At 42.1% G+C, this 58,767-nt stretch overlaps 2 protein-coding genes across 31 annotated transcripts; both read left to right on the top strand.

The window, feature by feature from the left end:
- Window positions 1-1,873: 1,873 nt before the first annotated feature.
- LOC139399143 (muscleblind-like protein 2a) lies at window positions 1,874-38,464 on the top strand. Of its 30 annotated transcripts, none has more exons than XM_071144677.1 (11): window positions 1,881-2,148; window positions 7,736-8,531; window positions 28,448-28,633; window positions 28,725-28,949; window positions 29,117-29,371; window positions 32,399-32,452; window positions 32,836-32,989; window positions 33,272-33,307; window positions 33,851-33,886; window positions 34,788-34,882; window positions 36,000-38,464. In XM_071144677.1, exons 2-11 carry the CDS (start codon window positions 8,358-8,360, stop codon window positions 36,012-36,014), a joined length of 1,230 nt encoding a protein of 409 aa, XP_071000778.1. In that variant the 5' UTR covers window positions 1,881-2,148; window positions 7,736-8,357; the 3' UTR covers window positions 36,015-38,464. The 30 variants fall into 30 exon arrangements, with proteins under 30 accessions (XP_071000812.1, XP_071000828.1, XP_071000880.1 ...); XM_071144678.1 differs by lacking the exon at window positions 1,881-2,148 and adding an exon at window positions 3,491-3,710; XM_071144711.1 differs by lacking the exon at window positions 33,272-33,307 and having other exon boundaries at window positions 1,874-2,148; window positions 28,448-28,612.
- Window positions 38,465-40,702: 2,238 nt separating this feature from the next.
- On the top strand, window positions 40,703-53,912 carry LOC139399127 (ras-related protein Rap-2a). Its single transcript, XM_071144676.1, has 2 exons — window positions 40,703-41,683; window positions 52,162-53,912. Exons 1-2 carry the CDS (start codon window positions 41,370-41,372, stop codon window positions 52,397-52,399), a joined length of 552 nt encoding a protein of 183 aa, XP_071000777.1. The 5' UTR covers window positions 40,703-41,369; the 3' UTR covers window positions 52,400-53,912.
- The last annotated feature ends 4,855 nt before the right edge of the window (window positions 53,913-58,767 follow it).

Here is a 58,767-nt window from a genome sequence, read left to right as displayed (position 1 = left end):
TGGTTGGCATGGAGGGTGCCATGTTGTGGAATGGCCAAGGTAGTGGAGCCTGGTCAGCAGGCTTCCCCCCACCACCAGTCTGACATTCCAGTCGGGTCCTCTTTTTTTCTGATGCCTACAACAATATTCAACATACCACTTTCAATTTAGTGGAAGGAATGTGTTTGTCTCCATAAATACCTCCATAATCCCATATCTGGCACTCAATAAATGACAGGGAAAAGAGATGGTCCATGGTTATGTGACGGAATATAGGCGGTCTGTCACAAGAGATTAAATAATGACAAGGACGTCCTGTGACTTACTGACTAGAAATGGACCAGCTGTGTGTAAATGTCCTAACAAGCCAGAGCCCCACTAAATCCTCACAATATTCCTCAGATCATTTTAGAAATGTCACACGTATATGTGGTGTTCTGCCTTGTAGATTTCCATAAATTCATAGGTTGGCTAATTCGATACCTCATTAGTGTGTGATATCCTCAAGAACAATGTTAGGATTGATACATTATGTCCAGCTGCTGGTGTGTGTCCTGCATGCATGTGTAACAGCATGGCCACACAGTGGCTACGCATGCATGTCACAGGAAAAGTACAGGGTTGATAGATTTCAATGGCCACTTATCCAAGGTTAACAAGTTTACAATGCATACTAAACCCTTTCCTATAGCCAATCTACCAGATAATTTCCTTACTCAATTTGCCTGACTGATAATCTATTACACATCCGCTCTGAAACCTATTTCGGCATAGGCCTAGCTATTTGTCTTTTTATAACCTGTCAATTATAATCTTGTGAGGGTTATGATGTACTAATAAATGATGGCATTAATGAAAATGAATTATAATGTCACATAATGTGTGTGTCTGTTTGTAAATCATTCATATGAATAATTATGATCCGTTTCAGTAGGCTAGATGTGGATAATCCACCTTCAGGTCTAATTGTATTTTTTGGGGTATTGTTGTAAGTAAGCATTTCACTGTAAGGTCTACCTGTTGTATTTGATTTGATAAACCTATAGAGGCATCGACACAACATCCCATCAATCAACAAGGTGCAGCCTTTATCTTATCCACATGGTTTGGCTCTTGTTTTCTATGGCCTGCTGTAGATCTATTCTGTGACGACCTTGAGTGTTATGCCGGGTCAGGAGGACGCTTGACTTGCTCTTTATTACCCTATGGCCCAGGCAGACTATGAGTGAAAAAATAGCATCCTTGTGAAGAAAAGGTTAAGATTTCAACTACAACATGTACATTCAGATCTAATCAGTGTGAAAATATTATTGAAAGGTCAAAAGTCCTATCTTCTTGTGGCATGGATTTCTCTATTCTGATTTATTCACCTACGAATTTCACGCAATAAATCCGTTTTGATGCTTTTGAAACATCCCATAGTACAAGGTCTATTTTTTATGTTTAATCTCTAGTGATGAATACTATGACTAACAGATGAATAACAAGAAAGGAAGTGTTTTACATCCCAGAAAACGGGGAAGAACGCAGGCTTGATTTTTTGGGGTGAGAAATCCTTGTATTAAAACCCTGTAATAAACTAAAAATCCCGGTAATTTTCCTCACGGTTCCATTGCTGTTCCCTTGGTAACAAGCAAACCCTTGCCCTTCTGGAGCCTCCTGACATTCGCTTGGAACGTACCAAGCTGCTGTGGGGAGATCTGTAGATTTCCATTTCACTAATACGTTTTTTTTAACCAAAAATGGGTTATTTTAAAAACAAATAATAACGTGCCTTATCTTTTAATCTTCAACGTATATTTATATTCCAACGAATCTTCTAGATGTTCCAATTTTCGTACGCACATTGGCATAGAGTGGCATTACGTTACCCCTTCAAATAAATCAAACTGGCAGTCGTAGAGCGAGCTGTCAAATGCTTGTTGCTTGTTGTGTCAAATCCGTGCTAGCTACAAAGTAACGAAGATAAATCAAACACCCAGTTACTTTCTTCTGAAAGTGGTTATAGCTCATCTATAGCTAGGTAATACGACAATAATTAAATCGACCGTTGAAGGTTGAACAGCACCTGTCCTCTCCACATTTTGTTTTTCTCTGTTCCATGGTGCTTTCTATCCTGGCTGCGTGACTGGTGGCTTGCGCTGGGGAACGAGTCGTCCAGATGATGAGGTAAGCAGGTAGAAATGCTAGCTTCAGCTTGTCAGTGTCCTAGCTAGCTCGCTATGTACCCAAATATGATGTGTCATGTATTGCAGGTTAGGAAAAGTACCTAATAATAAAGTGTTATCCCGAATACTTAAATGGGAGTGCATGCAGTCAGAAACTAGCATATTATGTTTGTCATCAGAGAGGAAGAGGCGAAGCGAGGCTTCGCCATGAAGTAAGAAATGTAGGTACTGGTGGTCAATGAGAGTGTCGAATTCGGTCAACAACAAAACATGAGTGCTTAATTTGCTACGTGGGTTTTATTTGATCGAATATACGTTTCTTAATGGTTAGGTTGTTACGAATGCAGTGTTATAAAAGTGGACGCACGTGGCATTTTGTCAAGTTAAAAAACGACTTTATTTTGGAGTTGTGCCTGTTGTTCACACGCGTATCTGCCCTCATTGGCTAGAATGGTCCTATATGACATCGCCTCCCGCCTGCATTCCATCTTTGAGGACGTATTTTCATTGTTAGAGTGGTCACTCGATTATCTTGTACATATAATATAAAATCTTTGTTTTCGTGTTAGCGTGTGCTAGCTATCAAAGTTCCAGCTGCAGTAGCTAGCTAGCTAGCTGTGATGGTGGCTCGTTCACGGACTTTGCTAACGTTGGCTAACGTTATATAGCCAGCCGTAGCCTATTTGCTTACTGCCTACTGATGGCTGGCTACTGTGAACGTTAGCTCCCAAGACTTCAGCCAAGTTACTTGTTTATTGTTGGTACAGTGTAGATAGCTAGCTATAAGCTCAGATCACATTACAAGTTACTTTGATGTCACTTGCTTTTTTAAATTCAGATTCAAAGAAGGGGGAACGACCTTTATTGTGATACCTCATTTTTTAAAGAAACAGGTTAAATAGAGAGAAAGATAGCTAGCTTGTTTTCATAATGTGTAATGTCAAATTGTTTGCTTATCTTTATGCAATTTTCAGTGCAATCATTATAACTATTTTTGTCCTCTTGAGAAAGCATAGTGGAGAAAGTAGGCTCTTATGTGTTATTACACATCCACTATTTTGTTTATCTGTACATGATTATATTAATTTGTTTATAACAGTGAACAATAATAATTCCAAACCAAAGGAGGAATTATGTTAAGGCTTGGGTCAAGATGATCTGAAATAGCAGAGCATACAGGTTTGCATTAGAGTATCTGCAGCTAGCCTGGTTGTCTGTCTGTCTGTCTGTCTGAGCTTTGCAGCCAGTACACAGCAAATCCGTGCCTGATCTGCTATTGGCCAGAGAGGGCTGGGAGGGTCTTCCTGGAGGCGGAGGAGCAGGCAGGAAGGGGGTGGCTGGAAATGTTTCAGCTAGAGAGTTAGCAGACAGTCTTTTCCTCCACTGTCGTGGAAAGAAAATCCCTGTCTAGGCATGGGCCTGAGCACACAGCACTGAGAAGGGAATGAAAAATATACACATGGTGATTATCTTTAGACAGAAAGTAATTAGAAGAAGTCGGACTACCGACACAGACTCTGTGGTGGATGTTAGAGAGACTGAGGAGCTCCAGCACTGCATGAGGTAAGAGGATTTTTTCCCTTGGCTGCTCTGTTTCCTGACTAGTTCATAAAGGAATTTGCTGCATTATGCTGCATACCATGCGGTGAGAGGGAGAGATAGGGGACTTCACTCGTAGAGGTGGTTAGAATCTGCTTCACTGATCACGCTCCTCTTGCACTTACTGCTTCTTCTATTTGCTTTTGGTTGGCTGTTCCTCTTTAATATGTACATTTAGCTGGTTAATGTTGAGAGTTTACTTCTCCCATACTGCCAGCAAAGAACAAGGTGCTCCCTTTACGCCTGCTCTGCAATTTCCTGTGGCGTTTCACCACTTACCCAGTCTGTCTGTCGTATATCTGAATGACTTCCAAAAGTGTGTGTGTTTGCACAAGGTTCATAAGAGTGTTTTCTTTATTTACATGGCTCTGGAGGACTGGGGGCCAACATCTCATAACCATGATTTATTCTCTGATGCACCAGGTGTTAACTCTTCATCAAATCTAACAGAAAAAAACACCAAGGAAAGTAACTTGAGAGGGTCTGTCACAAATAGAAAAATGGAAAGGTCTTCCTAATCCCCCTTCCCAATTCAAAGTTTGAGTTTGGGCCCGGGGACAGTTTTCTTCTGTACTATCCTATTGACACATTTTTGAAGCTAGGCTATGACATTTTTATGTTGTAGGTTCCATATTAACGTTGCAACATTCAATTCCGTACTTTACAGCCCTGCATGAATAACCATTTCTTTTTCTATTTAGACTCAAAACCAGTAGTTCCAGCCTGTGCTATTTCCAACTGTTTTGGAAGTTATAGGCTACATGTTTTTTTCCCCCTGAATCCAACTAAATTACAGCGCACACTGATAGGAAGGATCTATTTTCCTCTCACATTTGTTTGGTCTCACAGGTGGCTAGAATGCTGTAGATAATAACTGCAGATTTTCTCATACAGCAGTGCAAATTGAGCCTTAGTAACTAACATGAAGAAGATAATTAAGGTCGTGCCAGTTCAGTTGAAGACTATTAGAATATGAAGTGCATATGCTTTCTGATTCAATAAATTGCTGCTTGCATTGCCCATGGCTGAATGCTGGATGGTTTACAATAGTAACCTCTGTAACTGTTAGGCCCTAGAGCTGGTTGTTCTTCCCAGGCGAACAAAACAGAATGTCAGGGTTAACACTGACCAAACTAGGCCATGAATCCATAGATGCGATAACGAGGTAGAGATACAGGAAAAAGGCCATACAGTTACATATCAGGATATTTTTTGGAACGATTTATTGTATCGTTTTGACAATATTGCAATATTATTTTTGTGCTAGTTGGTTGTACTCCATTATTTTCCTTCATAGCTTGTCCTTCATCTTTTTAAATATATAGCCAATTTGTTTTCAGCACATTTAATTCCATGACTGATCAAAACTTGTTCTCTCAAGGCTCTCTCTTGTCCTTCTGCAGAAGAGATATGGTGAGCAATATGTTTGGAACAATGAATCGTAATTTAATCACAGTATAATATAACATATATAAACAATAACCTAAATGTAGGCTAATTTTGCAGGGGGGTATTGAGATTCGGGATCTCTCCCCCCACGGCATCTTTCTCCCATGCGTTTCCATGGCATTTCCACTGTTTTGGTCGAGTTCCATTGACCTCTTTACCGCATCTATAGATTGACCTAGACCTATTTTCATTTGTATACGCAGCTAATAATTTAACTCCCTTAACAAAAGTAATGATACATTTGCCAAGACCTCTCACATGTCAAATTGGAAACAATATTTTCATGATGAGTTCAGTCTGTAGGAAATGTAGGCTATTTTTTCACCAAAGTATCATTCTCTGGGCCATGGGATTATTCAAGGCTCTCCCTTAATTTGCATTTTACAGCTGCCTTTAGGGCATCCAACTGATTTATAGGGAATAAGTATAAACAAGAATCAAAACCAGGGCTACTGCAAAACAGGATGAGTCTCTCTCTTTCTCTCTCTCTCTCTCTCTCTCTCTCTCTCTCTCTCTCTCTCTCTCTCTCTCACACACACACATTGACAACCTTGTTACTGAATTCACAAGTGTTGCAGTACAGAGCCTCCCACACTAAGCTAAAGGGCAAACTATTGAGTGATAGTGTTGCATTTCTATATTTCTGTTGCCCTGATATGTTTTGCCAATAACAACAAAACTATGCTCACTTTTACAAAATGTATACAGAAAATACAGAAGATTGTAGGACTCCTGTTTACAATAGAATAATACCTCTCATGAGAGATGTGCAAGTTTACCTTCTAATTTATTAATTACAAGTTATTTAAAGTTGCTTCACAAAGTATCAGACATCACAATTACCCCAATTACATGCATTTCTGACCTTGGAGAAAAGGATGTTGAATTAAATTGTATTTGTTTTCTTTGACGTGATGTCCTACTTTTCCCCCCAAGGCCATCAGCTAGAATTTGAACGATATTGTTGCTGCACTTTAGTCATTAACTGGACTTGTAGGTAGCCTAGGTATCAATTGAATTTATCTTCAACCCTTTGTTTATGATGTAGCGTAATACAATGCATTCAGTAGCCTAAGCTTACATAATAGAGTCAGAAATGTGGGTGTAGGACAATGTAAAAATGAATGGGAGACATGCCCTGTACTGTAGGCTTCAATTGTTGAATGCCACATTGCATCATGCTGACACTGAGGCTAAAATTGAATTCTGTCCTTCCATCCAGGATGTCAACAAAATTGATATCGCTGCATGTTATTATTAGACTCAGTCCCCAAGGCCTTCACAATGTTTGGGGTCCTTCTCCTAGTGTACCCCCAGCAGCTCTGGCTCCCGCCAAGCATATTTATAATGTGGTCGTATTGGACTTGTCTGTCTGAATAGAAAGGCTGTCCGGGGATAAATACAGTGCCGAACATAGAGTGCATGGAATTAAAATTTCATAAACCGAAGGCCGAATACAGATTCAAGGTCAGAAGCATTAATCAGTCAAATATATCACTGTGATTGTAGGAAGAAGGCTGCTGTGCGGGGGTGGCTGTCGATTAAGACACAGGCCCACGTCACAGGCTGACATTTGCAATAGCCTAGCTCGTAGGATTTTAGCACAGGACTATGGCGTAGGCCAACAATATCCCACGGGAACAATACCCCACCACCTCAAATGACAGTTTAGCAGTTTGAGGGGGGAACTGGACTAATATGGAAAGGTCACAGGAAGTGTTATAGGCACCTCCCAACCTGTGTCCTATAATCTATCATGCCTCATCAGCGTTATCCTAGACGCACATTTACCCAGGCTGCCAATAAGGATCATATTATATTGTCCGACATAGTAAGCCCTTTAAGAATAGCCCTTATGTAATTTTGGCATTTGCAAATTTGCATGCCTCCATCTACTCATCCTGTTTATTTAGCTCTTATTGTAGACTAACTGATGTAGACTGTAATTATGTCATTAATGGTATTGTGCAATTGATATGTAGAGTTGACAGGTATTATTTCAGGAGGACAAATTACATTTCATACACCTTTTTGTATTCACTTTCCCCAAATGGGCTTGCCTTTTACCAGATCTGAACATGAGTTAGGACTAGGCTAATTGCAAAAGGTCTCAATTGATATTAGCCTATTCATTACGTATCTTTCCATAGAAGTCGAAAGTCCTTTGGGAGAAAAGGAAATTAGATCCTGCCTTGAGTGGATGATCATTTTTTTAATGATTTTCACAATTATTTTGTTCATATAGATGGATGTGTATGTCCATTAGATGGGATGTAATGGAGGTGGTTTACTCATACTGTATGGTCCTATCATAGAGTAGCCTACATCATTTTTTAAAACACATTTGATTGCTTGACACAATTCATGATGATATTTTTAACCCAAGCTATGCTGTTGCCATGCCTCAGTTTGTGAAAAGAGCCCATAGCAACTCGAGCAGTATAAAATGAAAGTAGGCTAATAGTATAGTAATAACAAGAGCACTAACATACATTATTTATAAAAGAACTAGGCTAACCTAACTCTTTCCTATCTTCCAGATCACCAACAGAAAGTGCCTTTCAGACAACATCTCCAACTTGAACCTGCTCTGTGGTCCATATGTGCATGGAAAGCAAACGCTCCCTTTAAGGCCAGGTCTGAGCTGTGACAGGGGATACCTCAGCTGCAAATCTTCAGTAGCCTCCAATTCATTTCTGAACAACTCCAGTGACTAAGAAATCCAAGAGGAAAGCATTATTGTGGAGAGGAGAACTGTCAAAGCACAAAGAGCTGACAAATTAGAAGTTGGCAAAGTCAATACAAAGCACATCTTCGTTAATATTCTATCAACGAGCTCCATTGCCTTGAAATACTATTGTTGAGAGTGTTCTTGTCAGTGGAGGAGGAGAGACACTTGGGGGTGTCACAGAGCAAGCCCCTCAACCTTTTCAGAGGTCTGCCATAGGTGCAAACTGATTGATGAGTGATTGATCATTAATCGATTAGCCTTCCTCCCAGCTTATGATGCGAGGGCCTGTCTAGTTGCTACATATGATTTGAGAACTTTTCAAACACAAATAAAACAGAGCCAAAAGTTTTGAACTTTTTTACTTGAGGCCATTTTTGAGTTAGAGTCAACCGATATATTGAACTTGCAGCGTTCAATTGGAACCTCTTAACATGGCTCTGAATATATCTTCGATAAGAGACACAAAATGGCTGACATTGGAAGTTTGTCGGCAGTTTCAGAGAGGAACTTGCTCACGGAGTGATGAGGAATGCAAATTTGCACACCCACCAAAGAGCTGCCAGGTTGAAAACGGAAGAGTTATTGCCTGCTTTGACTCGCTAAAGGTAAGCAATGTCATGCACCATTCTTCTGTTAGATTCATGATTCTTTGCCTTGTGTGCTGGGAGAACTGTGTTAGGCCGACCTAGGAGCCAACACAGATAAAGAGATACTAAATTGTTTATTGTTAGGAAATAGAGACAGAAAACCTCTTTCTCTCATCCCACTAGACATCCCAGTGCCAGGTACTGTTTTTTCTGTTTATTCTAATCCAAAATTGACATCCCCCATGGGGTGTATATAAACTATAGCCTAGTGCTGGCTTCCAGTGGGATTACTGCTGATGCATTCTCCCTCTCACCTCAGTGGCCCTGGCTGTCTGTGGCTGGGCCTGGGTTAATCCACAGAGAAGCTCTCACTGCCCCTCCCCCCATGGATTATTCTTATGTTCAATCATCTCCTTATCTCCGCTGGCCAAAGGGCCTGGTCCCTATCGGTCAAGGCTGGTGCTCTGACAACCATCAAGAGGAATTGATACAAAGAACCTATTTATCCAAAGTGCCTCTATAGGTTTGAGTCCTTTATTGAGAGGGTGAAAATGGGTTGCTTTTGATTTTGCCCATTGAATTTTCACCTCAAGCCGTTAATGGAGACGGCGATAGTGTTGCAAGTTACTTTTTGTTATTGCTATGGATGGCAGGACATTTAGGGCCTCACTAGTTGCCCAGACATTAATCTTAGAAAGAGTCACACACTGTTGCCCAAGCTCCTTCCAGAACAGTGCAGTCATTGAGCTGCTTGTCCTCCAAGGCTTGTATCTACCAACCATGCATCTAATGTCTTAGCCTACTTACTGGGCCCTCGGAGACTGGAGCCATCACACCACGAGGCTGGTGATTAGAACCTGGGGGGGAAAGGCTGCTCAAGACTCATAGGTTCCTTCAGAACAGAGACTTGCAATGGATTTTAGTTTGAGGTGAATGTGGAAGAGGCTTTACAACTGGGGGCAGTATATTGAGTGTAATACTCTTGCTCCAAAAATAAATGATTTGCTTAACTTTTCAGTTGTTTATTCTGAAATATTGTGGTAGGCTAGGGTACATTAATGCCCTCGGCAAACAGGATTAAAATCCTCTCTGGCTCAACCCACCCACACACGCTTCATTTCACCCAATATTGTCTCTATTGTTATGTCACAGTTGCTCTTATAATGAGGGTTTTTTTAGACTATAGGGTTTCATAGACTGCACTTCAACTGATTTTAATGACACTAGGCTCAATGTCATCACTTCTGTTCTGCACATCACTATAGCAACTGTGTCTGTCCAGCCTCTGTCCTGAAAGGGGATACTGTAATGCAGGCTAACTTGTTCATTTCTAAGGTGAATTGATTTCCTGCTGCAGTTCAAGTGAAATATTGATTCATAATCAGGATTTCCATGTGCTTGCATCAACCACTATCTGTGAGGATATTAAGTGATACATCTCAGCCTAAAACATGTAGGCCTATGATTTCTATATGGACTGTTCAGAGCACGCAGGAGAGAGTGAGAGAGGCTCTGTTGTTAGCTGATGGAAGGGGGATGGGAAGAGACTGGTTAGAAAATATACAAATGCCTCAGTCATGTGATTATGTCACGATTCGTTCTGCTGAATAGCCTCTTGTCTAAGAAGAGTTCCTCGAGTGTTGTCTGTAACTGACATTCCTATTGGCTCAACTTTGACAGTGGTTTCCGCTGTGATTTAGCCCACATTTTCCCTAAAACATATTGATGTGTTCTTTAGTAAACTGAATGATAGGCTAGCCATGTTGGCCCACTTTTACAGTTTTGATGTAATATCATATGAACAAAAACCGTGTTTGTTCAGCTTGTGGATTTGGTCTGTTGTTTTCATAAGTACCCCTTATCAACCTCTAGCTAAAGTACTTTTGAGGTGAACCGTTTCAATAAAACACTGACTGGAGCTTAGGCTTAAGTCTGAACAACTGGTGAGGCAGCATCTCTTATGCATGTCACAGGTCTGTTCTCCTGATTCACCCTCCTGCCCTAACATGCCTAACCTCATTTTGTGCATGTGATTCCACTTTCCCCAGCAGCAACAAATGCATGACAGTAACTACTTTCTCATGACTGGCTGCAAATTGACGAGGAAAGGCAGACAGAAACTTGTGTTGTCCACAGATTTCCCCCATCTTATCCGAATCGTCTGCATGAGAAGCTGTCCTTTGCCTTACTGACCTGCCGATTTCCTCCCCAGAAATAGGGATGGGCGTCAGGCCCTGTCTCTCCCACTGCTCTCGGCCTAAACCAACACTGCTGTGTTGGCTGACTGGCTGGGGCTTGGCTGTCATTCATGATATGGCTGAGAGGAGCTGTTTCCTGTGGGCTGGTCCCAGGAGACAGTTCTGAAGCTGGGTCAGAGGAAGCCTCTGAAGACAGAGAGAGCAGTGAAGAGAACAGTGCTGCTGATGCCTGGAGCTAAGCTCGATAGCTTCCTAGCTTACAGAGAAGTAGGGTGAGACGTTATGTGGGCTATCACATATGATTAGGAGCTCAGCTGATTAGGAGCTCAGCTCAGCACTACATTATCACCACTTGATGCAAAGGCAGTGAGTAGGAAATATCAAATTCAGTTGGATGGATACTTAATTCGTTAGGCCTTACCTAGGTTAGCCTACATGTTTAGCCTACTAGGTGTAATCACCATATGCCAAATAGCCTAGCTATGGCACTTTCTGGAAACATGAAATCTAGGCCATGCGTTCATTGTCAACTGCAGGGGTTTTCAACCTTTTTTTGCCCAGTGACCCCCTCCCAGGCAAACCGGCGACCCAGGGACCCCCATCATACGTTAACAAAAATATATATTTTTCACGTCTTTATCATGACACAAGGCGAGACCCAGATGCAGACACAGGAGGCAGATGGTTGGAGTTTAAGATGTTTAATGATCCAAAAGGAGTAGGCAAGAGAATGGTCGTGGACAGGCAAAAGGTCAAAACCAGTTCAGAGTCCAGGAGATACAGAGTGGCAGACAGGCTCATGGTCAAGGCAGGCAGAACAGTCAGGCAGGTGGGTACAGAGTCCAGAAACAGGCAAGGGTCAAAACCAGGAGGATTAGGAAAAGGAGAATAGCAAAAAGCAGGAGAACGGGGAAAAAATGCTGGTTGACTTGGGAACATACAAGACGAACTGGCACAGAGAGACAGGAAACACAGGGATAAATACACTGGGGAAAACAATTATAATTATAGGACTATTTCTCTCTATACAATTTGTATTTCATATACCTTTGACTATTGGATGTTCTTATAGGCACTTTAGTGTTGCCAGTGTAACAGTATAGCTTCCATCCCTTTCCTCGCTCCTACCTGGGCTCGAACCAGGAACACATCGACAACAGCCACCCTCGAAGCAGCGTTACCCATGCAGAGCAAGGGGAACAACTACTCCAAGTCTCAGAGTGAGTGACGTTTGAAACGCTATTAGCGCGCAACCCGCTAACTATCTAGCCATTTCACATCGGTTACACCAGCCTAATCTCGAGAGTTGATAGGCTTGAAGTCATAAACAGCTCAATGAAGCACAGTGAAGAGCAGCTGGCAAAACGCACGAAAGTGCTGTTTGAATGAATGCTTACGAGCCTGCTGGTGCCTACCATCGCTCAGTCAGACTGCTCTATCAAATCATTGACTTAATCATAACATAATAACATACAGAAATATGAGCCTCATGTCATTAATATGGTCGAATCCAGAAACTATCATTTCGAAAACAAAACGTTTATTCGTTCAGTGAAATACGGAACCGTTCCGTATTTTATCTAACAGATGGCATCCCAAAGTCTAAATATTGCTGTTACATTGCACAACCTTCGATGTTATGTCATATTTACGTAATATTCTGGCAAATTAGTTCGCAATGAGCCAGGCGGCCCAAACTGTTGCATATACCCTGACTCTGCGTGCAATGAACGCAAGAGAAGTGACACAATTTCACCTAGTTAATATTGCCTGCTAACCTGGACTTCTGTGTATTGATTTTAAGGAAGGCATTTATGTTTATGGTTAGGTACACATTGGAGCAACGACAGTCCTTTTTCGCGAATGCGCACCGCATCAATTATATGCAACGCAGGACACGCTAGATAAACTAGTAATATCATCAACCATGTGTAGTTAACTGGTGATTATGATTGATTGATTGTTTTTTATAAGACAAGTTTAATGCTAGCTAGCAACTTACCTTGGCTTCTTACTGCATTTGCGTAACAGGCAGGCTCCTCGTGAGGCAGGTGGTTAGAGCGTTGGACTAGTTGGACTAGTTAACCGTAAGATTGAATCGTTCTGCTCCTGAACATGGCAGTTAACCCACCGTTCCTAGGCCGTCATTGAAGATAAGAATGTGTTCTTAACTGACTTGCCTAGTTAAATAAAGGTGTAAAAAAAAAAAAAAAGCAAAATTGGCATCCAAAAATACCAATTTACGATTGTTATGAAAACTTGAAATCGGCCCTAATTAATCGGTCAACCTCTAGTTGAGACCAGGCATCTTAAGGTGGTCTCCAGGTCCTGATTAGCTCGCTCCAATTGTCCGTTCGATTGGGGATGGAATCCGGAGGATAGACTGGCCGATGCCCCAATAAGAGGTCAGAACGCCTTCCAAAACTGAGATGAGAATTGAGGACCCCGGTCGGAAACCATGTCCACTGGGAGACCATGGATCTGGAAGACGTGCTGCACCATGAGCTGGGCCTTCCTTGACAGAGGGTAGTTTAGGGAGAGGGATGAAATGAGCGGCCTTAGAAAACAGATCCACCACTGTCAGAATTACAGTGTTACAGTGTTCCCCCATCAGATGGGGGAAGCCCAGTGACAAAGTCCAGAGAGATATGGGACCAGGGATGAGGAGGGACCGGTAGTGGCTGAAGAAGGCCAGAAGGAACTTGCCATGGAGTCTTGTTCTGGGCGCACACCGTGCATGTGGCGACGAAGGCAGAGACGTCAGGAACCATTGTGGGCCACCAGAAACGTTGTCGAGGGAAGGCTAGGGTACGGTGGGAACCAGGATGACAGGTTAGCCTGGAAGAATGATCCCATTCCAGGACCCGGGACCGAACTGAGTTGGGGACAAACAACCGGTTAGCCGGGCCCCTTTCATGTCCAGGCTGGGAGCGTTGTGCCTTGTGAACCAGGGTCTCAATACCCCAATTCACAGTGGTTGCTAGGCATGAGTTAGGGAGAATGGTTTCGGTGACCGAGGGTGTGGCAGAGGAACTGTATGGGTGAGAGAGAGTGTCAGGCTTCACATTTTTGGACCATGGGCGGTAGGAAATGGTGAAGTTGAATCTGGTAAACAACAGAGCCCACCGGGCCTGCCTGGAGTTAAGGCACTTGCTGTAAGGAGATATTCCAGATTTTTACGGTCGGTCCAGACCAAGAATGGCTGTTCTGCTCCTTCCAGCCAGTGCCTCCACTCTTCCAATGCCATCTTGACCACCAGGAGTTCTCGGTTGCCTACATCGTAGTTCCTCTCTGCAGAATTGAGACGATGAGACAGGAAGGCACGGGGATGAAGCTTTTGGTCCTGGGCAGATCGCTGGGACAGGATGCCCTCCACTCCAACCACAAATTGATGCGACGTGTCCGGATGGATAAGGATGGGTGCTGTTGTGAACCGATGCTTCAGGTCCACAAAGGCTTTGTTGACAGCAGGAGACCCTCTGAACGGTACTTTGGGAGAAGTGAGTGCCGAGAAGGGCGCCGTCAGGGTGCTGTAAACCCGAATGAAGTTTGCAAATCCTAGGAAACGTTGCAACTGCACCCTGGACGTAGGTTGATGCCAATTCACCACTGCTTTCACCTTTCCAGGATCCATCTGGACATTACCCTCAGCAATGACATATCCTAGAAAAGCGATTGTAGAGCGGTGGAACTCACACTTCTCAGCTTTCACGAACAGTTGGTTCTCCAGGAGGCGCTGAAGGACCTGCCTGTGTAAAACAGGATGTCATCAAGGTAGACAAACACAAAACGGTTGAGCATGTCCTGGAGCACATTGTTTACCAAAGCCTGAAAGACAGCAGGGGTGTTGGTGAGTCCAAACGGTTGAAGGCTGTCTCCCGCTCATCCCCTTTGTGTATCTGAACCAGGTGGTAGGCATTCCGAAGGTCCAACTTGGATAAAATGGTGGCCCCCTGGAGAGGTTCAAATGCCGAAGTGATAGGGGGTAACGATTTTTGACAGTAATGTCATTCAGTCCCCGGTAGTCAATGCACTGACACAGGGTCTTGTCCTTCTTCTCCACAAATAAAAACCCTGTGTCTGCAGGAGATGCAGACTGACAGACGGCCCCAGTTGCCAGAGACTCCTCTATGTACTCCTCCATAGTCTTGGTCTCCGGCCCGTATAGATAATATAGTCGACCCCGAGGTGGTGTGGTGCCTGGGTGAAGATCCCACTGGTACTCAGTGGAAATGACAGAAACATCCAAAGCCTTGCTGATGCCCTGAGGAAGACGTCTGGGGAAAGGCTGTGCTGCTTGAAGACAGTGGGAATGGCAAAATGTGCTCCGACCCATGATGGAGCTTGTGGTCCAGTCAATAACAGGGTTATGTTTTTGAAGCCAGGTAAACCCAAGACAACAGGAACATAGGGAGATGCAATGAGGAGGAACTGTATGGTCTCACTGTGGTTACTGGAAATCCGTGACTCCACCTATTGAGCGGCCGTCCAGTGCACTGGCATCCATGGGAACCGAGAGCGGTTGAATGGGAATACCTAGCTCAGAAGCAATAGTAGTATGCATAAAACTTTCATCCGCCCCAGAGTCAATAAGCACTCAGAGACTTAGATTGGTCTCCCCACAGCACAAGCACAAAGAAAGGTGTGCGGGTGATGGGAATTAGGGAACTCCCAGTCTGACTCACCAAAGTACTTGTACCCACCAGACACAAAGGTTTCCTAACAGAGCAGGTAGGTATGTAATGTCCTGCCCCTCCACAGTACAGACAACAGTTGGAATTCAACCTACGTGAGCGTTACCCAACCGATAACCTAGCTCTTCCCAATTGCATAGGCTCAGGAGAATCCAACTCAACCATCGTTGATAATTCACGAGGGAGCTCAGGTGGCTTCTAATCCTCTCGGGAAAACTGCCTTCGGGAACTTCCGGATTCCTTTAAAAGTGAGCGAGCCATAGCGGGTGAACGAGTGTGCCCGAGGCCAGGCCTCCTCTCACTCCTACGTTCCCTTAAGCGTCCATCAATTTTAATGGTGTGGGTGATGAGGGAGTCAAGATCCACCTGCAATTCTCGACCTCATCCTTCACCACCTCGGATAATCTGTGAAGAAAGGTATCGAAGAGAGACTCCGGATTCCAGGAACTCTTGGCGGCCAACGAGCGAAAATCAACCTCGTAGTCTGCCACACTATGGGAGTTGAGTTAAATCAAGAGGTTTACTGGCCGCCTCGCTCCCGGATTCCAGAGACTCAAATACCTTCCTCAACTCCACCATGAATTCCTCCAGATGACAACAGAGGGTGGATTGTTGCTCCCAAACAGCCGTAGCCCAGGAGAGCACCCTTCCCGACATTAGCGTAATAATACATGCTATCTTCGATCGGTCCGAAGGGAACAAAGATGGCTGTAGCTCAAAAATAAGCGAGCACTGAGAAAGAAAGCCCCGACAGGTACCAGGATCTCCAGAATATCTCTCCGGAGGAGGTAAGCAGGGTTCTCAGGGATGGCAGACAGCCTATGAGTTAACTCCTTAATAAGCTCCATAGCAGTCCTTGTGCCCAAGGAAGCGAAGGGCAGTATTTGAGAATGCTGTTCAATGACTACAGCTCAGCGTTCAACACCATTGTGCCCACAAAGCTCATCACTAAGCTAAGGGCCCTAGGACTAAACACCTCCCTCTGCAACTGGATCCTGGACTTCCGACAACAATGAGACAGCCTATAGGGAGGTCAGAGAACTGGCAGTATGGTGCCAGGACAACAACCTCTCCATCAATGTGAGCAAGACAAAGGAGCTGATTGTGGACTACAGGAAAAGGCAGGCCGAACAGGCCCCCATTAACATCAACGGGGCTGCAGTGGAGCGGGTCGAGAGTTTCAAGTTCCTTGGTGTCCCCATCACCAACAGTCTATCATGGTCCAAACACACCAAGACAGTCGTGAAGAGGGCACGGCAAAACCTTTTCCCCCTCAGGAGACTGAAAAGATTTGGCATGGGTCCCCAGATCCTCAAAAAGTTCTACAGCTGCACCATTGAGAGCATCCTGACCGTGGCATCACCACTTGGTATGGCAACTGCTCAGCATCTGATCATGAGGTGCTACAGAGGGTAGTACGTATGGCCCAGTACATCACTGGGGCCAAGCTTCATGCAATCTAGGACCTACATATTTGGCGGTGTCAGAGGAAAGCCCATAAAATTGTGAGAAACTCCAGTCACCCGAGTCATAGACTGTTTTCTCTTCTTTCCACAGATTCTCGATTGGATTCAGGTCTGGACTTTGACTTGGCCATTCTAACACCTGTATATGTTTATTTTTGAACCATTCCATTGTAGATTTTGCTTTATGTTTTGGATCATTGTCTTGTTGGAAGACAAATCTCCGTCCCAGTCTCAGGTCTTTTGCAGACTCCATCAGGTTTTCTTCCAGAATGGTCCTGTATTTGGCTCCATCCATCTTCCCATCAATTTTAACCATCTTCCCTGTCCCTGCTGAAGAAAAGCAGGCCCAAACCATGATGCTGCCACCACCATGTTTGACAGTGGGGATGGTGTGTTCAGGGTGATGAGCTGTGTTGCTTTTACGCCAAACATAACGTTTTGCATTGTTGCCAAAAAGTTCAATTTTGGTTTCATCTGACCAGAGCACCTTCTTCCACATGTTTGGTGTGTCTCCCAGGTGGCTTGTGGCAAACTTTAAACGACACTTTTTATGGATATCTTTAAGAAATGGCTTTCTTCTTGCCACTCTTCCATAAAGGCCAGATTTGTGCAATATACAACTGATTGTTGTCCTATGGACAGAGTCTCTCACCTCAGCTGTAGATCTCTGCAGTTCATCCAGAGTGATCATGGGCCTCTTGGCTGCATCTCTGATCAGTCTTCTCCTTGTATGAGCTGAAAGTTTAGAGGGACGGCCAGGTCTTGGTAGATTTGCAGTGGTCTGATACTCCTTCCATTTCAATATTATCGCTTGCACAGTGCTCCTTGGGATGTTTAAAGCTTGGGAAATCTTTTTGTATCCAAATCCGGCTTTAAACTTCTTCACAACAGTATCTCGGACCTGCCTGGTGTGTTCCTTGTTCTTCATGATGCTCTCTGCGCTTTTAACGGACCTCTGAGACTATCACAGTGCAGGTGCATTTATACGGAGACTTGATTACACACAGGTGGATTGTATGTATCATCATTAGTCATTTAGGTCAACATTGGATCATTCAGAGATCCTCACTGAACTTCTGGAGAGAGTTTGCTGCACTGAAAGTAAAGGGGCTGAATAATTTTGCACGCCCAATTTTTCAGTTTTTGATTTGTTAAAAAAAGTTTGAAATATCCAATAAATGTTGTTCCACTTCATGATTGTGTCCCACTTGTTGTTGATTCTTCACAAAAAAATACAGTTTTATATCTTTATGTTTGAAGCCTGAAATGTGGCAAAAGGTCGCAAAGTTCAAGGGGGCCGAATACTTTCGCAAGGCACTGTACATTATTTTACTGTAGTAGAGGAGAACCTTTCTAATTCAGGGATTATTCTGCCATTGAAATCCTTGGACTGGCCGCCTAAGAGTTTTTTCAGGTCGCCCAAGTCCAAACAGTGTAAAAATATATATATTTGGGGGGATGCTTTCAATGTTTACTTAAATGATTGAAACCTGCTATAAATTATGTAGAAAAGATAATGCAGATATAGTTTTAAATAATATCATATTTGAGAACTAACAATCACCAAAAGTCAGGGAGAATTGAAAATTCCAAAAACAATACATTTAGCAGTATAGATTTTGATATTATATTTGAGCAAAATAACATAGCATTAGCTATGGCAAAATGTATAGAATTTCAGGAAATTTGTTTTATAACAGATTTTTTTTTCTCTTAGCTCCATGGCAAAATATGTAGATTTGCTTTAAAACCGCAAACATTTCTCAGCTCCATGGAGCTCCAATTTGTAGAATTGTAGAAAATTGTCTTAAAAATTCCAACATTGCTCTACACCACCAAGGTCCATCACCTAAGACCTTTTTTGATACAGATAAAAACTTTAACTATACCCTTTTTATGTCTCAATTCCTCAGATTGTGCGAAGAGCAGAGCCTACTAAAATGGTCATTGCAATTCCTGGATCCTTGGCACATCCCTACCCAAAAACCCAACCTTATCTTAACCATAACACTTACTTAACCCTAACCTTAACCATTTTAAATGTCAACTTCAATGGGGTAGTGACATCCCAAGGATCCCGGAATGCACGGACCCTACTAAAACAGGAGTATCAATGAACATTGATTCTGGCGAATGGCATTGCGATACCACGTACCGCTATACTAGCTGTCTAGTCTGTGTTTTATAAATGTGCAATAAGCATAAAACACAATTGTATAAGCAATTGGCAACTCATTCTCATTCTGAGAAATAAAGTAGGCCACTTGATTTCAACATCTGAACAAAGTGGATAGGCTAGCACGCTGTACAAACAATTGGAAATGGAGAGAAGGGTGTGTTCATAACAATTCAACTGTTCTGCCTTGTTAACTAGCAAATAGATCCAAGTTTGCTAAACTTGAAATACACCACATGACCAAAAGTATGTGGACACCTGCTTGCCTGCTCGTCGAACATCTCATTCCAAAATCATGGGTATTAATATGGAGTTGGTCCCTTCTTTGCTGCTACAACAGCCTCCACTCTTCTGTGAAGACCTTCCACTAGATGTTGGAACATTGCTGCAGGGACTTGCTTCCATTCAGCCACAAAAGCGTTAGTGAGGTCGGGCACTGATGTTGGGCGATTAGGCCTGGCTCGCAGTCGGCCTTCCAATTCATCCAAAATGTGTTCGATGGGGTTGAGGTCTGGGCTCTGTGCAGGCCAGTCAAGTTCTTCCACACCAATCTCGACAAACCATTTCTGTATGGACCTCGCTTTGCACACAGGGGCATTGTCACGCTGAAACAGAAAAGGGCCTTCCCCAAACTGTTGCCAAAATGTTGGAAGCGCAGAATCATCTAGAATGTCATTGTATGCTGTAGCATTAAGATTTCCCCTCACTGGATCTAAGGGGCCTGAACCATGAAAACAGCCCAGACCATTATTCTTCCACCACCAAACTTTACAGTTGGCACTATGCATTGGGGCAGGTAGCATTCTCTTGGCATCCACCAAATCCAGATTAGTCCGTCGGACTGCCAGATGGTGAAGCGTAATTCATCACTCCAGAGAACGCGCTTCCACTGCTCCAGAGTCCAGTGGCGGCAAGCTTTACACCACTCCAGCTGACACTTGGCATGAAGCATGGTGAGCTTAGGCTTGTGTGCGGCTGCTCGGCCATAGAAACCCATTTCATGAAGCTCCCGACGAACAGTTCTTCTGCTGATATTGCTTCCAGAGGCAGTTTGGAACTCATTAGTGAGTGTTGCAACCAAGGACACATGATGTTTATGCGCTACGTTCTTCAGCATTCGGCAGTCCCTTTCTGGGAGATTGTGTGGCCTACCACTTCGTGGCTGAGCCGTTGTTGCTCAGAGACGTTTCCACTTCACAATTAAAGCAACGGGGAAGCTCTAGCAGAGCAGAAATTTGACGAATTGACCTGTTGGAAAGTTGGCATCCTATGAATGTGCCAACCTGTCAGCAACGGGTGTGGTTGAAATATCAGAACACTAATTTGAAGGGGTGTCCACATACTTTTGTACATGGTGTATAAAGATTAGCTGGCAACTCACTAGCACGTGGGCTTGTGCTTCAAATCAAATTGTATTGGTCACATACACGTGTTTAGCAGATGTTATTGTTTCTAGCTCTGACAGTGCAGTAATATCTAACAAGTAATATCTAACAATTTCACAACATATACCCAATTCACACAAATCTAAATAAAGGAATGAAATTAAGAATATATAAATATATGAGTGGCATAGACTAAGATACAGTAGAATAGTGTAGAATACTGTATATACCTATGAGATGAGTAATGCAAGATATGTAAACATTATTAAAGTGACTAGTGTTCCAATTATTAAAGTGGCCAGTGATTTCAAGTCTATGTATATAGGCAGCAGCCTCTAATGTGATAGCGATAGCTATTTAACAGTCTGATGACCTTGAGATAGAAGCTGTTTTTCAGTCTCTCGGTCCCAGCTTTGATTTCCCCTATACTGACCTCGCCTTCTGGATGATAGCGAGGTGAACAGGCAGTGGCTCGGGTGGTTGTTGTCCTTGATGATCTTTTTGTCCTTCCTGTGACATTGGGTGCTGTAGGTGTCCTGGAGTTCAGGTAGTTTGCCTCCGGTGATGCGTTGGGCAGACCGCACCACCCTCTAGAGAGCCCTGCGGTTGTTGTGGGCGGTGCAGTTGCCGTACCAGGCGGTGTACAGCCTGACAAGATGCATCTGTAAAAGTTTGTGAGGGTTTTAGGTGTTAAGCCAAATTTGAGAGATTGTTTTAGATTTGAGGTGTTTTAGGTGCCAAGCCAAGCCAAATTTGAAAGATTGTTTATGAGACCTGTGCTCATTTTCTTAAATGCCTGCTACAAGAAGTTAGTCATTATTAGTGAAAGTGCTTTATGCGTGGTTCCGGTTAAATTTGTAACAAAAAGGGCATTTTCATAGACTAACTTAAAATCCAGATCAGGGATTTTTTTTTTTTAAAGCAGGTTAAACTATTTTGATGAAATAATTAAAATATCAGTAGGTCTTATGATTGTGGAAGGCTATGTTTTGCTTCTAATTTCACAAGCTCTAAATTCATTACATTATTGCTGATTGTTTTACATGCAGTGTATTTTATATTTTAATTGTACAATAAAGATTATTTAGAGAAAGCATTATACATCGTAAATCGACCATTATTTTGAAAAACACGAAATAGGATTTTTTTGGCCATATCGCCCAGCCCTAGATGACATCCCTGAGAGATATTGAAAGCAGCAGCAGGAATATTAATGGAACACGCATTCCATGCCTACTGAATGGCTGTCAACATAGCTCAGAGTGTGAAACTGAATCTAGTCCTAATTCCCTCCTGACACATTTGGGAGGAAATGAGACTTGAAGACTTCATGTTTCAGGTGGTTAAACAAGGCTGACACCAGAATGGTGAAGTGTGGTGAGCAATACAAATGTTTATTCTGCTTCTGGGTACGGGACAAAAGCTTATAGGCTTATAACATGTCAAAAAGACAATACACGCAGTGTCCTCAGAATCACTTTTAATCCCCTTAACCTGTATCCCAAACAGTACTGAGGAGCAAATATGAATTGTATCTTTTGTGCTCAGGCCACTCCCCAGCATTTCGGGCTGTTTTGTTTATTGCGTGGTGTTTAACATTCAGTGTGTGGGTGGGGTGGCCAGCATAGCACAGCACATGCTGTTATACTGGGATTAGTCTAATTTATCCGCTCCATGTCTGCTGCCGCGCTAACAAAGATTTATGAACCGAGCTGCCACCAGATACAGTACATCACAAAAATGGCCACTCCGTTTCGTGAGCTTGTACTTTTATTGGCCGGTAGATCATGTATTGTGTTTCCTGTTTTTGATGTGGAGGGTTTAGGCTACTCCAATGGAAAACATCAAATCTTCTCTTGTTATTCTGTGATATCTCCTCCAAATAGCCTAACGTTGGAAGCAACTATTTATTCTCCTCTCACAATGTAACCTGAGACAATGTGTGATATGACATATTATCATTATATTATGTAAATTGATCACTGAACATCTGCCTCATATTAAGGGTGACTTTGGCATTAGGTGGGTGAAACATGAATAATGCATCGTTGTGAAATTAAATTCTCTAAAGCCGGTGTAAATCCTATTCTGTTAATAGAGCTGGAATTATTTCTAAACAGTGGTATAACTTTTTAAAGTTTTTTCTACCCCTGTAAATCCAGCACTGCCCTCTTGTATTAAGAAGGCCTCCACCATTGCCATTCTTCTAGAACAGCTGTGCATTGAGGGCTAGAGCCAAGGCCAACAGAGGGGTGGACCAGGGGTCGAGTCCACGTGTGAAAGGGAATGGAACTCCACCAATGCTTAACATTTCACAGTAGGAACACGGCTGTCACACCAACCCACCAGGTGAAAGTAACAGAACCAAAGACGGACAGAGATAACTACTCTACACCTCATGAAGAGATCAGAGCTACAGTACATGAGATCTCTACACTCCTTTCTTCTAATGAGGGGGGGCTACATCATGCCCTCAACCCTATTCACCCCGTTCCCTCAGCAGTCGGCACCTGCTCCACCTTCCTTTGAGAAGTAAAGCGAATTGAGGCTCCTGTTCATCACCCAGGGTCATTATTTCTGATTTCCTGTATTCCTCCCTCATTCACGGCAGTTTTTTAGTGTTTAAACAGCAGCTGAGCCTGCCGTGCCCGATAGAACCATGTGCTCCCTTTTAGTGTGTTGAGGACCAGGAAATACATGAGCAGAAGAGCTAAATGCCATGAAAGGCCATGCATTGTACAGATGAAAACACTAGAGTATTAAGCCTAATGGCTTCAGACCCAGAATTCCCCCAGACATCGACAGTACCTCCTCTGTTCCCTATACTCACTCAATTTACATAAATCTATAGGCTAGTATGGTATGCTTACCATTTGCATGCGTCTCCCAAAGACCTTTCTGTGCTGCTAACGTCATTATCATTGGTTATTTATACTCCCTACTAGCCTAAGCACTGATTATTGATTCAACATTTCCTCTTAACCTGAATAATGTATATTCATGTCAATATTATTTGCGTCAATTAAAGCATTTCTTGGAAAGGAATACGGCACACACACTTGTAAATGGATCTTGGATAACATTGTGCCTATTCCACTCTCCACTCTGTGTGTGTAAAATAGTTTATGGTAAGATGTTCGTTTTAGGCACTCAGAGGATCAATATGCCTTCTTCAGAAAAGCTGAAAATTATACCAGACCTTTCATTACATTAAACCACAATGAGAATGGACGTATCCTAAGTTCAAGTGTAAATAATGAGTTCAACATCTGGCTGATTAGTGAGGAGTTGGAACCATATTTAGACTTCACAAGCCAGCATGTTGTGTTTTTATTCTACCTACTTCATGTTGGTCATGGCTATGTAGCCTACCAGACAAAGCCATGAGATCAGATAATCTAAAGAGCACATTAGCGGATAGCTATTGTAGGCCTTCTCTCTTAGAAAAAAGGGTTCCAAATGCATTCTGCGGCTGTCCCCATAGGAGAACCCTTTTTGCTTCCAGGTAGACTATTTTTGGTTCCATGTAGAACCCTATGTGAAAAGGATTCTACGTGGAACCAAAAGGGGTTCTTCCAAGGGTTCTCCTGTGGGGACAGCCACAGAACCCTTCGGGGTTTTTAAGAGTGCAGATGCCTTCATGCATGCGAGTATGAGCAGTTGGTGATTGTTGGTTCAGGTGCTACACTCACACGGTTTTCACATTCCAGGCTCATCCAGCATCCTGTTCATGACATCAAAGCCCTCACCACTACCACCTGGAGAGAGAGTTGGAGCTGAGCAGGGCTATAGCAGCCAGAGAATAGCTGATAGGAAGCTGCTCTGCAGCTCAAGATCAGATTCAGTGAAGCAGCAAGAGCCTCTCGTGCTCTTTTACATTACGGTGTATGGCAGTTGGTGGTGTAGGTTGCTGTTGATGTTTGCTGAAGTGGCACACAGTGCGCTGTGGGCCTTTGCCCCCCCCTGATGTGGGTTAGGCTGTGGGCTGTGCAGTATTGGGTTAGTGTGAGAGCTGGGTGGGTGAGCGTGTGGCCTAGCTGCAGGAGCTCACTGCAGATGATATGATGTGGGAGAGCAGGAAAACAGGAGGAGGGAAAGGGGAGAGAGTGTGTGTGTGTGTGTGTGTGTGTGTGTGTGTGGAATTAGCACTCTCGCTGCAGTGGAAAGCCAGGCTTAAGAGACAACAGCTCAGCTATGTATATTAGCATATTAATTTCTAGTTTCTCAGCAGTTTTTGTTATAGCCCATCTGTGGGATTATTAGAGGAGACACAAACAGGCTACTTAATTACCCCGGGGAATATGAGGTAAGTAAACAATGAATGGTCTGAGGCTGTGTGTTTATTGACAAGGAGTAGCCATGTGAGAGAGATTGTGAAAGTGAAACACAGACCATTCTAAATAGGCCTACATGTTGACTTTGAAATGTTGTCCCAAATGTTGTCTTTTATTAAATATAAATCCGATCAGCTCCAGATAAGTGTCCCACAAACGGATATAAACAGAACTTATGGAGCCAGTGGAGGATTTCCCATTATTGTTTCTCATTGTGTCAACTTAGGCTACCTGACACATCGATGAGCTCTCAACCAAACGAATCCACATGCTTGGAGGACAAAATGCAGCTCTCCCACCACAACCATTCCCATGAGGCATTTAACACTCACTGAACAATGATCCTTTTATCCTGCTGCAGTATTCACACCTCCTCTGGCTGTGTTCGAAACGGAACGTTACACCGACACAAAGCATTTTCCTTCATTTAAGTGCTACGCTAATGAATCAGCCCATTACTCTATAGAGCCATAGAACATTCTAACTGCTGATTGTGAATTGCACAAAGAGTATAAGTGTAGATCCCATTTCTATGTCTCACTATTTTGTTGGGATCATTTCTAGTCTTCATATAGGTTACTGTCGTTAAATGTTGTCACGTGAAATAGCCTCTGAAATAGCCTAACCTGTGATTCGAGACTTAAACCAGACACTTCGAGCTAGGCTACCTGCAGCTCTCTGTAAACCTTAAACCATTCTGATGTCTGGCGGTCTCCAATTCTGGCCAAGGAACAACTATCGTCCTCTCACACCTGAGAAGGATATTACACTCCTTTAAGCGCAGATAAGAGACCAGTGTGTGGGTTCTGCTCTCTTGTCAGAAAGCAATTGTTACCACTTTGCCAGCTTCCTGGCCTGGCATCAGACTCCAGGATGTCTGGGGCGACCAGAACCTTATAGCAGCCAGCAGAAAGAACTGAGTACGAGGCTGGGGTATCAGGATATTGTGGCTTAAATAGAGCCTTAAGTTGATATATAACATGAGCTATCTGGGACAGGCCAGAGTACAGACTAAAGCTCTTTTTGAGTTGTGCACCTAGGAATAAAGGCTATTACTGTACCTACCTTCAAGGGGAAGGAATTGGGCTAATGGTTGTAGTTCCACAGATCTCTTTAAGTGTACCTGCCTACTCAGTTTATACTGATTGTTCAAAAGTATCTATTGAAGATGCTGTGGGTGTCAAGGAGAAAGATTAAAAAAGCCTATTTGTCAAACTGATGACATTATCTCTTCTTCAGAGACTAGATGCATGGCTGTGTTTTGTGAGCGGTGAACAGGGAGCCTGTGTTGTTTGTCACAGCTGCATGTATGCTCTTCACATCTCTAAATAATTCAGACCCTCTCATTTGCCATGAATGGAAGACACGTAGATGAGGGGCCTGGGTAAGAAAGCCAATTTGAACTCATGCATCCCTAAAGGACTTGGAACCTTTGTTAATGAAGAACACAGAACTGTGTTTTAGCTCTTTTGTTGGCTGAATAAACAGTTAATCTGTGTCTCATTAATGTGGAATAGACTTCCATTGATATAATGGAAGTCTGTGTGTGTGTGTGTGTGTGTGTGTGTGTGTGTGTGTGTGTGTGTGTGTGTGTGTGTGTGTGTGTGTGTGTGTGTGTGTGTGTGTGTCCGTGTCCGTGTGTGTGTGTCCACAGCGAAAGCTGACAAAAGCACTGTCTGCTTCCCATTCATTGAATAAGCAGCATGACTCAGTTAGCACAGGAAATGCAGAGTTTGCAGTAGACTATGCTGTGTTTTACTTTAGCTAAATGTTGTTATTCGAATGATTTCGTCTGGGAGCCACAATCGATCAGGACTCGTAGGTAAAGAGGTCAGGCCAAATTGCATTACGCAATAGCTCGACTTTAACCCTGATCCACACCCTGACTTTGATATATGGCAACTTTCCAAAAGGGTTTGTCATTCCCTTATGTGGCAGTCCATGTGGGCGTTCCCTGGTAATAATTGATATAAATCTCAGGGGAGAGTCACAAATGAGTTCAGTAGCTCTAATCTGTTTATGAAATTAGTTCCATTGACATGAATTATTGAAGGATTTCCTCATTTGAATATGTAGGACATAGACAGCTAATCTCTCATTAATTCACTCTTTTGACTGACAGTGATATCACTGCTTTAATGATTTGCCAGCAAAAGATTATTTAGTGTAATTCAAGTTCAGATTGCTGTCTATTTCAGGTCCCTGCTACTCAGAAGTGAGCTACTCTACTTGTGTGAAAAAAATATTTTGCAATGGGTTTGAGGTCGGGCTAAAAATCACTGCCGGGTCAAGTGAGCAGAGCGGAGTAGAGGACGCTATCAGGCTGACATCTAAATTGTTGTGAATGGACTTTGGATTCTACTGTTCCATAACAAAGAGGATGGGATGTCAGTGTGAAGAGATTCCCTACATTGGCAAGCTCAGAGACATTTTCTGGCCATTCAGCTTTTCCCGTAAGCCTCTTTTAGCTGGTAGGTTTAAAGCCTACGGCTAGTTAGCAATAGTGCAGTGGGTCAAAGCTTTCTTTCTTGTCCTCTGTTCATCATCCTACACAACCATCCTTCATTAGGTAAAATTAGCCTATTGAACACGAGCCTACTACTAAGCTTACTTGATCAGTGACCACCTCTTAATGTGTAGACTGTAGGCCACTGATTTCCTGCTAAATTAAAAGTTTTGGCCTATCTATCAACTTTGTACATTATTATTCTCATAAATGACTCATAGTATGTCTGTGGATTACCTGCTGATCATAGAAGCACTTATGAAGTACTTCTGACAAAAAAGTGTTTCAAACAGTTTTCTGTTCCATTACTCTGCGGGCATCCATCCCCTGTGTGCTTTTGTCATAGGGAACAATGTTATCCTTTCTGTCAATCGTACTGCCTCTATGCCATAACAATAGCATGATCAAACTGACCTCACTACCTGTCCCCACAGAAAAAGATATTGAGTGTGAAGGCGTGATTCATGTCACCATGATTGTGTTCCCCTGTTATCGCGTTGTCGTGTCCTGTGAGCTGAATGGTCTTGGTCTGAGAGGAGTGGGGTAATGCACGGTCAGGACATGGAAATTGTTGACCTTCAAGAAGAAACTTTCATGAAGGCCATGTTCCTTCCAGCAGTGGTCTTTTGTGTCATTTTGTACTGGATGTCTTTGATGCTTTCCTTGGTTGTCAATGAATTCTAGTGACCCTGTCCAGTATTAATGCTTCATTTATGAAGAATAGGCCTACATATTTATAATCGAATTAACCTATGCATACTCATGTTAGGCTTAGGGTAGCCCTTTCCTGCAGTCAAATGACCTAGTGGCCTCATGGGGGGAATGTTATTAATATTTTTCATAATTAACAAAGATTTTTTTAAAGCTGAAAATCTGTTATTTCTATGTCAAACTATTTTGTTATATTTCAGTCTTCTGTGATGTATATGAAGTGTAATATTGGGATGCAAACTCAAAATGTAATACATTTGAACTCTATATTTGACATGGTACATGTGTCTTCTTTTTTTTAAGCCCATAACCATGTGTGAGAGGTGTATACTTTTGTTTCAAAGTAGATTTGTTTAAGACTACCTAGGAACACTGTGTGACCCTGATTTAGCCCACTGCAGTAAAAGGTTCAGGGAATTTTTCTTTATCTAATAGTTGGCTTTTTTTTTGTGTTCTTACTCTAGGGTCGATGTTCAAGAGAAAACTGTAAGTACCTTCATCCACCTTCGCATTTAAAAACCCAGCTAGAGATTAACGGACGCAACAACCTCATCCAGCAGAAGACGGCAGCAGCCATGCTGGCCCAGCAGATGCACTTCATGATCCCAGGCACGAGCATGCAGCCTGTAGTAAGTTACTCATATTCAGTAGTAAGTACAGTTTATTATACACAAAACTCAGATCCTTCATTTCAGGTGTGTAGTAGTGTTTTTACTGACTGTTGTCCCTTCTATTTCACAGCCTACGTTCAATATGAACCAGGGGCTTGGTACAAGCCCTGGTCTCAGCTACTCTCCATATCTTACACCCATGACCTCTATGAGCCATGGGATGAGCCTGATGCCCACCGAGATGCTCCCCAGTACCCCAGTGATGGTCCCTGGAAGCCCCGGTGTCACAGTCCAGAGCTCCAACTCGTCCTCCTCTTCCCCCTCACAGAAGCTGCTGCGCACCGACAAACTGGAGGTATCGAGTCACTTTCACACAAACAAGATCAAGGAAGTATTATTGTCTGATATATGCTGTATATATACATTCGTTATGGAATACCTGTTGAGTGGGTCAAACAGGGTCCATTGCCAGGGTGCTCTACCGTCCTCAACCTCCCTCCCTGTGTGGTTGTCGTGCTGTAGGTGTGTCGCGAGTTCCAGCGGGGGAACTGTGCGCGAGGCGAGACTGACTGCCGCTTCGCCCACCCCAGCGACAGCCCCATGATCGACACCAGCGACAACACGGTCACCGTCTGCATGGACTACATCAAGTCGCGCTGCTCCAGGGAGAAGTGCAAGTACTTCCACCCCCCTGCACACTTACAGGCCAAAATCAAAGCCTCTCAACACCAGGTCAACCAATCGGCCGTGGCAGCCCAGGCAGCAGCTGCAGCCATGGTAAGATGCTTCCCTCCAGACGCGTGGACAGCAGCTTAGAACACACACTATTGGCTAGGATAGCTACTGTACTTCTTACTTAAGGGCAACTTGTCCTATTTATTTTCAATACAATGTATTCTACATTCACAGCAGTAGGCTTACTATTTTAATCCTATTCCATTACCCTGAGTTGATTGATTAACCAACATCATAGAATGTGGAGCACCGCTTTATTTTTTATGTATTAAGTAGCTTCATTAAACATTAAAGACTGTTACTTCTAATATACGCTCTTAAGACTCGAAATGACAGTTGCCCAGGATGCAGTAGCCCTCAAGTTGCCTTTAAACGGTCACATAGCATAACCATTCATTTGTGTACAATGGGGTTCGAAATTATTGACACCCTTAATAAAGATGAGCAAAAATCATTCAAATACTATATTTAGCTATATTCTATGCTAAAAATGTTGGGAAATTATATTATTTTATACTAATACAATTGCTCAGAGAAAGAGATTTTGTTTAACAAGTAATAATTTGTTTTCTCTCAAAAAGGTAGGGGTCAAAATGATTGACAACCCTGTTTTCAATTTCTTTCAATACCTCACCTTGCCAGGATAACAGAACTGAGCCTTTTTCTAAATTGTTTAAGAAAACACATTGGGAGTGATCTTAGACCATTCCTTCTTACAGAATCCTTCCAGATCCTTGATATCATTTGTCTGCGCTTATGGACTGTTTTCAATAGGGTTCAAGTCCGGAGACTGAAAAAATGTGGATTTTGTGGCCAATTAACCATTTCTTTGTGGATTTTCATGTGTGCTTGGGGTTATTGGCTTGCTGGTATGCGTGGCCAAAGAGCTCCATTTTCATGTCATCTGACCAAAGCACCGGTTCCAATCCAAGTGCCAATGTCATTTAGCAAACTCCAGGCATTTACATTTGCTACATTTGTGACCACGCACACCAGTGGTGGGTTAGGCGTCGAAATCAGAGTACATGAGCAGAAAATAGCCCCATACCTACTGTAAAATATGTTGGTGGATCTTTGATGTTATGGGGCTATTTTGCTTCCACTGGTCCTGGGGCCCTTGTAAAGGTCATCGGCATTATAAACTTTACCGAGTAACAGGATATTTTTGCCAAAAATCTGGTTGCCTCTGCCAGGATGCTGAAACTTGGCCGCAAGTAGATCTTACAGTAAGACAAAAACCCCAAGCACACATTCAAATCGACAAAGTTGTTAATTGACCACAAAATGAACATTTTGCAATGGCCATCTCAGTCTCCGAACTGGAAACAGGGCAGCACATAAGCTCAGACAAAGGATATCAATGATCTGTAAGATCTCTCTGTGGAGGAATGGTTATCCCTACCATATGTTCTGCAACTCATAAAACATTTTCTGAAAGAGGCTCAGTGTCATTACCCTCGCAAGGTGAGGTTTTGAATGGTACTGAAAACAGGGGTGTCAATCATTTTTACCCCTACCTTTTTGAGAAAAAATGTATTACTTGTTAAACTAAATTTAAAAAATTCTGAGCATTAGTGTAAAACAATAGAATGCCTACACTTTTTGAGCATACAGTGTAGCTCAGTATTTGAATGATTTATTTTATAGTCATTTTTGCTCATCTTTATCAAGGGTGTCAATCATTTCGGACCCCACTGTATATCTCCTTATGTGACATGTGACGCTAACCTTTACCTAGCTAGCTGTTTAACTAAAGATTCGCTTTGGCCCTCTCCTTTTGCTTCCCATGCTTTTTGAAAATATATTTTCAAATTGCCAGCTACTGCAAAGTTAACCCTGTTTATATGGCTACTGTCTTGTTTCATTGCCATCTATTGCCTACTGTTGGTTTTGCCTTTATCTTAAACTTCCAACAAGTCTAAGAATAAAGGATCTGCTAATTACTATGGGTTAAGAAAAACGTCCATAGATTCACCAGCAACCTTCGAACAGCTGATTCAACATTTAACATTACTCAAATCAAAATGTACGCAATTCCCGTAATAGCACATTTAGACTTTTATTTTTGCACTTAAAAAACAACAACATGCATGGCCTTTCTTAGAATGTGCTGTATCTTCCACCCTAGCTCTGCTACTTTCCATTCCTCCATGTATTTTTATCATCAGTTGTGTGGTCATTTTTTGCATGGTTTTACACTGATATTATTGCTAGAGAGTTGGTAAATACGTTAGGGCCTTGATACGTCTGTAATGCTGAGGGATTTTGTAGTGTAGTGAAGGTATACTTTGAACAGGAAAATGTGTTCTTGTGACAAATGTGCCAAGAAACAAAAATGGCAAATCCGATGCCTAATATCATAATAAACAGAGCTCCACATTCTGTGTATAGGTTATCATCAATGCAGTGGTTATAACATTCTCTCTCTGCTCCCTATTTAGTATGTCATTAAAACGCACAAGATGACATGAATCACGCCTAGCTCTCGGTAGAGATACATTTCCCAAGGAGGACCTCTCACAGTAGCCTAGCTAATGCCCTTTAGCGTTACCTTCTGTCTCCATTTCATATTGACGTGTGTCATGTACAATTCTGGTCCTTTAAAGCAATTGTAGGTCAATGAATGCATTATTACAACATTTATTTAGTAGTCCACACTGTATATTCAAATTGATAATGTATTGATAATGATGAACAACTATTGATTAACTACTGTTGTGTTTCCTACATAGCAAATAACCTTAGTCCCAATGTTGTTGCACAGTATTGTTGTAATTGTAAATCCTATTAGATTAAGCTATTAACGAGTATAGTAGACGCTTACATACTAATTCAGGAGTCAGTCGTATATTTCCTTGAATCAGTTAATTTTGTTTATTGTGCATGCCTATTGTTTTGTATGTGGTGGTAAACTGCATTCCGATTATTTTGTTTTGTTTTCTCCTTCTCACCTATCCACAATGCAATGCTGTCCCCATGACGCACCTCTGCTTGCTGTTACCTGTATGTTAATACGCTTGAATCCCATTGGCCCACTGCCATCATGTGCTCGCTGCCTGCTATTAAAAGACTCAGTCGACTGCCAAAGCAATGAAGCGACCCCTCGAGGCAACTGTAGACCTGGTACTTTGACCTTTCACCTTTTGCTTTGCATGTAGCTATTAATTGTACTGTAGCAACTCACATAATTTAATTTGGCATTTTTGTTTTTACAACCTCTTAAGACTCATCTAGTATGTGTACAAAATCCTTCACCATCAGTTATCTTTCAGTAATTGAATAGGTATTTAAAATGTGTTTAAATTAACAGTATGAAGTTTTAGCCATTTACTAATTTCATCATAAATACCTTTATTTTGTCATGTAGTAGTTGTATACAGTTTTGCTCTACTGTTTGGCAATGATTGTACTATAATCTACATATAAAGCTCATAGCCAGTGGATGTTTATAATAGAACTACTGATAAGTGTTTTGGTTGTGTTAACGTGTCGTTTGTACTCGGCAGGCGTTCCCCCATGGTTGCCTGCAGCCCCTACCAAAGAGACAAGCACTGGAGAAGAGCAACGGGGCCAGCTCCTTCTTCAACCCCAGTATGTTGCACTACCAGCAGGCTCTGGCCAATGCACAGCTCCAGCAGACGTCTGCGTTCTATCCCACAGGTACAGCCCAGCTCTGAGTGGGCCAACTGCCCCTATATGACTTGTCCTTTGTAATTCCCTCCCTGATAATGTTTGGTTGGGCATTTATCATGTAGGCTAAAAAGTAGCATATTGTCAGTCAGGTGTCTTTCCTTGTTTTTTTTTGTGCTTTCCTTGTGGCCCAATGTAGCTAGCTAGCTATGATGATTTAATGCAGCACCTTATAATTTGAGCTGTTCATTTTTGAAAATGATGCACGTTTAATGCCGCTGTCACATACTTAATAGCTCAATGTCCTGACAGGCAGATATATCAGTGCTTCCAGATTACATCATCCAGGTTAGTTGAAGGAGACCTGCTTTAATCAAATCTATTAAATTCAGGCCATTGGCCTACATTGCTGTGATACAGTACATGGCTAAGTAGGACACTGGATTATTATACCATTAGCTCTTTCTCTCAACATGGCCTTCCTCTGACAGCCATAATCAAACAGCAACAGCCACTATGCACTCTTGTTAGATGCTTTGTCTCACTGCTGAGTTAACTACTGTACTGCCTGGTTGCCCTAGCACTGATGCCCATGTCAGTCGATTAGAGCTATTTTATTCAGCATGTGCCTCCCTCCTTGGAAAACAGTAATCTATCCACACTCTACACGTACACCCACACACTACACTCCCTAAGACGCATTGTTTCTCATGGGCTTGTTTCTGTGTGTGCTCACCAAGCAAAAAAAAGAAAACAACTTGGTTTCCATTGAGAGGTTCATGTCTTGCTTGTATTTGGTTTAGAATGTGTAAAAGCATGCTGAAAACTCTAGCTAACCTGTTTTTCCTTCCTTATTGTCCTCTACTCACTTTCCACTGCATAATCACACAGGGTCAGTGTTTTGCATGTCTCCTGCTACCGGCATTGGTAGGTCCCTTGCTTCTTTTTTCTGATATCACCTGTAATGAATGGAGAATATGGGTGAAATGCTCTCGCTGTTCATTTAAAAGATTATTGTTATTCCAATGTGCCCTTGGATAAACAGTCTCTGGGTCTGGGGGTAAGGGTGGTTTATATATGTTAGGTACCGGCACATTTTAAATCACATGTGAGAAAGTGTATTTTATAATATGTTTTGGCATTTTTTTCTGTTAGCCATGTCCCTGACAAAGCTCAAGGCTTCAATTTATACTCTTCACCATCACCCATTGACCTACTTTGGATTTCATTTGGTTTTTTTAATGTCCTTTGTTCTCTGCAGTGATATTCTCACCGTTGTAAATAATACAGATATTCAAAACACAGGACATCACTGCTGGTTGATATTTATAGTTCTTTGCTGCTCTGTGGATTAGGACATTTGATTCGTTTCCCAGAGATGTGATCTAAAGTGTCTTGGTCTTTCCTAAAGATCAAATACATCAAATGACGTGTCCTTTATTTGTATAAAATAAGGAACTTATTTCTAACACGACAGTGAAAATTGCCATTCTAATGATGAGATACTGTAGGGTATGTAAAACATACTTTTTGAATGTCGTAATTGGACACCTTTAGTATCAAATGACAATCTTCTCTGGGAATCGGACAAATATCGGACAAATTTCCTAAACTAAATCAGCTTTCCTCTATTATTTATCCAATGCTTTCTTGCTTTGCGCTGTGATTGCATGCCATCTGCTGGTCTAACCTAATGATGGCTTGCTACTAATGTTTTACTGTATTCACCATGCAAAAAAATATATAGACAAAAAAAAAAACGTTGCTATGGTTACCATAATGCTCCACCTACCTGTTCATTGCTTCCATGGTTCCCTTCCTGAAAAAGTACCCATGATGTACAGTGCTACGCCTGCTACTGTCTCTGCAGCAACTACTCCTGCCACAAGTGTCCCCTACGCAGCAACAGCACCAGCCAATCAGGTTTGCTCCTTTTAAAGCTTTCTTTCATGAATCCCTGAGCTCTAAATAAGTGCTCGTCATGGCAGCAGGAGACAGTTGTCATCATAGCATATTTCTCTCCTGCCTGTTGCCTTCATTAGCAAGCTTAACTATCATTATTGTAGATGCTGTATTAAATATAGTAATGACAGAAAGCACTTATTTAGAGATCCCCCATCTGCAAATAGTAGTGGTGTTGTGTTGCATAATTTCCTTCATTGTTTTTTGCATGTTTTTGCTTTATTTAGTTTCAAGTGCCCCTAATTTAATTCAGGCGTTACTATAATTCTGCCAAGCAAGGGAAAGAAGAAAAGTACACATATTGATTTGAAGCAGCCTAAATTAGCACCTCAGACTAAAGAGATCAACTGAATGAATGAAAGACCAATGAAGCTCATACATGGCTGTTATTGTCACAGGAAGGTCATACTGTATGTCTTTATGGATGTGTGTGATTTTGTGACAGCTCTGTGCCTGTGACTGCCCTCTGTTGCCCCTTTTAGACTCTTCTACCTGGGGGGCAGGTCAGGTGATGTGCTTCTTTCTTTCCAGCAGGAGAGGAGGGGGCTGTGGTTTGGGTCGGGAGAACACAAAAACATACTTGCCGACCACCAGCCTTCTCCTGCAGCTTATTCTGCTTGATTTATTTGTCCTTTATTTCTCCCAGGTATTAACATGGAATGCATGGTGTACTATTTCACTTTGTTTTTGTCATTGAGATTTGCAGCATTTTAGCTTTTTGCAATAACTTTGGTATGTAGACCACTGCCTCAGCTCTGAATCCTATCTGAAAGGTTCCTAACATCAACCAAATTATCTTTGTTTTACATGTGGGATTCAAATGTATTTTTACTAGTTTCTTTGTTTCTTCAGCATTATATGATTATACTGGTCACAGTTTTGCTACTGTTCTACTTCAGAACCCTTATTCTTTAATCATTTACCGCCATGACTCTTCAACAACACTATATTGTATTGTGTTTGTCATCCAAGAATGTACTGGCACTGTTGCTTGGACCTAAGGGCAATCGGTCATGTTCATTGTGAATGCCACCATTGAGTAACATGATGTCTTTCTCAATCTCTGCTTCTAAAACAGATCATCCTCAAGTAACCTACAAGAAAGGAACAGAGTGTCAAGACGCTCCCCTTAGAGGCCCTAAACAGCCCTTCTGTAAATACTACTTTTGCTCCACACGAGAACTACAGCAACCTGCATGCTGAGAAGAAGATTACTGAGGAAATGTAGAACATTGAGCTATGTTAAAATATACAAATTATATACCTGTATTGCTAGGACTAATATCATTACTGATATGTAAATGACTGATTTATTATATGTATACACACATGATTGGAGATTGTGAAGATTTAATCGTAAAGGTATTCAACGATGACTTTTATTTCCTTTTTAATGTTTTGTTAAAAGTGCACAACACTCATCTAATTCAAATGTAATTTTTTTTAGCAGAAAATGATTGTGCATCTAAGTGCTTGATTGCTTGTATTTAAAACAAAGACCATTGGAAAGCGCTCTTGTTTATACACCGTATACAAATTGCATTTGGCTTGTGAGTGTCCTTCTTGCTCTTGTAAAGGACGAATGTGACAGAGGATAGATAGCATGTTGTTGTTTACCTTGTGGTTATTTTCTGAGTACAGGATCACTGCTCCCCCTCCTGGTGTGCCTTGGCCTCTCTACGGAGGAATAACCAACTGAGTGAGCCTCAGCAAACCCAATGATAATAGCAGAAAATGAATTAATGTACCTTACGGCAGTGATATAATCAGCCACTAATTCCAGAAATGAGAACGGAATCTAGCTACCACGGTTTCCAAGTGTCTGTCTGTGGTGCACTGTTTTCTCTATGTCTCTTCGTTCAAGGTTTTAGTTGAGCCTCGTCTTGGCATCCATCAAATAAACACCATATACCAGATGTTGTGCCAATGACCTAGCAGAGTGATGGGTGGGCTGAAAATAAGCCACCTTAGAGGAACTGAAAAGCTGAGTGAGTGTCTGCCAAGCTGTCACATACATGTGAGGGGTTAGGTGGTCATAGTGCAGAGGCCACAGACATTAAAGAGGGAGCAGAATGATAAGACTTCAAAAGGAAAGACGTGGTGATCCTTTGTTAAAAAGGCTGACGTACACGTGCAAGGAAACCTTGCGGTGACTCGAGGTCACTTATTAATCCTGTCTTATTTGAACTGTAGAAGTGCCTAAAGTAATGTACATAACAAGCATCTTGAAAAGGCTCTGTGTGAGAAATATTCAACTTTTGAGTAGAAAACCCTGCAGTTTCTCAACGTACTCCACAGCCTCGATAAATACAATGAACAACTGTTTGTGTGAGGTGAATTCAGTGCATTGGTAGTCTTTGTACACTGGGTTAGTTTTAGTGCTTTAACCTTTCATTTACTTTCAAGTTTCAATATCTGGCAGAACATGGCTGCTTTGGCATGAAGTTCAGTGATTGTTCATTGTGTAAAATGGTTTAGCTTAATTCTTAATGAGTTGAAAATAGTTTGCAAATAAAAAGTGATTGGAGAAGAGTTTGGAGAACCGGATATGTGTTGTGGTTCTATGTTGGTAACTCATTTGTCTTTATATACAACCGTTTTTACAACCATATCCTCGTGTTTAATGCGTTGTTATCATAGTCTGTCTAACGTCTTTCGAGTAGAATGTATCACAGTAAATGTTTTAGTAGTAGGACGTAGTCACATAACTAATCACATTGTGCAATGAAACTCATATAACTCTACATGTGTTTTTGTCAAAGCTTCATTGTATATACAAACTGCACTTACAAACACAGACAGATTTACCCACCAATGCACCTGTGCAAAGTCTACACCAGTTATTTACAGTAGGATATAAAAGGCAAAACTAAGCTAGAAACATGGAACTATTTACAATGATCAACATGTAACATTATTTTACCTTTTGCTTAACCTTTTATGTTTTATTTTCTCTTGAAAATAACCGTTAAAAACTTCACACAGGTGCAAATTAAATCTTTCCCACAGTCTTTCATTCTCCCTTTTCATTTTCTGTGTGAGTGAAATCAGTATGCGTAAAAAATCTCATCAGTATTGTGATATTGTCATGGTGTTTGATCAACTCAGACAATCCACAGAAAACTAAAATGACCCATGTTCTTACCATCTTTGTCCTATTTCATTACTTTTCATTTTCTTGTCAGAAAAGTTCATTTTTATGTTCTGTTTGATGGAAATATATGGAATTTACTTATTTGTTTAACATTAGTTATAGAACAATGTTGTATTCTATTTTAAAATGAATGTAATTTATTAAGCTGAGTTTTGCTCTGCTGGCGGTTATTCAAATGACCTGTCCTGTCACGTTAGCCTATGAAAAGCCGTCTGTGACCAGGGATGAAATGTTGGAGCTACCAATGGCAAGCTTCCACATCTCATCCTTGTCACTGCCTTGTCACCTATACAGGACAACACACTGCAGTACGAGCAAGGCTGTAGAATTGCTTTTATTATGTATAAAAACAGTTTATTGTATAGGTCACAGTCTACCAAAAAAAAAAACCATTTAAGTCAATTTACTTTTCATTGTAGTACGGTATAATTTCATAACTATATTAATTTGTCTCTGTGGCAACCTAAAGTTGCAATGACGGAAGCTCTGTATTTTTGTAAATGATGTAATTGTTACGTTTTCTAGAGCACTGTAACACACTAGATTGTATTGCCAGAATCTGAACATTTCCTATTTTATGGCAAAATTATATACGACAATATTTTCAGTATCATAATGCCTTTGTATTACAGTAGTATATTCCTTTTGCATTTGACAGCCTACCCATGACACTTAAATGTCCCTAAATACATGCTCTAATCTATTCTACCAAAAATGAGCTCTCTAAAGTCCTCTTACAAAGCATCCCTAGACTCATAAAGGCAAGGGGAAACTCAAAAAGATGTGTTTTGATGGTTGTTCAGCTGTTTAGAATTGCACTTTGTTCCCAGAATAAAGTTATTTTTACACTGCAGAAAAAGTATGTTAAACATGTAGTCATGGGTATGGCTAGTCTGGCAGTGATACTCTTAAATTATTTCAATTGTTCACTGAAGGCGTCTTTCACAACAACAAAAAATGCTCTTTGAAAACGGATGTTAATTTTAATGGTAATTTCAACTCAAGTTCTGCTAAATGTTTCCAATGTTATTATAGCTAGATACAGCTGTACCTGAAAGTTAGTTGAGATTTTAGACCACCCAATCAAAAGAGTTGAACAGTCAGAATGTGTTCACTTTTACTGACCCAATGGTAACATGATTCCTACCCACTGGGCACAGACTTCAATTGAACGTATATTCCATGTTGGTTCAACGTAATTTTGTTGAAATTACGTGGAAACAACGTTGATTTAACCAGTGTGTGCCCTGTGGGTAAGCACTTTCTGAACAGTTGGTAAACTGAGCAGACAAACTTATTAGTGAACGTTGCCTTACCTTTGATGTATTGTTCTTAAGTTGTTATGTGTTAGGGTTCATTAAATATAAGGATTGTATTTAGTCTATTGCAATTAGTGAAATATGCTGTTTTAATTCTCACTACAGACATTTTCATTTTGAGGCCAAAATGGTAGATTGTAAAGAGTGCAGTCAAACACTTTACTGAGAAAAGCTTGATGATGAGAAAACTGGCAGGTGCCATTCTAAATGGCTGTGGTACAGTTACTGCAGAGTTGTGTTTAAACTGCTGTGCCAGTGCCACATATGGTTCCATCGGTAATGCCGTACTCTTTAACAGAGGGGAAAAGTACAAACCCTTACTCATTTTGAATCTGTTCATGTTGCAATTTTTTTATGTTTTATTTGTGCATAATTATGTGCTCTTTTATGATATATATATATATATATATATATATATACAGTAGTTTTGTTTTGTGTAAAATCTAATGTAAAAAAAAAACAAATAAAAGTTTAAGTAAATGCCAAGTTTGTGATGCCTTTGTTTTGGTGATTCACATAGGAAATAATAAGCCATTTTATTGGTGTCTTTATATATGCAGAGGACATGATTTCAAAGGCCTACATAATAAAAGTGCACCATCTCAGGAATGCAATGCACATGTTAGTTTTAGTCTTATCCCATTCTCTGGAAATATCATGAATTATTGGATATTTTGTTATGAATATGGTAAATTGTTGCAATTTTTATTAAATAGTCTGTTTATGCACATCTGCATCTGATAACACAAGCAGATATTGCAAAGACATTGACTCATACACATCGTTGTGTCTAGTTATGTATAGGCCTATACCGTCTAGTCCAATAAGTTATTTTGCTAGAAGAGGTTCCTCTGATCGCACATTGTGTTGCTGTTTGTTTAAATGACAGTTTATAAGTAGTCTGGGTACCAGTCTTCAACTAATATACCACTCCTTGCCACTCCTATAATTTGCCAAAGAGAGGCATGGAATCTAATAGCTAACCAGAGAAGGCAACCAGGCTAGTTTATAATCTGCTTTTATACTCTCCTTATGCAAGTGATGCTGCTACACTGCTGGCAGCGTTACCATAGCAACAGCATCTGCGCGCACTTTCCTCCTCTTGGATACACATCCTCAAGCTGCTTCTGTGATTGGGTGAGCGCTCAGAGGATGTCACTTCGGTTACCGAATAATGGGAAATGTTGCACATGAACGGAAATCCAACCCTTTATTTTACTGGCTGTTTCCGTGTGGCATTCAGATAGTCATGAGTGAGGTTAACAGCAAATATTGGTAGCCATTGGACTCCTTGCACATCTGTCTGGTGGGAAAGACCCGTCTCATTTTCGTTGGTACGGAAGCCGAGAGGGGACCGGTTGATTACACGGCGGCGGTGGGTCTCCACCCGAGAGTATGGCGGTCAGGATTGTATTCGTGAACGCATAAGGAACGGGGAGATGAAAGAGATGGTGAAAAAGCAAGGAAACTTATATTAATAGGCTTAACTCTTAAATTTGTATTTATTTATTTATCAACATTTATTGAGATAAAACGCGCAAGTCTTGCAGAATCCATCAGGAACCGTCCTGTTTTTCTCCAATGTCTTCGCTGGAGCAAGTTTTGTTTTTTTGTGATGCATAGAATGGTGAGCTAAGCAGATGAAAAACCACACGTTTCACATTGTCCCGCGTTTTGATACCTTTTAATGCACATTTAAAAAAAATTGCAGTCGTTTCGATGCGCATAGCCTAGTAATCAATGTCTGGTGTGCCTGTGGGAATTTCTACAATGAAATCCATCTTCGGGCAGCGAGTCTTTGTGCTCAGCTTTTTATTTGCCATTGCTGAGCGGTGGTAAGCAAGGCTGTATTTTTTATATCCGTTCAAAATGGGACACGAATGAATGCCATTTGCACGGATATATTTTATTCTATGTCGCGCGGAGAGTGATAGCTTTCGACAATCTCTTGAAATCATCAAATAACAAGGGAGCAATGCGCGAGTACAAAGTGGTGGTCCTCGGCAGCGGTGGGGTCGGGAAATCCGCCCTCACTGTTCAGTTTGTGACCGGGACGTTTATTGAGAAGTACGACCCGACCATAGAAGATTTTTACCGCAAAGAAATCGAGGTGGATTCCTCACCCTCTGTTCTGGAGATTCTTGACACTGCTGGTACCGAACAGTTCGCATCCATGCGGGACCTTTACATAAAAAATGGCCAAGGCTTCATACTGGTCTACAGTCTTGTCAACCAGCAGAGCTTCCAAGACATCAAACCCATGAGGGACCAGATCATCAGAGTGAAAAGGTGAGTGATTTTGGATCAAATCCGTGTATTATGGAAGGCCTACAGTAGGCCTATGTCAGAACTGCAACGTCTCATTGTAAACATGCATAGACGTGGACGATAATTCCTGCTTGCATTTTCCCACGAGCACATCTAATCTGACTCCTATCATATACCCCATTGATAGAAAACATAATTGATCTATGTAATGGTAGGCCTACTACACAATCTATGAAGAAGCACCTTTGTGCAGAATCTACACTCACATAACACTCATTTTGAGGATGTGTCCTGTGGTGATACACAACACACAGGCATAGTGCCTACTTTAGCCTATTCAAGCATTCTGACCCTGCATAGGCCTACTGCTGCTAAATCCAACCAAGTGGTCCTGTATCATCCAACACTAGCCGATATCCATCTCTCTAAAGGCAATGCAACTGGGTTCTTCAAACAATATAAATGATATATTCAGCGTTGTCTTTACGGCATGCCTGTGTCTTATTCAGCATGATAGGAGACATATGGTTGGTTGGTCATCTGCTATTTTTGCCTGTAGCTCTACAGCCATTTTAGTTTCAAGGCCATGGTGCTATTTCTCCTGTTAGACTCTACTGTACTACTGTACCACATCAGGCCTTGTCCATCAGTAGATGTGAGACCAGCTTTCCCCTGCACTTTATTACAGTGGAGAGATAGTGTCTATCTGTCTGGCTACCTTGGATGCAGCTCTGCTCTGTGTGTTTGATGGGCTGTCCACAAGACTGTATGCTGGCTGAGCTTAGATGCTGCAACCCCAGTGAAACAGACAGCTGGAATACCCAGGATTCACAGCTCCAGTGACTCTGCGGAGAGAAACAAAGGCCTGATTCTAATAGACAGACAATCCCTCAAAATACAGCTAAAGCAAGGGGGGCTGGCAGGAGTTGCTACATTTGGAGGAGCACACTGAGAAGTCGGTTTCTGAAGAGAGGAAGTGATGTTTTTAATTGGAAACATGCAATCTGTTTGGAAAGGAAGAAAAAAACAGAACAAACAGGAATCATACGTATGATAAGCACTGTTATTATAGGGATGCTCCAGACATGAGGTCATCTTTAGTGGCCGCATCTCTCATTGTCCCAGCATTGTCCTAACATGTTTAGAATCAAGTTACAACAATGTGACATGCTATCCAGACAACTCGGTTATCCCTTAGCATACCAAAGTAATTCATATAGGTCGAGTGTGCAGTGGCCTAATTTGTGGCAGACTTAAAAAGTGACAACATGAATGAGTCATTCACACTCAAGACCTGGTGACCTGGTTAAGACCCCACACTCCGCCATATAAATGCTATATTATCGTCAAACCTTGGCTACATTCACATGTTTGTGACTCCCTCTTCTAGAGTTGATGTGAAGTGGGACTCCACTATACACTGAGCTGTGACAGTGTGGGTTCATCACTCATTGGAGGTGTCAGTGTATCTGCCTGTGTGAATGGAGGAAGTCTGATGAGCCACAAAGAGACAAGGCTCTCTGCTCACTGAGAAACCTCACAATGGAGCAATAGATTAACAACACAAAACTACCAAATTACTCCTCAACTTTTCAGTTGGATCCTCCCATTGACATGTTACACAGCGCCATCCATCGCTCCGTATGAACATGGCCTCTCAAGTGATCTGACTTCGAATAAGTAGAAATCTCTGTAGCTGAAATTGCATTCTCTCTAATATTTACTATTGCCATTGCCATTACCAATTCAGTTCTTCTTCTTCCTGGCCATCTTACCAATTCACAAGTTCCTTTTCCTGGCTATCTTACCAATTCACAAGTTCCTTTTCCTGGCTATCTTACCAATTCACAAGTTCCTTTTCCTGGCTATCTTACCAATTCACAAGTTCCTTTTCCTGGCTATCTTACTAATTCACAAGTTCCTTTTCCTGGCTATCTTGGTGTGTGTTTGTTTCAATAAATTCACGATCGCTTGGAGTTTGGATTGCATTTAAAGCCATTCAAATAAATGTACGACTCCAGATGAAAGAATGAGGTCAGCATGTGTTTCCCCCATAAAAATGTGAGTACAGGGAGAGGTATGTGAGGGAATCTGGAGGGGGGGGAGCGATGCTGCCTAGCTGGCGGGGCGTCATCCCCTAGTGTGTGTGTGCACCAGGTGTGGGCCAGCTGTGGTGTGTGGAATCAGACACACACCCAGGGACTGCCTCCTCTCTCCTCAAGTCTGGTGTCAACTCCCTAAAGGCGTCAGCATGCGAACGAGTGTTCTCGCAATACTCCCTTAAAAGACCTTCGCTTGAAAAACAAGAAAAAAGCGGTACTGTTTTGTCCGTTTTGAGACGCCGTAGCCAGTATACACTTCCTCAAAACAGTCCGAATTAACCTAAGATAACTGAAGAAATCTGTCGTTCATTTTGACGTTTTTCCCGAGGAGAATTTTACTTCTAAGACGTTTGGTGCAGTATTTCTCAATATTTTATTTTTGCATGAAAACAGGTCGTCTCTCGTTGAGAATCCCTACTGTTGACCAATCTTCGACGAAGGGGCGTAGACTTCGGCTTGTATCCAGAAATAATGCTGTGTGCCCGAACAGCCCGAAAAAACCCTACCCCGAAGTCCAAAACGAACAAAAACGTCACAAAATGTCCTAAGAACATTATGAACGACCTCTTCCGAACTGTTTTGGCTGGGGAGCATGCGGATGCCTTTAGACACCCATGTTACCTATTCTACTGTCAGACTATCCAATACCTCATCACAGCCCCACAGGAACAAAGGCAATGCACGTTTATGGTGACATGTACAATAAATCACGATAAACACTTTGCATGATAGTTTCCCCTATACAGTGTGTAATCACGCTGTAATTACACATTTATCAACATGTGATGACTTTGTAATTACATTGCATTTCTTCTTGTGTAACAAAAACCTCTGTTCTCCATTACTAAGCAACAACAACACGTGAATAAAAGGTTGTTACTGGGTATTTGCAATGTTATTACACAGGTTTAACAACAGTAAAGGGTAGCGAGCACACATGTACAGTATTGCAATTTCTACTTTAACGATCGTACTATGGAGTTACGGTTGATGGGCTAGTGCGATGTCCTCCAGTCCTACCTCTGAGATTGTGGGGACCCAGTGGTGACTAAATCTCTCCCATCCCACACAGTTTGAAGAGAAGAGCATGGGAACCATGTTCTCTAAAGTTGAACAGTGTGTTTACAGTTAATGTGGGTAGTGTAGCGGTTCAGTTGGAGTGCTGGGGAGTCTAGACCAGACCGTGGCCATGGCCAGCACTTCCCATGAATTCCTCTGACGATATCTATCTGCAGGTTTGACGGGCACCACTAAAAAGAAGAACACCGTATCCACAGATGGTGTTGACTGTCCACTCTTTGTTTAGGGTTCAAAAAAACATGCTCTCTTCACTTGGGTAAATGTTTACAAGCTTACAATCTAATGGTGGTTTACACTAGAGCTGTCTACACTTACATTCAGGTCCAAGCAGTAAACCAGGAAATGTACCATCATTTTGTAAAGGAAGATAATGCTGTCAAAGAGTCTAGTTGAATGATTTAGAGCAGTCAGTCAGTTGTTTTACTGAAGAGTATAACAATGTTTAAGACTGTATTAATAAGAGTGGAGAATATATTAAAATACGTTTTATGGCACTGCTAAATGTCACTACACCCTCCCAACCTGCAGAGGGGTGAAAGTGGAATGGGGCTCTGGCGCATAGCCCAGCCAGCAGCCTTGACTTCTCCTCAGGACCCCCATGGCCAAGGAGGCCCAATGCCCAATGTCTCTCCTCCAGGGCTCCATGGCCAAGGAGGCCCAATGCCTAATGTCTCTCCTCCAGGGCTCCACGCTGCCCTGTGGATTATGCAGCTGTCACTGCTGTTCACTTAGCCTCTCCTGTCCTCGTTACTGTCTCACACAGGAGCCGTCCCGGCGCCCGCCCAAGTCAGAGGCGCTGGTGTGTGTCGCGCCTGTCCCGAGACCTGTCAGGGCGCATCAGTGTCTTCCACCTGTCAGTGGCATAGGGCGGCAGTAACAGAGGCCACTGGGGCAAATTATTAGTTCCACTCGCCCCCTGCTCCCCCATGACGGCCGGGGGGCTCATCACCTTGCTTCAGCAACAGTTAGCCATGCACAGGTGATGCTGACTGATGGGTGGCACAGGATGTGCCAGTGCACCCAGATATGATGAAGAGCATGGCAAGGGAGGAGGAACGGGGATGATTAACCTACTGGGTGACATTGTTTTGTATTTTTTTATCCGTTATTTTACCAGGTAAGTTGACTGAGAACACGTTCTCATTTGCAGCAATGACCCGGGGAATAGTTACAGGGGAGAGGAGGGGGATGAATGAGCCAATTGTAAACTGGGGATTATTAGGTGACCGTGATGGTTTGATGGTTTGAGGGCCATCATCTTTTTAGCATATGTTATGGTCACAGGGTCAGAATGAGACTATCACAGAGGGTTATGTAGTTCGCACAGTATTTTCATGGTGGAAGGCGGGACTTATCCTATGTTGCAGTGATCTAGTACTGCAGAACATACCAATCAGGTCAACCTTAAAGGAGTTTGCCATGTGCCGAATGTCGAGTGGTTAAAATTACCTTGGGTATATGGTTGTCCAATAATGTCCTAATTAGGCTTTGGCGGTATCCAGATTGTCATACCTTCATACCGACCGTGTGCCATACCGGGATGTTCGGTAATACCGACACTGAACACAAGGGGCGCTATTTTCAAACCCCTCTGAGCCTTTGTAATCTGATGATTAGCAATGCTAACAAGAACATGTAAAATCCCAAAGAGAATGCTAACTAGATGATAACGAGCACATTGCAAAAAAATGTTATACATTCTCTGACCGAAACTATTTTCAGGACAGACATCCCAGCTCATAAAGGTATACAAGTAACAACAAAAATACTACTCAAAGTTTGCTACACACACAGAACAAATATTAAACATTAAGGCTCTTGATCCAGGAGGGAATTCTCTGTTGTTACCGCCAAGCGAAGTGTGATTTTGGAAGAAGCTAACCACTTAGCTAGATAGCTAACTAGCTACTAAATTAGCAAACCGAACGCACAATTGCAGAGCATTTAGCACATTTTAGACTGTTAACTTAATAGTTATATAAGATCTAGCTGGCAAACATTTAGTTGTGACTTCCATACTGTAACTAGATCACCTGGAGCATGCTGGACAACAGTGAGTGATTTACGAGGCTGCGATCTCTCGTTGTTGTGTGCTTGTGAGCAAACACCACGCGACTGGGTACCACTAGTAAGTGCTATAATGAATAATGATGTGCCAGGTAAAGTGAAAGATGCAGTCTTCTGTATCTCTTAACACATTGCACAAGTTGACTGCAGGTGTTTACTTAAAAAAGTAGCGGGAAAGAAAAGGAAATAGTGTCCTTCGCTATTGATGGTATTGAAAAAACATCCCGTGGCTATTTTAAAATACCCCGGTATATGGTATATACGCTATACGACCCAAGCCTAGTCCTAATTTCTCCTTGCACAGCATTCGGGTGAATTACTTTGGTCTTTATCTTTATGTTATTGTCAAAGCCCTTGCTCAAAGTCACAGACTAACATGCCATGAATTCTGTCCTGCAGGCTGCATATTTCTATAACACCCGTGTGATTAGATGGGGGACTATCCTATTTGATAGAAAGTGAACTTGTCAAAAACCCACAGATGCATCATTTTCATGTGAATTTCAATAGCAATGTTCCCCCTGTCAAGACCCCCCCCCCCCCCACATATTTGTTTCACCCAGATCAAGTGCAGCAGGGCCTTTTATAAATACTTACGCAGGGAACTCTTACTTTGTCTATTTGTCTAAGCCTGGCTTGAGCATCATCAAGCAGAGCTACTCAGAGCATAAAGGGCAAGGCAATCGAAAATAATGCCAGTCTGCATTGGCAGCCAGGCAGTGTGTAGCAGAGTGACAATATACATAATTGCACTGTTGTTAAGAGTGACATTAATGTTTGATGCTGAAGCTGTTATTGTTGATTACGACTGAGGGGGAGAGAAAAGAACATGCGATGACTAGAGCAACAGAGAAACAAGCAGCCTCAAGCACACATTCCTTCTTTCTGTTGTTTCAAGCTTACATTTCGGCGTATCCTGAAAATAAGTGATAGAGCCAGGACGAGGACGTGTTACCAAATATAAAGTCATGTGTTTGCTGCGTTTAATACGTTTTATTGGTGACAATTTCCAATTACAGACGGTTATCCTGCCACTGTTTGTGGTAAACGGGTGATAGTAGATATAGGATGCAGGCTATCTTCATGTGCGTGTCCATCGGATCCATCCCATGGAGAGCTGAAGAGAGCTTCATTCACTTTCATTATGATGTACATGGGCTCATGCTCCATAGCGTGAGCCACTGTAATCTTCATGTAGACCCAGAGGTCAGGGAAGAGAGGGTGAAACTGACTGACTGTGTCACTCCGAGCCCCAGTTTCTATTTATAAAACCCATAAATTAGCCCAATCTAATCTTAGCTACTGTACTTCTCCTCTCCCCTCTCTTCAGCCAGCATGGGGGGGGGGGGGGGGGGAAACACATTTCAGATTAAACACAGTCAGTGTTCATTTCAGATTAAACACAGTCAGTGTTCATTTCAGATTAAACACAGTCAGTGTTCATTTCAGATTAAACACAGTCAGTGTTCATTTCAGATTAAACACAGTCAGTGTTCATTTCAGATTAAACACAGTCAGTCATTTCAGATTTCGTGATGATGATATTTCATATTTGTAGGATTGTTTGGTTAATTTCTTCGCCCTCTTCCTCCAGGAAGAGGAACAAGCTCATTCATCAGACCATGACCGAATGTTTGAGGGGGGCCTAATGTGGGGGTATTTTTGTCCTCTGAAGAAAAGCACCAAATCACCCATAAAACTGCAGTCTGCAGACAGGGGCATAAGTGGGCCGTCTAATATCTCCAATCTAGCAATGACAATAATGCATGTCTCGCATTTGTCACTCCCTTCATTTCTAACTGGAATATTTTCAGTTTTTGACAAACTCGTCGTGTCATATTCTGAGAATAGTATCAGGAAAGCTTTACAGGAAACGGGAAGGAGTGGATATCCTTTTGCTACCTTGAGACAGTCGGAAGGATCCAAGGAGATTGTTTCAAGGCGCCCAAAGTAATATCTCAGCTGTTGTCTGCTTTTGTAATTCATGAGTCATCCTCCCAAATAGCAGAGGGATCCTTTTGGCACATCCCGACATCAGGGCGATGCAGCCTTCCTGAGATCAGGAGCTGGAGATGTGTTTAAACGTCCTCTCCCTTGGACTGTGGTGGAGCTCATTTAAACCCCTGACTCAGCTTTATCCAGCCTCCCGAGTCAGCTCCAGTCAGACCCACCCCTCAGCAGTGTGTGGACTCACTGAGACACAGATACACCGTCAGCCTGAGGTACAGGAGACTCAGGACAGACTCCATCTCACTGTGGAGGGACCTGGCTAGACCTCTTTCACCATGTAGGCCAGGCTGGCTGACTGTCTAGGAGAAATGTGCTGGTTGTTTTTGAGGCGAGAGTGTTTCAGCCACATGCATGTAGTCAGACTGACAGACAGAGACAGACATACAGACAGTGGGAGGGAATGTTGGCATGCTGGGCCGCTGATATGTGTTGATGACTACTGCTCACGACTTCCGAGTGGAGAATGCGTTACCGACGGGCTCAAACCTCAGTTGAGGATAAGCTAAGCTACCCTGGACCTTCTCTGCCCACTCCCATCCTCACTTCCTGCACCCAGCACCAGGCCCAGACTCCGAATGGCCATTGTGCCCAACACCCTTCATGCGAAGTCCCTGTGAGGCTCTGGTATCCGTGGCAGCCGTCCTCACACACCTCCTGAGATTGCAGGTCTCCCCTCTGTTATTACAGCTATTTATAGCCCCTCTCCTCCTTTGGCACCAGATGACACGTTTTTTTCTTTGTGCTGCCTGCACTCCTCCTGCATGACGGAGTCGGAGTGGCTGTTCTGCTGTGAGACAGTTAGGTAGCCTATCAAGTCTGTTATTTTGTTATTGAATAGAATGGATGGCTGGATATGTTTCCATTTGACTTCTTCTCTCCCGTCACTGCTCTCTTCTCTAGCTCATCATCCGTCACGATCATCTGGGGTTCTTTGGGGTGGTTTTCATGTGGATTTTACAGTGAGTCCCATTGCTGTAGGATTTAATTTTCATTTCAGAACGCTGAGAAGCAGACAGCTGTGACAATAGCACCGAGGACAGAGGCTGTGTTATAAGCTCTTCAGAGGATCAGAAATCATTTTCCATCAGAGCTCACTGAGTCTTAGAGCCAGGCTCAATCCCTTACCGAAATAGTGCTAATTTTGCTCTTGTCTCAGTGCACACACAGAAGCACACATGCTCACTTACCGCGCACACAGACGCACAAACTTGCTCTAGCATAAACGCACACTCCCGTCCCACTTTTATCCATGTTCCATGGGCCGCAGGGTTCCTCGTGGGGCATGCCTTCCCATGAATGTGTGGAGAGCAGGTTGTAATTGGAGGTGGCGAGGCAGTATGCGAACTCGTGACGGCGGCCCCAGGCCTCGGTATGAGCGGGGGCTAGTTGCGACGGCCGTGCGACCACAGCCCTGTTTAAAATAGAAACGGCCACCCATGCAGGGGACCACCATTACCTCCCTAAATGCTATGTCCCATGTGGGTTTTCTCTTTAACGAGTACAGCCACCACAGAGCCTGTCCCGGCCCTCCATTCCACACACCCACCACTATGATTAGGGCCTCTCAATGAGCGCGGAGAGGGAGTGTATAGTTTGACTGCATATTTTTACTTTCGCCACAAAGATGTGTTCCAAAACAGCACCATTGCTGTCAGGGGCCTCCAATGAATTGTTGGAGTCAGGAATGCTATCGATGCCATTTTTTCTCAGTTGACAGCTGCTTCAGCTGTTTGAACAACAGACGGACTGTAAGTTTTGGGTTGAAAAGGCTATTGTTTTCCAGCTGTATTGTGAAAGGCTGTGTGGTGGCTAACTAACTGGTAGTCAACTGTCTTGTGCTTCACAGTCACACACAGTAGCTCACAGACCCCTGTTGTCTACTGTTTTATCCCTGTAGTTCTTGGCTTGCGCACAGAATGGGGATGGCAGAGATTAGAGTTCACTCTGGATAATATATTCAGTACCAGATCAAATTGAGCTCCTTATTCTTTGCCAGTTTAAGCTTATTTAGCACTGGGGCCTGCAGACCGTCGCCCCCGTGAGAAGCTCAGTTTCCTCTACTTAAGAAAGTATTACAGTCATTGATTCTCTCCATCTCTCCAGCCTCCAACACTATGAGTGTCCTTGTGTACCTGTTACCATAGCGATCAAGGACGGGTGTTTTTTTCCCCGTCAAATAGTGTTAAATAATTTAGGAGGCATGAATATTTCATACAGGGAGGCTAACCTTTGATGCTGAAAGGTGTCAAGGAGCATGATTCTCCTGTGATCTGTTTGTGCTCAATAACATGAGAAGAGAGGCATTCTGAGTGGGGTTCATAGCGGGTGTGTGCTGGTTAATATTATCACTAGTGAGGGAGCTCCTAGTTCCAGATAAGAAATAAAAGCGGAGCCTTTATTCTCTGTGACGTGTCCAAAATAGAGATGCCTAATTCCTTGGATGCACCACGCCAATATCAGCAGATCCTCCCGGCAAGTCTCCAATTTACTGAAATGTTGTCAATTAAACAGATTCTTTGGCTTGACCAATAAATGCAGACATTTTGAATCATGTCCATTAAATGTTTGTGGTACTCTTCATTGAGAGTGTTAGTATTATACAACGTTTAAGACTTAAGGTCCTTCATTAAAAATATGATGTAACACTGTCTTTCTGGCCCTTGTGCAAGTAGCCCAGTTCCTCAGTGGGAACACTCAACCAATTTGGAAGAGAGTTTAAAGATCACTGGATTATTGTCTCTTCCTGCCCCTAAGGGATTGTGGGTGATTTTGCCCACTTCCTGTTGACTGCTGGCCTTGTTAAGTTCTCGAGTTGTCACTGATAGTAATAGGAATAAAGCATGTGGGCAGTATAGATTTCTTCCTCGACAAGCCACCTCTTAGAACTGTGATTGCCAGGCCTTTTAGTTGATATATTTCAGGGAAATGTGCCACACGGATTTAATGTAATTATTTATGGCTGGCATGATTTATTGACAACATCTTGATGTGCCAATGAAGCTTTCATTCTAGATTGCAATTATGCCTATCAACTGTACATTTAGGAGAGTGCAGAGAGGACGTCAGGTACAGTTAAAACTAGTCAGCTCTTCATGGACGGCAACCCCTAAATCTCAGTTAAACACTTGACCAAATCACATCTCCTCATGTGTGCCTTGACAGTCAGCGACTGTCCATATATTCATGTCACAAGATGGTTCCTGATCATTTTCTCCATCTGTTTGTGTGTGTCGTCTGCAGGTACGAGAAAGTCCCAGTGATCCTGGTGGGGAACAAGGTGGACCTGGAGAGTGAGAGGGAGGTGTCGGCCAGCGAGGGCCAGGCTCTGGCCGAGGAGTGGGGCTGCCCCTTTATGGAGACCTCGGCCAAGAGCAAAACCATGGTGGACGAACTGTTCGCTGAGATAGTTCGGCAGATGGACTACGCCGCCCAGCCAGACAAGGATGACCCATGCTGCTCCTCCTGCAATATACAATAGCCCCAGAGCCTAGGGGACGCCAGGGGGACAGGGGAGAGAGGAAGTCTGCATACACCAAGATACTGTACGCCGAGAGGAGGATTATACTCACACCAACAACATGGATGATTAATAAACTCATGGTAGAACTGTGGTGGATTTTAACTCATTGGTGCATAAAATCAGTCATGATGTAATTGATAATAATGATATGTTAATAATTAATAGAATGAAATGAGGAATGCAAAGGATTTGCGCAAGAGAAACTGACAAACCGGACTAAAGAAAAGTGCACTCGCCTTATGTTATCCTGTTTTCTCTGGCGGAGAAAAAAAATATGTCTTGAGTCGTCCGTGCAGAATTACAGGTTTTGTAGTCTTTATGTTTTCTGGGATCGGCTTCGGTAATGTTTATTTGACATTGTTTTGGTCTTGTTGATATGACCCAGTTTCTCTGAGCACATCAAGCTGGAGCCTTCTTTCTCCATTTTAAGTTACCATGACAGCGCAGAGCGGCAGATAGAGGGGAGGAGATAATCCCTCTGATCAACTTGTTTGAAACATTGATGAGTAATTGATTTGCGTACTAAGTTTTCCTGTACAGAGAAAGAGAGGGCCTACCTACCTTCATCCAAGGGGATGTTTTTTGTTGTTGCACATCACTAGGACAGAACCAAAGAGGTGACTTGAACGCGCCTCCATATTTTCCCCTCTAATTTCCTTTTTAGTTGTTTTGAGGAATGGAAAGAAAATGGTGGAAAAGTCAGTGTCATTCTTGAAACAATGTTGTCTTCTCCTTCCTATTTTGTTTTGATAAGTGTAGCAGAGGTGTCTGTCACATATCCTGTGATTTGTTTTGGTTTCAGGAGGTTCTGACAACAGATTCCTGAATATTGTAACAGTTTCATTCGGATGGGACAAGGAGGACTCCATCTTTCAGTGTTTGAATATCTCAACAGACTCTTGTCTCTAGAAATGGTCTTCTTTTCAGGAATGAAGATGTCATCACTCATCATTCTCTACATTGTATTTTTTTGGCTGGGTATCACAATGAAATGGGATGCAATGTTGTCTCAACATCCCACTCTTTATGTATTCAGAGTATTGAAATTCATAGTAGGCTAATAATAGTGATGATGATGATGATGATGATGATGAATAACAATTATAATTAACGGTAGTGTAAATATTTTGTATGGAAAGTGCCAGCTCCTAGGAAGACACTGACTCAACACATGTGGAATTGTCAACTGTATGCATGGCTAGTAAATTTAAAAAAGGACTTCATCGTTTGAGATTATAATAGACGATGGAAACGTGCAAACCAAACACATACACGTCTGGGTCTGGACACTGTCTCAACTGTATGTCGTTGTTGCCACGGGGAACCAGACCTTCCCTGGGTTACCATTTTTCATTGTTAATTTTATATTTTTTTATGTGACCATTTACTCTTTCTCCCTCCCTAAATGAATGGTGACACTGTTTCATTAGGCACCCAAACAATAAAAGTGTGTTTAACACAATATATCCAAGCTTGAGTGACACTATTTCTTTATGAATTTATTGGAGGGACATGCATTGTACGCCATTGCCATAATCTCTCTAAATTGTTCTGGGAGAGAGAAATCTATTTGGAAGGAAATCGCTTCTGTTTCTAATCCAATTGGAGTTCTAAATAACACAGTGAACAGGCAGTCATTTTGGGCCCGATTCCGACCCCAGTTAAATGCACATAAATGGAACGTAATTCCCTTTTTATGCACTTTTCTCTCTATGCGTATTCTGACCTTGAACTTAAGCATGAGAATAGTATGCTATTCACCTGCTATTTGTTTCTGGGTGGAGTTTGAATAAATGTTGTGGCAGTGGTGTGTCTACAGACATTCCATATTCTGACCTTGAATTAATTCCCTAATAATTCCACCATCTTTATGCACAAGGAAACCATGAATAAGGTCAGGGGATAATTAGTAACAGTTGATAGAATAAAGAAATGTAGGCTAATTGAATCATTATGGAGCGGAGCGCAGACCAAGCCGTAACAGTTTGATCCCGATGCATGGCATAATACTTGGCTGTGTCATCACACAGATCCATCGTTAGTGCAGGCAATTGTACACTATTCTCCCTATTATAATTCTATGTACACTAATCTTCCAACATTTCCATGGTTTCAAGAATTGAATGAGGCAATTTCCCGCATGAATCAAGCCAATGTTTTCTTTATTTCATGTGTGAAGGCTCTCCAAACCTGTTTATGTTTCATAAATACTTTCCTAACCCTAAATAGTGTACAATATCAGAGTATCTACCAACTAGTGCTGAAACAAGAGAAGAATATGCGTATATTTAGATGGCTTTCTTTCACTGATTCCTAATATTCTGAACTGGTCTCTCAATATATTCCACTGAGTGTCGACAAAATTCTAACTAAAAGGTACACCGTATTTAAAGGTATGGCTTAAGATAAATGTACTGAAAACCCTATGGAATGAAAACTGAAACCCCTATGGAATGAGAACCACGCCTGCAAAGCGTGTTACGCACCTTCATGAAGTAAGTCTGAATACCAACTACTGAGAAGTGCATAGGAAAGGCGTGCATAAGAAAAGCATAATTTCCTTAAGTCAGAATCGGGCCCTTTATGAATTACAAGAACCCATTGTTGATTGCTCCAGCAAGAGCTTGATGAATTCAACTTTACTTTCTTCTTTGTTTATATGGGGGTTGTGCTTTTGTGTTCTTTGATGATACAAAAAATATGTATATTATGAAGACTTCAAAGGAATTTATCTATTGGCCCAAATATAAACTACTGTTTACCTCTCCCTGTGCTTAACCCAAAACTCATATGACATCTCTTCCGTATTCTACTTTATATTGGCCTCAGAAGAGGGAAGAAAATATTCTCTGCCCACAAACGTCAGTGGTATTCAGATATCCTGGATTTCATTTTCAGTCCGAGCTTTAAACAATTCAAAGTCGAGTCTCACTAAATCTCTCTTGATCTCTCCAATAAAATAGATTTCATCCTAACCCACATAAAAAAAATACTACAGGGTACTATAGAATACTACAGTACTTACCAGTGTTGTGTTCGAGACCACCTAAAGCGAGACCAATTCAAGACAAAGACCGGAGGGGGGTCGAGACTGAGTCAAGACCAAGACCAGAGAAATGTGAGTCCAATTCCAGACCATTATTGTAATTGTGTCAAATCACCACCATAATAACAGTTCAAAATGTCCAGTATTTCTGTATTCATGTTTCAGAACAACATATGGATTCTTTAGACATTCAGAACGGTGTAAAAATACATACTGAGGGAAAATAGAGCTACTCTACATATTATTACTAACCCAAACACAGTGGGGAACAATGGTCCTTATTCGCCTTCAGGGCTAAGGATTTATATAATAATGATATAATAAATATGATACTTATATTATTATTTTGAATGATGTTCTGATTTAATCTCTTCCATTTTTGTTGGAAAGGAAAGGGTTAACACAAGAGAAAAAAAGATCCAATCAGGATTTTTCTTTTCTGGTCTCTGGGGAGATAAATCTAGCTAGCTAAGTCAGCCATTGGCTAGGCCGTCAGAAGCAGGCATCTGCCATTCAACTGTATTAGGGAAAAAATTTGGAGTGACAGTGGAATCAACCAATCACATTTTGACTTAATGGGTGGGACCGTTTTTACAAAAACTAATGGAAACTTCTGCCTTCTTGAAGGCCAACAGGCCACTGTGCAATAGCCAGCTGTAGTTAACCCACAGTCTAGCTAGCTTTTGTTGTCGTCAAGTTTGCAGCATGTATTATCAAAGAGGATGTTGCTAATTTTTTAGCTTCTCCCTTTTCAAGTTAACTTTCAAATTATCATCATCTTGTGAGTGGAACTATGTTTTTTTATTGTAGTATGCTTGAGGTTGTTAGCCATCTCTTTGAAAATAACTTGTGTGTGAAACAGTGTTACATTTAAAGTGGAAATGAAAGCATTTTAGTAACCTGAAATCTTATAGAAAATGTGTTCATATATGCCTCCAGGGACAATATGACACTTAAAAAAAAAACATTTTCTGACAAGCAACCACTTGGTCATTTTCATTATTTTCATAAATTCTTAAAATGTTTGGGATTTACGTATACGAAGACATTTGTGAAAATTCTTCAGTAATTGTCCAAAAACACACGGCTGTGCGTTTGGACAATTAATAGACACTGCAGTAAATAAAACAGAATAAAAACATCTACACAGACCGGTGCGCTATACCCAATCAGAGCTATAGTAGGCCTTTAAACAAACAAGCAAATTACCACACGGGCCTACCATCATTCACTTTGAACTGGACTGTGTGTTTACAGGCAGTTGCAACAGAGCGACTTGAGATCATTAGAACGGATTCGCCAAAAGTCACAAAATACACCTGAATAGATTTCTGCACATTAGTAAACACCATGGGAGTCATCTTCTATTTGGGAACTTTACAGTCCAATTGATCAAACAACCATGGAAAGGTGTGCATAACTTAGGGAGAGAGAGCATATCAACAACAACAAGATCAATAACTAATGATAGCCAGAGCAAGATGAGCTTAAATCTAACGAAGGAACATCACATAAACTTTTCCAGCTAGTTGGCCGTCACAATTGCACTGACAAACTGGGGAATTGTAGCCTCCTCGTCCTTCTGCAGCTTGCCTGCCAATGCATGCTTATACCAACCAAGCACCCAAGTTAACTGGCTAAAGCTGGCTAGCTTGCTTCCAGACACAAATGAGACACCTCACTCTGACCATTTTACTCGCCGTAGCAGAACTGGTTAGGTGTTAACATGTTATTTAGAGTAACTTTAACTTTTAACATGCATTCTTGACTAACTATAACTTTTTTGCCTACGTTTACTGACACCGGTCATATTCAGCGTGTGTTGCGCATTCGTAAATTAATCATTTGTATAGCACACTCAAACGAGAGTGCCCTGAAATCGGAGTAGTTAACCAAATTACACCTGCATCTCTAGCTGTGAATAGCCACCGAAAGATGATATGAGGGGAAAACGTCAGTCACTCACCCACTCTTCCAATGGCATGACATCCTCCTAGCAGAGCGCTAGCTATCTAGCTCTGTGTTTTTAGCTTCCTACATAAATAGGTATGCTAGCCTATTAACCACATTATGACAGACTTGTGATCGATCATTGCTAGTTTTATTGTGTTGACATTCCCAGCCTTAGTTACATTCATCCATTTTTGTCCAGAATATTGAGTCATTGAATCTGAAACACTTGCATCCCAAATGGAGGCAGAAAACAATGTACTAGGCCAGCTGTGATTTACAACCTGATAACAATATTTTTGGGACTACCAAGAAATGAATTGCTGAATTATATTAATCATGCATTGAACTGCATCCATCTATTCTGCCAACAATGCCTTAGTGTATGTCATGGAACGTTGAGTAAATAGGACCTATTTTTAAAACCTCTTATGAAGTTGGTTTTGTAGCATAAACTGGGAACTGATATGATTGTCTGCCTTTCATATCTGCAAAGTAGTTAAAACACTGTCAGTTCCACCGGTTACTTTGTGTGCTAAACGTTAAATTTTTTTTTGCAATGGGAAGTAATAGTTGTACATTTGGATTGGGAAATGCTTAATGGTTGTGTTTTTGTATTCTTATGATTGGGACCTACAGGCTTATTATGTCCGAGTTTATGGACTGCTTATCCTTTAACATCATGCTGAGTGTGACTGCTGTCTTTCCATCGACCATTTGCAGTCGTGGTGCCTGGAGAAGTGGGTACATTTCCCCAAAAAGTTCCCAAATGGCCCGCCCAGCGAAGGAAAGGCACCATGTCTGAAAAATACTTTTTCCTGTTTCTTTTTTGACAAAGACATACATTTGCGAAGGAACAGCACCCTGTGTGAAAAATCCTATATTTTCCAACACACTTTTTTTGTTTATAGAAAAAATACACCAATTTGATGGTCTAAGTGTACAACAATGCTTAAACCACATCAATCTGTCAGGGCCTGGCTCCCCAGTGGGTGGGCCTCTGTCCACCCAGGCCCATCCATGTCTACACCATAGATGCAAACAGTGCATGATATCAATTGCGTATCACAAATAGCCTACTAACCAACACTTCGGGCTAAACATTTTCATTACAATGTTGCCTTAATTGGATATCAAATTTAAACGTCTTTCCTACCCTACCGGTAGGCCTTCAGTGTGTGACAGGTTGACACCAACCTGTCACACACTGAAGGCCTATAGGTTCGCCACTGCTCAATTTGCATATACCCTGCCCATTCCTCTCCCCATATCCCAATTTGTGCCACCTGTGAGTGAGAAACCTACATGCCAAAAATACCCCCATGCTGTG

The sequence above is a fragment of the Oncorhynchus clarkii genome, chromosome 3, assembly GCF_045791955.1.
Source record: "Oncorhynchus clarkii lewisi isolate Uvic-CL-2024 chromosome 3, UVic_Ocla_1.0, whole genome shotgun sequence".
NCBI lineage: Eukaryota > Metazoa > Chordata > Actinopteri > Salmoniformes > Salmonidae > Oncorhynchus > Oncorhynchus clarkii.
The sequence above is the reverse complement of the archived record's forward strand: the minus strand, read 5'-3'. Positions and strand labels throughout refer to the sequence as shown.

Excerpts from the sequence above, each read along its gene's own strand:
- LOC139399143 (XM_071144677.1), top strand. The coding sequence starts at position 8,358 with ATGGCTCTGAATATATCTTCGATAAGAGACACAAAATGGCTGACATTG. Across the intron at positions 28,950-29,116 it reads TGCGCACCGACAAACTGGAG|GTGTGTCGCGAGTTCCAGCG; the intron begins GTATCGAGTCAC and ends GTCGTGCTGTAG. Across the intron at positions 33,887-34,787 it reads GTCTCCTGCTACCGGCATTG|TACCCATGATGTACAGTGCT; the intron begins GTAGGTCCCTTG and ends TTCCTGAAAAAG.
- LOC139399127 (XM_071144676.1), top strand. The coding sequence starts at position 41,370 with ATGCGCGAGTACAAAGTGGTGGTCCTCGGCAGCGGTGGGGTCGGGAAA. Across the intron at positions 41,684-52,161 it reads CAGATCATCAGAGTGAAAAG|GTACGAGAAAGTCCCAGTGA; the intron begins GTGAGTGATTTT and ends TGTCGTCTGCAG.